Genomic DNA, 72,089 nt, shown 5'->3' on the forward strand with positions numbered 1-72,089 from the left:
AAGCTTGTCCCTTCATGGAAAGTTACGGCCAGTAACCTGCCGCCCACCAAATTCTTGTACCTCCCCGTACCAAGGACACGTTCTCAGCCGGCCGGCCTGATGTTATGTCTTCGAAATGGAGAAAAATACAGTCTTTCGATAAGGGCCAGCCTGAGCCGGTTCTCTCCAAGCGAACAACACCTCGTAAGTAAAACATTACTTTTGACCTAGAAGCATCTCAAACTGCCGGGGCAGAAAGAAAGATGGAGTTTCTCTCGTTTGAGGCCTACAAGGCCACAAATAAGCATAACTCCATGGAAAGTATACTAACACTCTTACAAAAGGACGGATTATCACTAGTACTAATGAATCTATCCCCTAACATAAGTTTATAAGCCCTGATCTAAGGAAAAGGGTACGGAATTATATCAACACGCCTTGTGAATAGGCTCTATTTCCGGTTCTAATCCCTCCATTAGAATGATAGTAGACTGAAGTCACCTCCAATCACCTTCCCTCAAGGAAGGGCCGAAAAATTCGGTCAGAACAACTGCTCACCCAGATCATCATCGAAGCAAAAGGTCACTGGAGGTGGAACAAACAGACACTTTCGCAGAACAATTTCTGGATGCTATGAAGGGCGTAATTCCTCTGTGGGGCCCAATGATCAACAGCCGGGCTATAAGACACCTGTCCCGGGCTGTAGAAGTTACAATTAACATCACCGCTGGCGTACTGACCAACAACACGGCTGAACTTCAAGCGGTACGGTTGGTGACGCTCGAAAACCGGATGGTGCTGGGTGTTGTCCTGGCAGACCGTGGAGGAGTGTGCCGCCTGATTGGGGACAGCTGCTGCATATACATTCCTGACTACGCCCCCACAGTCTTCAAGGCTATTGAGCGCCTACATCGAGTGTCCTCCGAGATCCACGAAGAAACAAGCAACTGGTCCCTTACCAACTGGTTTTGGGGCCTGATGGCCACCGGGGGCAGGAAGATACTGGCTAGCCTCTGCATCATCACTGGTCTACTATTCTCGTGCTGCCTTTGCATCCAATGTGGCCCGGCCCTCTGCTCCATGTGCCTGTCAGCCATTAGGCCAGTCAAAGTGACCCAACAGTTCGAGAACGAGAAAATAATGTTGCAAATAGATATAGACTATATGATGAACATCGACATTGATTAAAAGAAACTGAGAAAGTTGCCATGGCAAATGGAGGGACTGTTGTGCTGTAATTTTCACCCTTGAAGCCTTGCCACGTCAACTCTCTCCCTCCCTTGCCTGAGGTGGGCCCCTGCACACGAAGACAAGCTACACGCACCCACCTTATCTTCCCTCATTCCCCTCTGTTGACAAGATCACGAAGACGAGCTGCACGCACCCACCTTATCTTCCCTCATCCCTCTCTGTTGACTAGAACAACATGTGCGGACAATCGACCTGTGGCTCCATGTGCGTCATAAGAAACGACCTTCAGCTGATTGCATTATCTGGACATTGCAGAGGCTCCTGGGCATCTGCCTTACAGCCTTGAGAGACTACCCCCTGTTGATTGCATTATCTGGACAATGTCAGAAGCCCCTGAGTTATCTGTCCTGCAGCCTTGGCCAACCAGAGCCCAAGACACAGTGACACATCAGGCCTGATAAGGAGAAGTCCACATCCTATAAAGACTGCTGCATGCCCTGGAGAAGAGGGCAGCCTCCGTAGACTCACCTAGGTGACTCTGTCCGATAACTCGAGTTATACTCTGTATATTAAAATATCTTATTTTCCTCCTCACTTTAGAGTCTGCCTCCCTTCTTTGGTAAAAGAAACTCCTGTGGACCTGTAGATTTTAGGTGAAGCCCTCCACTGCTGGGGGTCCCTTTGGAACTCAGTTCTACATTGTCCAGGCCTCTGCTTTCAATCTGTTCTATCTTTTAGGATATTCTTTCTGTGCCCTTCAAATGTTATCTCTATCTTCAAGTTTACCATGCAGAGCATGTTTTAAATTTCTGTGGGTCCTGATACAGTTTGCATTAAACCAGTCTTTCCTCCCTTTACAGTTATGCTTTTGATTTCTACTGATGGTAAGGGCCGATTTTATATAATCTTTGATTACAGTGTAATTATCAATAACATCCTCAGGTGGGGCATTTTCCTCCAGACATATCATGATTGCATCCTTACAGTTAGTTACCACCCCAACCATAAAGTCTGAGGGCATCACCTTCTCCCAGCTCAGATTATAACCATTCTGTCTAGTTTGAGCGATGTCTTCAGGAATACTATTTGGGCTATTAGCTTTACCTACAGTTTGTTCAAATAGTGTTATTCCTACACTCTGCAGGAAGTGGTCGCTCAGTGCAATTTGATGTTGGGTAAAATCTTCCACAATAGACCCATAGCGATTAGAAACCAAAATGAAGTCTATTATGGAGCCAGATCCATGCCCATTAAAAGTAGGGCCCAGAGGCATCGTGGGACTACTGAGAGTATTAGCAAAACCCAGATCGATCTCAAATATTAATTCATTTAAACATTCACCATATGATGTATGTGGGAAATGTGGGAGAAAAATCTCCATATCGTACGTTAAACCACAGTTCCCATTATCTGAATGTTGCCAGAGGGCCGTGTTGAAATCTCCACCCCATAGCGTAATCACATCTTTCTTCCCCAAATTCTGCAATTGATACAAATGTCTATGTATAGCCTTCAGGATACCCTCTCGTAGATCATGTGGAATGTTATTGTAATAATTGACAATTAATACTAAGCAGTTAGTATCAACCTTCAAACTGATAATTTGATAAAAACTGTCTTCCCGTACCAGGTCTACTTTTCCAAATGTAGCTAAATTAGAAATGTACGTACAGAAGCCCCCCTTTGCTCTACCATAATTGGAGGATGTCGCATTGGTATGGCGAGTTCTATAACCATTGATGTGTATTGGTTAAGTCACCCATGTTTCTTGAAGGCTAAAAACATTGAATTGCTGAATAAATTGGTGCCATATAACATTATTCACTTTTGATTTTAGGCCAGCAGTGTTCCAGAACATAAAATTACATCTACCCTTCCCTAAGGGAGCTCTCACAGATATCACACTTTCTGCATTACTTAGCACAGGAGATATATCCCTAAATGGGAAGTGAGCGACATCAACTCTAACAGATTTTTCTGAAATTACCCTAAATGATTGGTCATCTTCCAGCATCTTTTCTTTTTAAATATATTTTTATTGCAGGAATCAGTAAATCGTTACATAATCGACCAGCATTATAAAACAAGCAAAATCAATGAGACACAATCCTCCGTCCCCCCGCCGTATTTCTCGTACACAGCCATTTAGCCCACAACCCTGGGGTCGGGCGGCGAAAGTCAATGGGGGCTCAGCAGGATGTCAAAGCTGGTCCGGATGATCCACTGTCCGTCATCTGCTTTTCCAAACAAGCCTATAAACCCAGAAAGAAAAAAAAAAAAACCCACCCTCAAAACGCTAAGAACCAGAGTAACCCCCATCCAACCCCGCCATCAGCGCACAGTAACTACCGCAACAGGATCTGCTAAAGGACCCATGGGGAAAGCAACAGAGCTGAAAAGGTCAATCATCTAACGGGACATGGGGCTAGCTGCCTCCTCGCTGTCAGAGTCACTGGGGGCGCAATAATCCCTAAGGGCCTGCACTAACGTTTCCCACTCCAGCGCTGCCTCCTGTGCCTTCTCATTACGCTGCCTCCAAGCTAGCTGGTATCCCAGTGTGCTCTCCCCCGCCGCCCACTTCAAAAGTTCGCTGTGCCACCGGCTTCCCGTCGGACCAGCTCGTGCCTTCCAGTTCCTGGTCACCTCCCGCTTAGCAAGGAGCAGCCCTAAGTCGATGAACTTGCTGGATATTTTGTTCTTGGGGGTATGAGGGAACCAGTGCAGGAGTCCCACCGCCGCGTCAATCGATAAGGATCTCCCCGTCACCTCCTCCAGGGTCTTCCCCACTTCTACCCAATAGGATGATAATCCCGGGCAGGCCCACAACATGTGGAGAAGGTCTGCCTCCTGGGCCGGGCACCTGGGGCAGTCCGCTGAATTCGTAGCAAAATATCGCCTGATTTTCACCGGGGTCAGATAAGCTCTATGGAGCACATAGTAGTGGACCAATTGAAAGCGGGCGTGGCGTGTGCCCTTCCAGGCTCGCCGCACCAGCTGGGACCAGGTCGTCTCCGGGATCTCCTTACCAATGTCCACCTCCCAACGGGTTCTCAGGGTAGTGAGGGGAGCCAGCCCCTCATTGATCAGTCTGCCATAAAGGCAAGTGACCGCCTTCACCGTGCCCGCAGACATCATCACGTATTGGCACACTGGAGATAAAGGGGGTTCCTCCTGCCCATGTTTCCAGTGCGCCTGAATCGCTCGGGTAAGGGCCGAGTGCAACAGAAAGTCGCCGCGAGGAATCTCGAAGCGATCGATAAGCTCCTGAAAGGGCAAAAGCGCCCCGTCCTCGTACAGGTCACCTATCAGCTGTAAGCCTGCGTCCTCCCAGTTCGCCAACCGTGACCAATCGCCGCCATGGGGCAAAGCCGTCAGCATCCCCAAAGGGATTTCGGGCGCATACGGTATTCTCAGGTGGCCCCGGGCGTGAGCTCGGTTCCAACACAGGCGAACGGTCCTCTCCTCAAGCGATAAGTCCTGTAAGGCCAAACGTTGTCGCAGCGCTATGAAGGAGAGAACATGCCTGGCTATACCCGTACCCCTTCGGTCTTCTGGGCCCCGGAATTCCCGGGCGATCTCCTGGGTGAAGGTCTGGAGCTGCGCCGCCAAGTAATACTTCTCAAAGTCCGGCACTGCAAGCCCACCCTCATCTTTCGGCCTCATCAGGGTCTTGAGGGCCACCCGCCGGCGGCCCGAGCCCCAGAGGAATCCGACTATCATAGATCGTAATAGCCGAAACGTGGCCGGTGGGACCCAGATTGGCAGTTGTCCGGAAATAATATAACAATCGGGGAAGCGCCACCATTTTGAGCAAAGCGATCCGCCCTGCCACCGAGAGCGGTAGCGTGGCCCAGAAGTCCATACTGCCTCGAAGTGCTCGAGTGCCGCGGGCAATGTTCCCATCCAGGAGGTCAGATGGTTCATGATAGACGCACACCCCCAGGTATTTAAAGCAGTCAGGTTCCCATCTAATCTCCCTGCTGAGAGCAGGGCTAGGGGTGCCCCTGCGAACCGGGAAAAGACAGGTCTTAGTCCTGTTCACCCGGAGGCCCGAGACCTCCCCAAACTCCGTGAGCGCCGTCGCAGCTCCATGTAAGGCAGCGGACGGGTCCTCGAGGAAGAGCAGCAGGTCGTCTGCGTACAGCGAAATGTAGTGCGGGCCCGAAGGAGTCCACAGGCCCGTATAATGGGCTCCCGACCGGAGGTGCAGTGCGAGTGGCTCCACCGCCAGCGCAAAGAGAAGCGGGGATAACGAACATCCCTGCCTCGTGCCCCTCTCCACCGGATATTGTGAGGAAATGAGCGGTCCCGCCCGAACCCTGGCCGATGCAGAGGCATACAGAACCTTGGTCCACCTGATGAAGCCCTCACCGAGACCGAACCTCCGTAGCACAGTACCAAGGTAGTCCCATTCCAGGCTGTCAAAAGCCTTCTCTAAGTCTACCGATAAGACAACCGGGCACGGGGCGTCCACAAGCGGTTCTCCCAGCAAGCGGAACAACCTGCGAATGTTCATGGTCGTGTTACGCCTGGGGATGAATCCAGCTTGGTCCTCATGTACTAAGGAGCTCATGTGTCCCAGCAGCCTCGAGGCCAAGATGCTGCTCAGTATTTTATAGTCAACCGTCAGCATTGATAAGGGGCGGTAAGACCCCGGATCGGATGAGTCCCTTCCGGGCTTGAGGAGGGGAACCACCAAGGCCTCGCACATCGAGCCCGGGAGTCGCCCAAGCCTCCTCGCCTCTCTGTAGACTATCAATAACCTAGGGGCTAGGAGATCAGCATAAGCTGCATAGAACTCCACCGTAAGGCCGTCCAGGCCCGGGGTCTTATTCCTCGCCATCTTTTTAATGGCGCTACGGATCTCGCCCAATTCTATGTCGGACCCCAGGGCTTTCGCCACGTCCTGCTCCACTGTACGGAGCTCCAGAGGCTGCAGATAATGATTAAGCAAATCAGGGTCTCGGGTAGAGCGACTGCGGTATAAACTTTCGTAGTATTGCCGGTAGCAACTCAGAATCTCAGGCTGAGTGCACACCACAGTCCCGTCTGCCTTGCGCATGGACGTCGTCAGTGAGGACTGGCGCGTAGGGTTGGCTAGCCATGCCAGCAGCGCGCTCGACCTATCCCCCTCTGCGATGGACCGAACCGTATAGGCCTTGTAGTCAAAACAGCGAAGCCGTTCGACCTCCGCCGCTACCGCCTCCTTCGCCTCCGCTGCCCGTATCTGTAATTCAGGGCGCCCGGGGCGGCGGAGTTCCAGCTCGCGGAGTTTCCGGTCCGCTGCATCTAGGTCGGCGAGGATAATTCGCCTCATGCCGACCTTTTTAGAAATGCAGTATCCCCTCACCACCACCTTAAAAGCGTCCCACTCTAGCGCTCTCGAGCTCGCGGTGCCACCGTTGGAAGCAAAGTACTCCGAGATCTTATCGCCTAGGTCCGCTCTGAAAACACTGTCCTCAAGGATCCCGGGCCGTAACTTCCAGGTGGGTACCGCAGGCACCCCGGGGAACCAACGAAGGTCCAGCAGGAGGGGGTTATGATCTGATATGGTCCTGGTCAAGTATTCAGACCGGACCGCCGCCGAAACTAGTTCTGGCGAGCCAAGGAATCCGTCCAGTCTAACGTGCAACTCATGGAGGCTCGAGAAGTAGGAATAATCCCTAGTTGTGGGGTGCTGCGCCCTCCAGATATCCGTTAAACCCCAGTGAGTCTGCCAGTCCCTACGACCCTTAGCCACACGGCGAACCAGAGAATCAGGTAGGGGTGGATGCGATCGGTCAGTGTCTACATCTACTACCGAGTTGAAATCTCCACCGAGCAGGAGGGGCCCGGAGAAGAAGTGGGCCAACGAGCCCGATAACCTGGAAAGGAAGGCAGTCTGGTCTACATTAGGAGCGTACACACAGCAAACGTTTAGGTCTCTCCCTCCCAAAGTGCCCGAAATGGCCACATATCGTCCCTCTGGATCTATCACTGTTTTCGTGACCTGGAAGGGAACCCCAGCTCTAACCCAAATCAGCGCCCCTCTGGCATACGCGGAGTACGAAGTGCAAAAGACCTGCCCCCTCCATCTACGCTGTAGCGCCGCCCCTTCCGCCTTGTTCAGATGTGTTTCCTGCAGCAGCACCATTTGTACCCCCCTACGCACTAAATAAGCGTGGACTTTGTGCCGCCTAGACATGGTATGAAGCCCCCGCACGTTCCAAGTAACACATTTCAGATTAGCAACATTAGCCATTATCCCAGATCGTTCTCGCAAAGTCTCCCCATCTGGGTCCCAACAAAGAAAGGACATCAATCATCCCAGCACTGATGGCGGCCATTTTCCCCAACCAAAACTTAACAACCCAAGTATGAACCAAACCCCCATCCGCCCTCCCCAGAACAGGACCCAAATAGCACCATCTAGTTCCCATCCAAACCATACCCTCCAAAAACCCACTAACCCCCACTAATCCTGCGGTCGCCACCGTAGGAAGGCCTTAAGGGCCAGGCGCGGGCCAGGCGGAGGCAGTGGGCCCTCGACGCTCAGGCCACCAGGACTAAGACAAGCCCAAAACAGTGCCAAACACGCTCGGGGCAAAAACAAGGCACCCCACCCCCCCTCCCCCGGGAGTCATCATCAAGTGTCGGCACCCGCCACCCCCGTGCCGGGCCCCCTCCCAAAAGGAAGTAGCTCACCCCGTTATCCCTGTCCATCTAGAAGGTCCTCCACCGATTTCGGTGTGATCACCGGCGTATGGACACTATCAGTCACCGATTCCTCAGAGTCCGTTGGCACCCCCTCGTCACCAGGGTCTGCTTCCTCCTCAATGGCATCGTCCCGTGAGCCAGACAACGCAGACAACACCTCCAGCACTCCCTTCCGCTCCGTCGATGTCTCCGCAGTCGAGGGTCCGCCTGAGCGGCCACGGCGACTCCGAATTCTTTTGGACCGCCGTCTCTGCTCCGGCTCCGCCGCCTGCTGTGATGAGGAGCCGAAGCCATCTTTCCCTGCTCTGTAGAGTTCGAGCCAGTTGCAGACGTCCTCCGGGGTGTCAAAGAATTGAGTCTTGTCATCGACAATTATGCGGAGCCTCGCAGGAAATAGGAGCGAGTACTGGATGCCCTCGCTCCTGAGCTCGCGCTTGACCGCCAGGAAGGAAAACCGTCTACGTTGAGTTTCATAGGTGTAGTCCGGGAAGATATTCACCTGGCTGTTCGCCACTTTGAATGGACCATTATGTCTGGCGGCATTGAGGATGAGGTCTCTGTCCCGATAGTGCAGCAACCGTGCCACCACCGGTCGCGGGGCCCGACCCTGTTGTGGTGGCCTCGCTGGGACTCTATGGGCGCGCTCCAGGGTGTAGAAGGAGGATAGACCCTCCGGGGCCACCGTGTCTCGGAGCCAGGCTTCCAAGTATGCCACCGTGTCGCCATCCTCAATCTTTTCCGGCAGGCCCACCACCCGAATGTTATTCCTCCTGTTACGGCCTTCCGCATCCTCCGCTCTCTGCTCCAGGGCCGTAATCCGGGATAGGGCATCCTTCATAGTCGCAGCCAAGGTTCGCTGCGCCGGCTCCAAGGTTTTCACCGAGCTCTCCACTTCCTTGACCCTGTCCGAGAGTTTGCCGTGATCCGCTCTAAGGAGGCCTAGGCTTGTCGCTACCTGGGCAATGTCCTGCTGGAGGGCCGAGCGCGTGGTCGCAATCGCCTCCAAGACGCGGTCAAATTGCTGCTGCATTGATGCACCACCAGAACTCTCCGGGTCCCCACGTTCCTCTTTGTCCTGGGACTCCGAGTCTAAGGCGGCTGGGGTAGCCCCCTTGGCTCCTCTAGGTTTCCCCATGTCGCCGGGAGCACACCGTGCGGGTCCAGGAATAGGCTTCTCCGAGTGCAAGCGCCGGCTGTGACTCTCCCGGTTGCTGGGCCTCAGGTCGAGTGCCGGAAATCCCCGTCTCCAGGGCCTGTTGGACCTCCTCAGCTTCGGCTCGTGCCACCACCACGTCGTCTGAGGGCACCGAGGAGGAGGCGGAGACAATCGTCGCCAGGTCGGGCAGGCCCGTGCGGCCGATAGAGTCCCGGAGGGTGGGTCACCAACTCCTCCGGATGATCTGCGGCGCCAAAGGGTTGCGCCTCCCATGGAAGTGGGTCGGCCAGGAAAAAGTAGCCAAGTGCGGTACAGGGAGTGGGGCCACCGTCGGGACCTCCAGGCGCCCGCGTGCGGGATCCACTATAGCGGGGGCATCTGCCCGTCCGAGTGCGATCCTCGTTAAAAGAGTCCGATCTGACCGATGTCCAGTTCCTCACATCTCTGGGAGACGGCAGAGCAGGGGGCGCGCCGCTGCCAGTGATGTTCCATCAGTCTAATGGATCCGGCCAAGGGGACAATGAAGTCCGGGCGCCATGTTGGGTCGCGCTCCGTAGTTCCACAAACTCCGATTTTTCGCCGGGTCACCGCTCGTTTGGACTCCGCCAAGGGCCCCGGCAGGTCTCCGTCGGGCCGATCAGTAGAATGCTGGGGTCGGGGTGCCCCGCAGCCTCCGATTTACAGGATAATCACGGGCTCAGTCCCGGAGCCGAGCTCTCAGGCGACCATCGCCATCGGCGCCCAAGCCACGCCCCCCGCTGGTCATCTTCCAGCATATACGCCAATACTTCATTATCATGTATTTCTATAACTCCACTAGGTCCTTTATCAACATCAAGCATAAAATTCATTGATATTTGATCTATAGAGAAAACACTAGAATATTTGGGAACTTCCCTCATACAGACATTCTCATGTGTTTTTTGAAACTTCCCTCAGGCAGACATACTCAGACCCAATTTGTCAATCTACTTCTTTTAAGTTCTGCAGCTTGTGAAAACGATTAGAAGTGGGAATACCATAACCTAAACAGGGTAATGTCCACGGAGCAACTTTTCTCTGTGTCCCAAAGCCAAAATGACTAGGTTTATAAAAATAACCTAATGGGACAATATTAATATAATCTCCACTAATTGGAATATTATACACCCTGTCTAAAATAGCCTTAATCAAATGACGGTTTTAAAAATTCAAGATTACGCAATCTCCCTCATGATCCTTATGTCCCCTTCCTATCCAACCCCCCCTTCTAGCCATTTTAAATTCATTAAACAAGTTATCTGTTAGGCCAGTTGTGGATCCCAACCAGGATAACAACTTATTTCTTAGGCTTTCCCATGACTCATCAGACCCTTTATGGAGCCTTGGGACATTGGTTAAGACTACAACATATGGAGTTACTGCCGGTGGAAGATCTATATATGGCAATACATTTTCAAACTCCGGACCTCTCGGAACATCTACCATTCTAGAACCGCTATGCCTCTCATGTTGGTTAATATCACTTCCATTAAGGGAAGTTATTCTAGTACTAGTCACCTTGTCTCCAGGCCTATTTCCAGTTTTACATAATGGATTTTGGGTATGAGTTTGTAAATTGCTGCCCGGATCTGAAATAATATTATCTGTTACAAGGTAGGTAACCTGGGCTTGTAGTAGAGGTTCACCTTGGCTATGAGATTTAATCAGTAATTCTTCTATGGCACCCAGTCATACACTAAGTTTCCCAAAAAGATCCCTAAGATAAGTATCTAGAGCTTCCAATTTATTTGTTACATTTAAAACTTCATTCTGCAACCTAGCGTCTGGCCTGACTAAGACTTTCTCCTTCCCACTTGGTTTATTTTGTGCTAATGTCCTGCCCTTTTAAGGTCTCCCCTGCCAATGCGTTTGCGGATTGCTGGCGAGAGATATAGAGGGGCACCAGAAAATCCTACCAAGAGGGCTTTGGAATGCGGATTATGACCAGTGCATGTGCGCCGGGCCCCCCCCCATCAGACTTGAAAGGAAGCCGCTCACACACCACCATTTGTCTGAGCCTCGGCATCAGACTTTAAAGACTGCCGCACCCTGGCCCACCCCCCGCCACAGCAATGTCGAGAGCTTGTCTCTCATAGCCACCCACTCCCTCTCTCATCTTCCCTCCATACCACCATTCATGGCACTGGCTTCCCCTTTTACCCACTTCGTCATTCTTTATAAACCGCGTTTCTCTCATGTTCCCTCTTTGTTATAAGCACTCCTTCGAACTCTGGGACCTCCTTGACACAACAGCACCAGACATCGCCTTCCTCACAGAAACCTCCTAAGCCCCCAATATCGCCATAGCCATCCCGGAGTGCTACAAGATCACCCGAAAGGACCGCGTCAACCATACCGGAGGAAGAATCGGCATCATCTACAGGACACCATCAACGTCACAACCAACTCCGAAGATGCCCTCACCACCGCTGAATACCTACACTTCCAGATCCACACGGACCACAAGACCACCCTCAGAGGAACCCTCATCTACAGACCCCCGGGCCCACGCACACAATACAGTGAAGCCATCGCCAACTTCATCAGCCCACACGCCCTCGCCTCATCAGACTACATACTCCTAGGGGACCTGAAGTTCCACCTGGAGAACAACAATGACACCAACACCACCACCCTGCTCGACAACCTCGCCAACCTCGGACTCAAGCAATTGGTGAACACCCCCACCCACTACACCGGCCACACGCTCGACCCCGTCTTCTCTACCAGCAGCCACGTTGCCTTCAGCCACTCCACCGGACTACACTGGACCGACCACAGCTGCATCCATTTCACCTTCAAGAAGACCACATCCCACCACCGCCCGCAACAGATCCCCCGTAGATGCTGGAACAAAATCACAGCAGACCAGCTAACCACATCACTGAGCCAGAACCCACCCATCACCATCACTGACACCGATGACACAGCCCGCAACCTCACACAGTGGATAGTTAACTGCGCCGGCGCCCTTGCACCACTGAAGAACCCTCCAGGCAAGCCCGGCAACAGGAAAACAACATGGTTCACCGACGACCTCAAAGAATCAAAGAAATCCTGCCGATCCCTCGAGAAAACCTGGCGGCGCGAACAGACAACAGAAAACATGACAGCCCTCAAGAACGCCACCCGCAAACACCATCAGTTAATCCGCACCACCAAAAAGACATCTTTCAAAGAACGGCTGGACAACAACACACACAACAGCAAGGAACTCTTCAGCATCATAAAAGAGCTCTCCAATCCCAATGCCAACAGCAATGACTTCACACCGTCACAAGACCTCTGCAACTCCCTTGCCACGTTCTTCCACCGCAAGATCGCCGACATCCACAGCAGCTTCGGTGCCCAGACTCCGCCCCCAGCCACTGAACCAATGCCCCCTACTACCACCCTCAGCGTTTGGACTCCCATCAGCACCGAAGACACCGCCCACGCTATGAACATCATCCACTCCAGCTCTCCTTCCGACCCATGCCCTCACCACATCTTCAATAAAGCCGACACCATCATCGCTACCCGCCTACGGAACGTCATAAACAACTCCCTCGCGTATGCTTCCTTCCCAGAGAGCTGGAAGCACGCAGAGATCAACGCCCTACTGAAGAAACCCACACCGGACCCCAAAGACCTCAAAAACATCCGCCCCATCTCCCTTCTTCCCTTCCCGGCGAAAGTGATCGAGAAGATGGTCAATAAGCAGCTGACCGCATTCCTCAAAGCCAATGCAACCCTCGACCCATCCCAGTCCGGATTTCGAGCCAACCACAGCACCGAGACCGCCCTCATCGCAGCCAACGATGACATCAGGACCCTACTCGACAACGGAGAAATCACCGCCCTCATTCTCCTAGACCTCTCAGCTGTCTTTGATACAGTCTGCCATCGCACCCTAATAACCCGCCTCCACAACGCCGGGATCCAAGGCAAGGCCCTGGACTGAATCACCTCTTTCCTGTCCGACAGAACCCAGCGAGTCTGCCTCCCTCCCTTATGCTCTGCGGCCACCGAGATCATCTGCGGCGTACCCCAGGGCTCATCACTCAGCCCAACCCTCTTCAATATCTTTATGAGCCCCCTCGCCACCATCGACGCAAACACAACCTCAACATCATCTCATACGCCGACGACACCCAGCTGATACTCTCCCTCACCAAAGACCCAGCCACCGCCAAACTCAACCTCTAGGAAGGAATGAAAAACGTTGCGGAATGGATGAAACTCAGCCGTCTGAAACTGAACTCAGATAAGACGGAGGTCCTCATCCTCGGACCATCCCCATCCGCCTGGTACGACTCCTGGTAGCCCACAGAACTAAGCACCGCACCGACACCCACTGACCACGCACGCAACCTAGGATTCATCCTGGACTCCTCTCTCATGATGACCAAGCAAGTCAACGCCATCTCATCTTCATGCTTCAACACCCTGCGCATGCTCCGTAAGATCTTCCGGTGGATCCCTACCGAAACTAGAAAGACGGTCACCCAGGCCCTCGTCACCAGCCGACTTGACTACGGGAAAGCCCTATACGCAGCATCCACAATCAAACTTCAGAAAAGACTCCAACGCATACAGAACGCATCCGCACAACTCATTCCCGACATCCCCCGCCACGGTCACATATCAGCCCACCTGAGAGACCTGCACTGGCTCCCCGTCAGCAAAAGGATCACGTTCAGGCTCCTCACCCACGCACACAAAGCGCTCGACGACACAGGCCCCGAATACCTCAACAACCGTCTCACGTTCTACACTGCAACACGCAAACTCCGCTCCGCCAGCCTCGCCCTTGCCACCGTCCCACGGATCCGCAGAACCACCGCCGGAGGAAGGTCATTCTCCCACCTGGTGGCCAAGACGTGGAACTCCCTCCCCGCCCACCTACGTCTGACCCAGGACCACCTCACATTCAGGAAACACCTCAAGACCCGGCTCTTCGAGCAGTAGCAGCACTTCCCCCCCAGCGCCTTGAGACCCTCACGGGTGAGTAGCGTGCTTTACAAGTGTACTGATTGATTGCTATCCTTGTTGCAATGATGCCCTGCCTCCCTCGTCATTCCGCCTCTCTGCTACCTTTCATGCCCAGTGCCTTATTGCCTTCCTTTCTCAAGACTCCTTTCGGCTGCACTGCATCGGACTGCACTATACTGCGATTTTCTACGTCGCTGCCTTCCGTGCTCGTTCAGTCTCCCTACCACCGCTCCACGCTCCTGCCTTCCTTCAAAGGTTGCCGCTCACCCGCCCACCCCCCCGCCACAGCAATGCCGAGAGCTTGTCTCTCATAGTCACCTCATCCCTGTCTCATCTTCCCTCCATATCACCATTCATGGCACTGGCTTCCCCTTTTACCCACTTCGTTATTCTTCATAAACTGCGTTTCTCTCGTGTTCCCTCTTTTCTATCCTTGTTGCGATAATGCCTTGCCTCCCTCGTCATGCCGCCTCTCTGCTACCTTTCGTGCCCAGTGCCTTATTGCCTTCCTTTCTCAAGACTCCTTCCGGCTGCACTGCATCAGACTATACTATACTGCGATTTTTACGTCTCTGCCTTCCGTGCTCGTCAGTCTCCCTACCACCCCTCCACACTCCTGCCTTCCAGAAACAGCTCCTCCTGTTGCTGAGGCCGGGCAGTGGGTGGTGGGAGCGGCACTAGAATCGGGGATTTCCGCAGGTCTCCCAGCCTGTCAGAGCAGAGAGGGGGCGGCTCGTGGCATTTGCAGGCGCACTCTCTCATTACCCCACAGCTGGTCATCCGCAATTCTGTGGCCTACAGTGCTTTTCACGACCACTAACTAATGTTTACATTTCACATTTCCTCCAAGTCCGTGCGCAAATTTGCTTACAAAAAACCCCGCCAAGTTCACATGACGTTCCCTATCCTCGCTGCCCCCCCATCAATTGGCTCACATGATCCATTCTCGTCATGCAGAGTTGCTGGAGAATCTCTCACACTCCTTTTATTTTTGTTTTGGTTCAGAATCAACATGCCGGTGCGATGTGTGTGAGGGGGTGGGTTGCTCGGGGATCCCACAGCTGGTCATCGGCACTTCTGTGGCCAACAGTGTTTTTCTCAAGCGCTACTGTTTACAATTATGTTTCCTCCCAGCGTAGATTAAAAAACGTAAAGCTCGTGTGAGGTTGCCCATCCTCCTCCCCCTCCGGAATCTCTCTGCTAATGTGATCCATTCCTGAGACAGAGCTGCTGGGTCGACTGTTAAGATTTGAACAGAGACTTTAAATGTTTGTTGGAACTAGTTTTTCGTAGCCGACGGGCAGGCTTCTTTCAACACAAGCAATGCTGAAAACTACCATGCTGTGAGTGCAATGTGTGTGAGGGGGCGGGGTGCTGTGCTGCCCTCGTAATGGCTGCGTCAGACAGAGCTGCTGGCGATGCTACTTTAAGTTTGTTATGTTGCTGAAGCAGCAATGCTCTGTATACCAAGGGAGCTGTGCTTTTCATGTTTGCATGCATTACAAAATTGGATGTACTTTCTTAAATAACTAATCATACACTCATAAGTGTTTTTTTAAGTTCACAGAATGTCTTCAATTTCTATAGCCCTTAGTTCCGTCACTTTGTCCAGCTGTCCTTCTTCATCGGTACTGCTCTTTATGTTGGTTGACCCAATCAGAAGCCACTATTTGCTGTGTGCTAATGCTGTAAACAATGGAAATATTGTAAGGCAGCAGTCCAGCCAAATCATGAGCAGGAGCTATCTATGGCCCTCACTCTATCTATCTATCACCCTCAATCTATCTATCGCCCTCACTCTATCGCCCTCACTGTATCGCCCTCACTCTATCTATACCCTCACTATATCAATCTATCTATCTATCGCCCCTCACTCTATCAATCTATCTATCTATCGCCCTCACTCTATCTATCTATCGCCCTCACTCTATCTATACCCTCACAATATCAATCTATAAATCTATCTATCTATCGCCCTCACTCTATCTATTTACCGCCCTCACTCTATCTATATAACACCCTCACTCTATCTATCTATCTAACACCCTCTATCTATCGCCCTCACTCTATCTATCTATCGCCCTCACTCTACACTCTATCTATCTATCTATCTATCTATCTATCTATCTATCTATCTATCTATCTATCTATCTATCTATCTATCTATCTATCTATCTATCTATCTTTCTATCTATCTAACTATCTATCTATCTATCGATCGCCCTCACTCTATCTATCTGCCTATCTATCACCCTCACTCTATCTATCTATCTATCGCCCTCACTCTATCTATCTATCGCCCTCACTCTATCTATCTATCGCACTCACTCTATCTATCTCATCACCACAGCATCACTCAGAACCACCACTGCATCACTCAGGGGCACCACAACATCACTATGCGCCACCACAGCATCATTGAACCCCACAGCATCACTCGCCGCCACCACAACATCACTCAGCTCCACCACAGCATCAATCTGTGCAACCATTCAACAACAACTGGTTCAAATATGTTTTATCAATGTTTCAAGCTTTATTACAAATGTCACAAAAAGATGTTAATATTTCTTTTCTGTTCTTGGATTTTCGTCACAATAAAATACACTAAACATAATCTTCACAAAAGTTATTTACAAAAGTTTAAGCTATTGCCATTATAAATTACAATAACTTGTATTTAAGTATTAATTATTAAAAAAAATTAAAAGCCATTGTTATTTGTAATATAAATACATCTAAGTCAGGTAAATACAACACATATTGCATTACAAATGCTATAGGTGTCACATTTGCGAAAGTTATAACTATTGGCATTGTAAATGACAAAGCTATTAATTTAGCTATTTTCAAAACCAACACATAAATAAAAAAATTGTCATTTACAATACCAATAGCTCAAACTTTCCTAATGCGAGACCTATTGCATTGCAAATGCTTGTTTGTTACTTTTGTTTGTGGTAGGGTAACTGCAGCCACATCCTTTAGTGTGTTCCTTGCCCTGCTTTTGAAAATTATCGCTATTTCGGGATCGCTTCGGGAGGGGGTTGAGGGTCACTCTCTGAGTCAGTACAGTCAATATGGTCAGAGATATTGACCACACAACCATTTCTAGCATCAGATCCAACTGTGCTATCCAATTTTTCAAATTGGGGAGCCAGTAATACTTTTGAATTATTACCAGTACTAGTTGGTACAATAGGGCCCTCTATGCTATTGGATTTATCTGAGGTCATGGCCTCTTCCACATTTGAGATTTGTTTTTCAATGGCACCCATTGCACCAGTTAGATAATTCATTAGCGATAAACAGGGCCCTTCCCCTGTTTTTCCCTGCTTCTTTTTAGACAAAGCACTTACTGTTTTACGTTTCCCCATATTGGGTATGATGTACGCAATCAAGATCTTTTACAATAAATACCGCCCACAAGTAAGTACCACTCAATCCCAATCAAGTCCGGTGTCCCTTGCAGATGGCGGTGACTTTCAGTAGAGTCCCCCTTCGATCGTAATAATAAGTACCTTCAGTTGATGTCAAATGGAAGCAGCCAAGAGCCGTGGCCCAGCCCAGCCCCTTTCAGCCGCTGACGGGCACATCCCGCACTGCAGGAGCTCTGCGGCATCTTTAAAGCGCCTCCTGGCGCTGAATGGTGACGCGCCTGTGAAGCGCCCGGGGACTCTGGGAAATGCAGTCACCCACGGACTGTTTTCGGGTAAAGCAGCAGTTTGGCGTGTGGCAGGAAGGCAGACAACGTGGCAACGTCAGGGCGCCTAACCCTGTCTCACAGCAGTGGGGACGAGCCTCTAGAGCATTTTGCAGGGTGACCCCTGAGATGCTGGCTCAGGCTGCTGCGACTCACCCTTGCCCTCTGTTGGGCGAGCTAGAGAGAGACCTGGAGTCCCTGCAAGAATGGCTGACGGAGAGGCTGAATGACCTGGCCCCAGTCCTGCCCCCCCGCCCGACATCTAAGCGGGTTTCGGCCCCTTGGTTTACCCCTGCTCTGTGGGCTACGCGGCAGCAGTGCAAGGTAGCCGAAAGGGCCTGGCGGGCACATTATGACAGCAAGGACAGGTCTGCCTACAAGGCTGTGGTTAAAGCTTACCACCGAGACATCCGCCTCGAAAAGAAAGCCTATCTTGCGGGGAGAATCGAAGCAGCTTCGAACTCCAGTAAGGAGATCTTTTCCATCGTTCGAGAATTCATCTCCCCTCGGACTACTGCTTCGGAAGAGGGGCCCGTAGAATCTTGGGCGGCGGATCTTGCGGGTTTTTTTACAGGCAAGATCAAACTCATCCAGGACTCCTTTCTATCGAGTGGGCCGGTTACATTGCCGATGCCCGAGGCGGGCACGCCTCCCCCAGTTGCGCAGGGCGCCATATTGGCTGAGTTTCCATCTCTGCCAGCCTCAGCTTCTCTAGCGCTTATGGGCAATTTAAAATCTGGGTCTCCGCTTGACCCCTGCCCTGCTAAGCTCCTGGGTAAACTGGCGGAGGTGGTTAATCCGCTGGCGCACCCTCTTCTCAACCTCTCGTTGAGTCTGGGAGAGGTGCCGCCAGTGTGGAAGCAGGCAATGGTCATCCCGTTGCATAAAAAGCCGGGACTTGACCCGAAAGCCCCAGCCAATTAAAGGCCAATTTCGTTGCTGCCGGCTCTTGTAAAAATTCTGGAGAAGCACGTTCAGTCGGTGCTCTCCAATTTTCTGGAGTCCCATGAGATCTTACATGACTCCCAGTCGGGCTTCCGTTCAAATCGCAGCACCGAGACCGCGCTCCTTGAGGTTTCTGAAACCATTAAAGGGGTGTTGGATACCGGGGGCAAAGTCATGCTGGTGTTGTTGGACTTGTCGGCGGCTTTCGACACCGTCCCCCATGAGGGCCTGCTCGCAAGACTCTTTGAGATTGGTCTGCGGGGGACGGTGCTCAAATGGTTTTCTTCCTTTTTGGCCGGCCGCCGGCAAACGATCTGGACATCATCTGACACCGCCGTAATGCCGCCTCTGGGAGTCGGGGTCCCTCAGGGCTCTATATTGAGCCCGACCCTTTTCAACATCTTTATGACCCCATTGGCGGCGGTGGCGGAGTCATTTGGTGCCCGGATCGTGTCGTATGCCGACGACACCTAGCTCCTTTTCTCTTGCGAGAGAGGGGCTGACTTTGACGGGGAGAGTATCCAGAATTGCCTTGGGGCTGTGTTCGCATGGTTCCAACTGAACAGCCTCAAGTGCAATTCCGACAAATCGGAGGTACTCTTCTTCGGGTGCGAGACGGAGCCTAGCTGGCAGGCCTGGTGGCCCATCGACATGTTCCCTCCGTCCGGCTCTTCTCCCATGGCTAAAAACTTGGGGGTTAAGATGGACAAGGGGCTGACGATGAAAGCCCAGATCTTGGGGGTTACCGGCACTTGCTTCGGCCTGTTAAAAATGCTGCGGAGGTTTTTGCCTCTCTTGTCCGAGGAGCACAGGAGGCTGACGGTGCAGGCTTTGATAGGCTCCAGGTTGGATTATGCCAACATTCTTTACCTGGGCCTGCCAGAGTATCTGCTACAAAGGCTTCAAGTTGCACAGAACGCGGCGGCCAGGGCCATCTTTGGCCTAAGTAGACGCGCCAGCGCCGCTGGGTTGTTGGTGACGTTACACTGGCTACCCATTCGCAAACGGATCGCCTTTAAGGCTCTGACCTTGGCCTACAAAGCGCTCCATGCTGTGGGAGCTAAACATCTCCAAAAGAGACTGACCTTTTACCATCCGACTCGCTCGTTGAGGTCAAAATCTCTACTTCTGGCGGCTGTTCCGCGCGTGAAGAGGGCTCGTCTCGGGGGCCGCTCTTTCAGTCTGTTGGCCCCACAGATGTGGAATGCATTACCGCTCCCTTTGCGGGGGGCGTCTACTCTCCTTGATTTTAGAAGAGGTCTCAAAACCTGGCTGTTTTCCCAATAGGTCTGCCAGTAGTTTCGCTTTCTTTCTGTTTTTCTTTGTAATCTCTTTTAGCTGTGTTGTGTTATTCCGAAATCTGTTCTCCTTACCTAAAAGCGCCGGGACACTCTTTTTGAGTAACCGTTGCGCTATACAAAAGAATAAATAACATAACATAACATAACAAGGGACCCCTATACCTGTTGAATCCCTAACCCTCTTGTATTTTAACCATGTCACCGTGACCACCTAATAAACTTTCAGTCGACTCAGATAGACATTTTTAAATCACACTTTATGTAGCCTTTCTGCACTCTGCCCCTCATTCATCTATATTTCTACACTCATCTTCTGAGAAAACACCTCTGCTCCTCCCCTCGGGAAGTCGTAGCCCACACTACGGTGTGAGGAGGGAACCCATATGATGAAGCATGGCACCTAACAGTGAGTGAGGGTTCTTATCCTGAGGGAACTCTCCCCTCTCTGTTCCTACATAGCACTCATTCTTCATGTTCTCTCTCCCCACTTTTCTTCCCCTCACACATAGCCAGACACACTTCTATGTGAATAGTATTCTCTCGAGGGATCAGTACCCTCTGCCTTTCACAGATCCCCTGAGATCCTAAGTGTGTATATGATATATGTAATTTGAGATGTCATCAGTGATGTCACTGACCATGTCATTAGTGATGTAATATGTGAGGTCATAAGCAGTGCATTGTGGGGGTGCGAGTTATAGTTAGCTCACTAACTATAACTGCTGAATTTCTATGGTTTTTAAAAATGAAAAATGAGCTTTACTATAACATCCCTGTAACCTTTGTTTTTTTCAGTGAATTTCTAAGTTTTTAAGATTCCATTTCCTAGCTATAACATCCCTGTAACCCTTGTTTTTTTCAGTGAATTATATATATATATATATATATATATATATATATATATATATATCGACAAACACTTGCTTTTCTTTTTAAAATAAAGTAGACGGCACTCCAAGCTTAAGATACTGGAAACGATTTATTGGCAGACCCCCCTGCCCCCAAGATGACAAACGCGTTTCGCCGTAAAGGCTTCCTCAGTGTGTGTCAAAAGTGCATAACAAAGAACGCCATTTTATCTCCACCCCTCTATCAACATCGAGAGAGGACTAAAGTGCCATGTTGGTTTTTGGCAGACATCTTGCAATGTACATTCGTTTACATATGCATCCTCAAATTCTTTACAAACAAATCAAGGAGTATGGCATTCATAAAGTGCTCGTGCGATTAAAAACAATGGGCATACCCCATAGAATTCATTGTATATTGCATTGCTTATTAAAACACTTGTTAATTATCAAGGACAATTCAAACAGGAATTCAACATCACGGTAATTGATAAAAAAGTGCATATTTGGAAATACCACAAAGTTAGTTTTGTATAAAAAATTACATATTTATATACATTATGTCTCTCAACTTGATGTTAGAGAATCTAACTTAGTGCTACTTTTCTTGTTGTATGTGAACAACGTTATATCACACCGTGTGTATCTATAGCCCTTCACATTTGTTATTGTGCAATGTGCAAATAAGCATATATTATACCGCCCTGTATGGGCAAGTATTTTATGTTTTACTATCTCGCCCTGAATGGGCCAGAATCTCCCTGTTGCCCAAGTTGACATGTTATAAAGCCCGATGTATTGGGGGTGAAGAGGGGAGATGTGCAGATGATGTTACTTGACCTGTATTTTAGTTCTGTTCGGATTCTTATTCTTATGGCCCTTATATTTCGCTGTCCGCTATTCTATTGTATACTGTCCCTTTCTGATTGACTATTCTAGGTGCACCCAAAGTTCTTCATCATTTTTCAGCCCAACAGGTTTCATTGTCTGGAGGTCGATGATGTATTTTGATTCCATGGCCCTTAATGCTCTTACCTTGTCTCCACCCCTTACTTGTCTCTCTAGTTGGTCAATGAGAAAGAAGGCTAGTAAGTCCCTGTTGCTGTTATGGTGGGTTTCGAAATGGCGTGCCACCGGGTAATTCTTGTCTTTATTAGTGATGGCACGCATATGCTCTAAGATACGCTTTTTTTGCCGGGTTGATAGTGCTCCCGATGTAGCTTTTTGAGCATGGGCAAACCAGACAGTATATTACAAATTCTGAATTGCAGTTCTGAAATTTGTTGATGGTTCTGATAGGCCGTGGGTCATTGGGTCTACCATCATATCTGATTTTCTTATGACTATACTTGCACGCTTTACAATGCATGCAAGGGTAGAAACCCTGAACGGATTTGGATATAGATGACTTTGGGGGATCCTTGTAGTGACTCCTCGTCAGATGGTCACCAAGGGACTGGCAGCGTCTATAAGTTATTGCAGGTTTTGGGGGTATTATATTTTTCAAGACAATATCTATTTTAAGGATATGCCAGTTGTTATTGAAAATTTGGACCAGTTCGTTTGATCTCATATTGTAGGTTGTGATCATTCTTGTCACTGTCTTGGACTCTGTTATCTTCTTTGTATTTTTGTTCTGTAGGAGGTCCTGTCTATCTGTGAGCTCCACTCTCTTAGAGGCCTCAACTACTGATGTTTTGGAGTAGCCTCTCTCCAGAAATCTGGAAACCGCTGCATTTTGAGCCTGTAAGAAGTTATTGTGCTCTGAACAATTCCTTTTCAGGCGGAGCAATTCCCCGAACGGAATGTTCCTTATCATGCTTCTAGGATGGTTACTTGCTGCATGAAGCACGGCATTCCCTGCCATTGGCTTGCGGTAGAGTTTTGTTTGTATAGAGCCCCCTGCTACAAAGACCTCCAGATCAAGATAGTGAACTGATCTGTCACTGATTGTGTTGGTAAATCTTAAATTGAGACTGTTGTCATTTAGCGTTGCCACATGTTCCTCCGCCGAGGATCTGTCGCCACGCCAGACCACAAACAAGTCATCAATATATCTTGTCCAGATCATTATGTGATCCAAACATTTTTCATTGGTCCCCCACCAGGCCACGTGCTTCTCCCACCAGCCCACGAAAAGGTTCGCGTAGCTGGGGGCGAAGCACGTGCCCATGGCGGTCCCCCTGATTTGGCGATACAGCACCCCTGCGAACAGAAAGATATTGTTATAGATACAGAACTCAGTCATTTTGAGAAGCATACGATTATGTTGGTGATATTGTATGTTTTTCTTCCCAAGAAACCAATCAATCACTGAGAGTCCCTCTTGGTGTCCAATACAGGTATACAAATTGGCGACATCTAAGGTGATAAGGAACATATCCGTTTCCCATTTGATGCCGTCAATAAGCCTCAGAAAGTCTTGGGTGTCCCTCACAAAAGAAGGTAGATCTCTAACAAAGGGGATAAGTAATTGTCAATAAATCTAGAAGTAGCTTCCATAAGACTGCCTATTGACGAGACAATAGGTCTCCCCGGTGGATTCTTGATGTCTTTATGCACCTTGGGCAGATGATAAAAGGTAGGGATAATTGGATGTTTGAAATATAAGTACTCAAATTCACTTTTGCTGAGCATTCCTTCGCACAACCACCCCTTCAACAATACATGGTAATCCGAGGTGCATTTCTCAAAATCCTTTTTATTAATTATCTCATAGCAGTCTTTATCTTGCAGTTGTTTCAAAGCTTCTAGTTTGTATTGCTCTTTATTGAAAATCACAATGTTCCCCCCTTTGTCAGAGGGTTTGATTTCGATGGTGTTGTCCTCCTTGAGTGATTTGATGGCTTGCCATTCCATTCTCGAGATATTTGAGTTGTATCTTGTCATTTCAGTTTTTTTGGTGGTCATTTTATCCAGATCTTGTAGGATCGCATCGTTAAAGACATCGATGGGATCATGTGTGACATGCGGTAGGAATCTTGATTTTCTTTTCAAGTTGCTGGGATCTCTCTTTTGAACAATTTCTTCTCTCCTGAATATTTCATTTGAACTTGGCACTTCCTCCATTCCTGCCAAGGAGTGTGTTACTCGAAGGAGAGGTAAGTCGTTGTCAGTGAGATCATTGCCAGATTCCATCGTTGTTTCCATATTTGTCGTCAATCCTGGTTGTGGGCGGGAAGCAAATATTTTGTCCAGTTTCAGTTTGCGTACAAACTTAAAGATATCAATTCTGGTTTGAACTGTATCGAATTTAGCAGTTGGGCAGAAGGTCATTCCTTTCTTCAGCACCTTCTCTTCATGTTCTGTAAGTTTTCTTTGTGAGAGGTTTATGATGGTATTTTCCTGTTTTACCATCTCCCCCTCCTGCCCCTGCTGCGAGTTACCATAGGCGTTGCACCTTGTGCGGCCCCTTCTGCCGCGCCTGGTTTTCCTCCTCTTTTTGCGGCTGCTTTTTTCGCCATCTGGGGCTGTGGTCGTTGTCGCGTTTCTTTCATGACCTGAAAAAAAAAAAAAATATATATATATATATATATATTATATATATATATATATATATATATATATATATATATATATATATATCCCAAAACACTCCGTTCTTTCATTCGAATAAGAATACAGAGCCACGGCACCAAAATGCTATTGAGGTGAATTTAATGGCAGCACTCAACGCGTTTCAGAAACAAAGATTCCTTGGTCATGAGTAATGAGGTTATTCAAAGTGAGGGTTTAAATAAACATCACGTGTTTGTGCACAAAACATAAGAAGTGAAAACAGACTTCTCGCTGTAATGGTCATTATAAACATCGTATTTCCACATACAAACGTTATTAAGTTCAATTTAACATTGTAAATATTCTTTAAATAATTACAAAAAGGTGTTTGATAAGGTGTCTGATAAATGGGTATTTCTAATTTATACGATCCTAGAGTACATTTGATCGTACGTTTTCACAAAACTTTATTGTTCTTGGACTCTTATGTCCACACTGCCCACTCTATCATCCAGAGTGCCATAATTTTATCGCATTAGTGCGCCATCATATTTTGTCATATTGCGCTCAGCTAAGACGTTTTAATAGTTTAGGCAGCGTGTTTATACAGAAATGGATTACTGTAAAGTAGGTTATACTGTTAAGTTGCCGCTATCGGTTTTCTAGACGCAATTCTGCCTCAGTGGACATAGTAAAAAAAAAAACTATCATGCGCTTAACTAAAGAAAGGATTGATCATCTTAGCAGAGTACTAGCCCCCAATTAATTGCCTTTGGGTTGCCATTTGTCTATTAGAATTCATGATAAACAAATGCTCGAGTTGCAGCGATTGCTGTGTTTGGATATATATATATGTTTATATATATATATATATATATATATATATATATATAGATATATATATATATATAGATATATATATATGTATATATATATATGAACAAACAACCATTCCCGGCTGTTCCTCTTCTTGTAGCACGGCGAGCCTGTGTGGGTGCCGGACACCCTTAATTATGCAAACAAATTTCTCCCCACACGAAGAAATACACAGGCTGCTTTCTGGATGCTTCAAAGTAAATTTATTCGAGGCACGAAATCAGCAGCTCTCTACCGACGCGTTTCGCCACTAAGCCTATATATTTATGTATATTATAATGGTATGTTCGGAAATGATGTTGAGGTCATGTTAATATGGTTTATGGCACTAAGGAGTAGCAAAATCACATCGATTGTATATGAATCATGCAGTCTGTTTGCTATGTTTATCATTAACTTTTTGAACACGTGACCATGGTGGGAAGGGCATATTATTTAAAATGGCTTCAACCATTTACAGCCTTTATGTGAACAAGGGCGCCTGAGCCCGAAACGCGTCATCTGTTGACTGCTGCTAGGTTGAAATAAAACATCTTGCCTGAAAAAAGAAGTGGTTCGCTTCTCTTTCTTCGCCGCCAAGGCTTTGGTGGAAGTGGAAGGAGTTATTTGCTTGCGATATATATATATATATATATATATATATATATATATATATATATATATATATATATATATATATATATATATATATATGTATATATATACAAAAAAGAAGCAGAGAACGTTGGGTAGTTCTCAAGTTTAGGTGGAAAGCAGCTCCAGTATGGAGCACTCCCAACGCCAGCGACACTCTAGATCTGCTCACCTCAAATGTCTGCTTTTCTATCAAAGTCTTTAAGTGTAGGATTAGCACAGTGCTATACACCCCGAGATAGAAATGGACAAAGTCTTTTGCCATTTCTACAGCAAAGTTTTTAAGCATAGTACTAGGACAGTGCTGTCCTTGCCGAGCTGTAAAATAACAAAAGCCATTTATCACTCCAGCCACAATATTAGCAGAGCATTATGGGCCTAACGCGTCAGGCATCCATGCACATTGAACTGCTTAAAGTCATCGTTGTGCTGACGAACTGCATACCAGAAAGGCTCTTCATGAGCATGAGTATGTTGCCGTTCAAGTGCTCCTTGTACGTTGGGTACCTGGAGTTTTGCTATATATATATATATATATATATATATATATATATACATATATATATATATATATATCCAAAAACGTTCACACTCCCGTCCTACAATCCAAGGACAGTATGAAGTACGGACCCCAACCGGCGTATTTTAAAGATTCATTTATTTAGCATTAGCAGTAGCAAAACATTAGTCACTTGACGCGTTTCGGGGCTCCTCCCCTAAGTCACGAGTCTATATATATATATATATATATATATATATATATATATATCAACACGTTTCACCCGCGTCCTCTCACTCCTGGTTTAGGAAAGAACGACACAGGAGCCGTGGCCTCTATTAATGGTGCAGTTTAATGTTGATACACCGTCCGACGCGTTTCGGAGTAAGCCTACTCCTTCATCACGGGCAAACTTTGTGAATCACAATTAGAATAATAAAGTAAAAAAACATGTCATGTGATAATAAACATAAACAAAATACTTTGCAATTGTACAATTTTCAAATTGTGTTTGTACCCTTAATTTCAAATGACTGTAAATTTCATTACTTAAACTTGGCAACTCCCCAAAATTTAGAGTTGGATGCACCATTCTCAAAATTTATACAATATAAATGCATGATGTTGAGGTTTGTCCACGGACTCACGTGCAAGTTAAATCACGGGTCCTTGTCTCTTCTAAACATGAAAAGCTAGTAAAGCAAATCAGTTCTCCGCCATCTGGCGCTTATTGGTTAAGTGCAAATCTTAATATAACCAACATGTCAAAATTATTATCAACATAAACATAATTCAGTGCGACATGTGGCGCGGGGTAGAATTGAACCCATACCCTCAAAACGGGAACATATATAATAAGCAGTCACTCGAACCTCCAGGCTACGCTACTGAACGTAGGACCGGGGCTGATTTATGAGTGATATCTAAACACTGTCAATGAAGCTGGTGTCTAAGTGATATCTAAACACTGTCAAACCTCAACATCATGCATTTATATTGTATACATTTTGAGAATGGTGCATCCAACTCTAAATTTTGGGGAGTTGCCAGGTTAAGTAATGAAATTTACAGTCATTTGAAATTAAGGGTACAAACACAATTTGAAAATTGTACAATTGCAAAGTATTTTGTTTATGTTTATTATCACATGACATGTTTTTTTACTTTATTATTCTAATTGTGATTCACAAAGTTTGCCCGTGATGAAGGAGTAGGCTTACTCCGAAACGCGTCGGACGGTGTATCAACATTAAACTGCACCATTAATAGAGGCCACGGCTCCTGTGTCGTTCTTTCCTAAACCGGGAGTGAGAGGACGCGGGTGAAACGTGTTGATTTGCAAGTGGGTGGCTACCCCTGCCGTGAGCCCGCCGAGATCGAGGCAAGGGTTCAGCCACAACTGTCAGGATCTAACAAGGCGCCTACCGAAAGTCTAAGAACTACAAATCCCACAATGCCTATACAGGGGGGGCGGGGTTCTATAAAAGTCAGGTGGACCCATTGCTTCCTGTTAGTAATTTTGTGACCTACAGTGCTTGTGTGGCTATCCAGACTTTTGTTTCCTGGCTTCTCTTGGGACTGTGTTTTGAGAAGCTTTGTTCGTGTATTTTGCTGGCTCCAGCGCGAGTGCTTTTGGAACGCGCTAATTGCAGAGGGTTTCGTTGTTCTGCCAGTGTCGGCGGGGAAGGAGTTTCCCGTATCTTTGTTTGAGCACCTGCTGGTTGTTCCGGCTACTCGTCAGCGGACGGGAGACTGGGAGCTTATTCTCAGAGGAAGCGCGGCAAGGAAAGAAGAAGCGCTTTTGAGTACTGTAAGTGATATCGCAGCGAGTGATGTTTAACGCGCTGCAGTGATGTAAACTGTGATGCGGAAAAAAGAAAACTGAGTGTTAAAGAACTGACCTTGGAAAGTTCTATCTTGTGAGTGTTCTCGCCGGAGAGCGGAGTGCAGTGGGGAATTTCTCTGCGCACTGCCGCTACGAAGTACGGCACTAGTGTCTTTTGAGTTCATTAACCAAGCGGAAGATAGTGGGAAGGCCTACATCTTGCCGTGTTGGGAGAACGAGGATATTTGAAGACAATTGTTTATATTGGGAAGGAAGCGGAGGACAGTAGTAGGAGGCTACGTCTTGCCGTATTCCTAAAAGAGAACATTGCAGTTATGGGCAACACTTATGTACTATTTGGAAGAGCATAACATTGTTTGGTTTTTTGACTACACGTATTTGGTGGAGGATACACGTTTATTTAAAGACACTTTCTAAACAAGGAGGGGTAGGTGCTGTTTCAATACCATCAGTATACACAGGCAAATTGAGGAGGGGTGAATCAGAACTAATTGTTGTTTACCATCCTTAGGAAATCGGTGCAGACAAACACATCTTTATACAGGGAGGAGGTTATTCACAACCAGGATATACAGGGAGGAGGAAAAGCGCATTGTTTCTAGAAAGGTGAACCTTTTTCAATAAGTACTAAAAGAAGCAGAGAGACAGGGGTTTTAAGTAACAGTTCTAACCTGTGCATTGTTTTGTCTTCTTGTCTTTCAGCTATCCCTTCCCAGCAGCCCCCTTCCTTTCCCTTCCTTGGTCTCCTGTTTTTTTCCTCGCCCTATCGCTCGAACCCACTGTGTTTTTTTTTGCCAGTGTGTTGGTGAGATCGGGAGGTGGAGTTTTATGTGCATCAGCCGGATCCTGCAGTGTGGAGTCTGACAACAACTTTGTGTACATATATACACTTGTGATCAAGACTGGGGTAACCTAGTCGAAACGCGTCATGTTGGTGGAAATAAAAACTGCACTTTAAAAAGAACTACCTTTCGTTGTGGTCCGTTCCTGGTAAGAAGCGTTGGGTGGAGATTTTGCCCTGGCAAGCTGCTTCTCAAGGACTTGTTTGTCATATATATATATATATATATATATATATATATATATATATATATATATATATATATATATATATATATATATATATATATATATATATATTATATAGTCTACTGGGGTTTGTCAGTAGATAGTTATAGTTAGGATCTAGTTTTCATAGGAAAAGCGCTTTCATGGTTTGCTTATAACTTTGGCACAGTTTGACGAACCTTCATCAAAGTTCCCCCAAAAAGTGGCACAGTATGTCTAGTTCTGCCTGGAAAGTTTTGGGGTAACCCATCAAGCAAAATGAAACGTAGAAATGCAATAAAAAAACTAAAGTTAGAAGGACGTTATAGTTAGGAAATAGCATTAAAAAATTCTTAGAAATTCACTGAAAAAACAAAGGTTTAAAGGATGTTATAGTTAGGTTCAGATTTTACTAGAAAAAGTGGGGGTCAAAAATGTGTGTATCCCATCTAATTTACCATAGAGATTTTATACATGACTGTAGCCCAAATTGCTCAACGGAATTACACCGCATTTGGCAGAAAGCTAGAGTTTGATCCAGAAAGAGTGCCTTTTGTGACCTGGTGTAAATCCGTTCAGTAGATTTTGGGATATTAAAGGAAAAACACATTTTTATATTCAGCATCACTGACCCTTTGCAGATCCTTCGTGACGCTCTGCAAACCCTTACACCAACAGCAATGCTATGTTTGGGTGCCTGGAATGTGAGTTGAAAGTTGCAGCCGTTTTAGATATCGGAGGACATTCCCTGATTGTGAAAATTTTGATAAAATGTAGTAGATGGTGTCAGGGTAAGGTACCCTGTCCCCATGGGTGCAATACAGGGGTCTGTGAGGAAGCTCTGATGGGCCACAAAATACCCTAGAGCCATTTTTTATCTGTGCAAGGTGTCACAATTCCACTGAAATGCTCAGCACGGCCTCCTCTGTACCACCACTGCAGATTCATGAATTCGGCCAAACAATACACTCACACACTCACTCGGAAACTGATGCTCCCACTCTCAAACCCATTCAGCCATTCTCATATAGACACTTACACACTCACTCACACTCACTCACACACCCACTCAGACACACACACACACACACACCCATTCACAGACCCACACAGACACTGACACACCCACTCACAGACCCAGACACTCGCACACCCACTCACAGACCTACTCACTTACACATTCACTCACAGACCCATACAGCCACTCACACACCCTGTCACCGACTCATATAGCTACTCAAAAACACACTCACAGACCCATACAGCCACTCATACACCCACTCACAGATTTAAACAGCCCCTCACACATCCACTCACAGACCCATACAGACACTAACAAACCTACTAACACCCACAAAACCACTCACACACCCATACAGCCACTCACACACCCAACTACAGACTCATACAACCACTCATACACCTACTCACCCACCTATACAGCCACTCACACACATCCTCTCAAATGTTACATGTCACAGTTAGAAAATAAAATTTAAAAAATGTTAGAAATTCACAAAAAGTACAAGGATGTTATAGTTAGGAAATAACGCAAACAAAACGCATAAATGCAATAAAAAACAAAAGTTAGAAGGTCGTTATAGTTAGGAAATAGCATTAAAAATTCACTGAAAAAAACAAAGGTTTAAGGGATGTTATCGTTAGGTTCAGATTTTACAGACAAAAAACCACAGCAATTCATCCATTATAGTTACCTGAGCTAACTATAACTTACGCCACCGCAGTGCACTGCTTATGACCTCACATATTACATCACTCATGACAAGGTCAGTGACATCACTGATGACATCACTGATGACATCTCAAATAACATCACTGATGGCATCATCTACAAAACCACTCACATACCCATTCACACCCCCATACAACCTTTAACACACCCACTCACATGTCCGTACAACTGCTCACATACCCATTCACAGACCTATACAAACACTCACTCACACACCCACTCACTCACCCAAACAGCCACTCTCCCACCAGCTCAGTCACCCATATAACCACTCACTTATCCATACAGGTACTCACACACTCATCCATATAGTCACTGACACTGCTACTTACTCACTGACACAGCTACTCACACACCCACTTATTTATCCCTACAGCAATTCACACATATACATACCCATACAGCCACTGACACAGCCACTCACTCATCCATCCAACCAGTCACACAACCACGTACATGCCCTTTCAAAAAACTTGCAACCCTAAAGATCACCCTAATGCTACCCAGCAGTTGTAAGTACAGTAATGCGGGACGCACTTGTGTGAAACCCGCCTCTCTCAATAGTGGAAACAAAAACTGTTTTCTGATGTTAAAAAAATGATCACAAAACATAATAAAATGTATTAATGATTGATCAGAAAAATTGTCGCAACTGCAGGGAATAGACTGGTCGAGTTTTCCCCATACTGGATAGTGACCCAAAGAAAACTGGATAATGTTCAATCTGAATCTAACCAGAAGATGTTGATGGAACGGGATGGTAACAATCTGTAGGTAGGGTTCAATTGCTGGGGTGGTCAGAAGCATGTAGTTTGCTCTGACATTAGGTTTTAGAACCTCCACCGCTTCCCGTTCTTGCATGGCTGATCCCAGAAAGCTGTCCTTTTTTTTTTTTGTGTAAGACCTTTATTATTCATTGTACAAGTTACACAGCGTCTCGCCAACAACCCGGAGGCAGGCCGCTATCAGATTGAGTTATCGCAAAAACAAATCGTCACACCACTCGATGTGCCAAGCAGCGACATTATATATGACATTGTTCAGTGTGTAGCATGTATATGTGACAGTAGCTAATCAACTTGTCTCACATTTTTGGGGGTCAATAGACGTATTGAGCACTATCTAATGATAAGTGCCGGCGAGGCAACAGTGCATGTATAATAGCAGTTAACATAAATAACCGCCAGTGCGGATCAGTCTACATCTACGGGCCCCTTTTTCTCCCCCCCCCCAACAACAACAATAAAAACCAACTCAGGTGCAGAGGAGTTTCAAACAGGCATACCGGTACGCGCGTGAAGGGTTCTATGCATTCGGGCAAGGCGTCACTCCACAGGTGTGCAGACAGCAGCAGGAAGCACAACGGGCAGGCAGCACTCAACTACACGGGGGAGGAGGGGGGGAACAGACCCACACAAGGGATCGTCCAGCCAGGGAGTGGGTAAACCAAGTTGTGGAGGCATATCACCATGCATTCCCCATCCGGGCACCGATAAGTCCAACTTACATCCATGGAGTACTATCATACTCAGGTCTTACTTCAACATGAGGCCTTATGTGCAGTCTCAGATAAGTCAGCCCATATCATCAGAAATTTCCACTGCGGGTGAGGGTCCAGATGCGGTGGAATCTGCACGCTCCCGTGACCACTGCATGAATGGCTCCCATATATCTTTAGGCCTGGAAGCGGTGGGCATCGTTTCCCAGTAGTGCTCAAGTTGCGTGTTCCCATATGTGACATCCCTCACCCACGCAGCAAATGTAGGCAACATCGCTTTCCCCAGTGCACCGCTACCTGTCTCTTAGCATAAAGGAGCAATAGCGCATGTAGCTTCCTGTCCCCGGGTAAAGTGTCCTGAACATATCCCAGTAGACCCAGAAGTGGGGATGGCTCGTCGGTTCTGTGCATGATCTGATTAATGGCAGTGAAAATGCCGGACCAGTACCTCTCGAGCTTGGGGCAGCTCCACGCCACATGTAGGAAGGATGCATCTGCGCCACCACATTTCCAGCATGTGGCGTCCTCCCTGATGCCCATGCGGTGCAACAACATCGGTGTGCGGTAGTACCTGTGTAGGAATTTGAAATGCACTAATCTCAATCTGTAATTGGGTGATAGCGCTGTGAGTTGCCTACAACAGTACTCCCATTGCTCCTCCGTTAGGGGCGTTTCCAGGTCATCGCTCCAGGCTTGCATAGAAGATGGCACAGTGATTGGGGATTGCTCTTGCATGCAGTTGTACAGCCGAGACACCAGCTTCCTAGGGGAGGGTCTCGAGAGCAAGTTTTGAAGGGCAAGGAGCTGCGGTGGTTCCTCAGGGAATTGGGGCCACAACGCCTTACAGGATTCCTTGAGGGAGTGATACAGGAGTAAATCAGAGAATGATTCAGATTGATCTTCCGCGCATACACCCAGGTCTCTGAAGATCCCGTTCGGATATAAGTCCGCAAAGGTGTGTAAGCTTTGCCCTCGAAGTGTGAGGGCTCCGCCCCTATCGCGCAAACAGGGCATCATAGGGTTACCATGCAGCGGAATGACTGGTGCGTAGAGTAGGGGGAGCTTCGCCCTATTGCGTAATTCTCGCCAAGACCAGCGGAGCATGTCCACTGTGTCAACATCTTTTGATGGGCATGAAACCTTGCCATACAGTGCTAGGCTCAGTGGCGACGGGGCCGCCACGGCCAGCTCCACCGCGACATGCGGCTGGTAGGGGGTGGGAAAGGCCCAGAAGTGTAAAAATTGCGCTTGTGCACACAGCGAGTACAATTTCAGGTCGGGTGCCCCCAGGCCGCCCTGGCGCAGCGGGAGCGTGAGCAGCGCCCAAGACGTGCTTGCCTGTCCACCAGCCCACACAAGTGTCAGCAACAGTGACCTTACACGCGCATGAAAGTGCGCCGTCAAGGGCAATGGAATATTTACAAACAAATATAAAAATATGGGGAGAACCACCATCTTTGCCAGTGCTATTCTCGCAACCAGTGACAGAGGGAGTTTATTCCAGATCTCCACCTTCCCCTCCAGCCAGTCGACCGCCTTGCCAAAATTTAGGGTCCACAGCTCCTGTATGTCACGGCTGATCCATATCCCCAGGTACTTAACTGCGTCCGTTTCCCAGCGCAGGGGGTAGTCCGATGGCGATTCTCTGGTTGTGTCGGTTAATGGAAACGCAACGGATTTGGACCAGTTAATAGACACACCAGCCAAGCCTTCAAAGTGCACAAACTTGCGCAGTATGGGGTTTAAGTTCTCAGCAGGGTTTATGACGTACAGTGTGACGTCGTCTGCATATAGGGAGATTAGCAGACTGCGAGAGCTGAAGCCTATCCCCCTTGCTGTTTGATGTTGGCGAACTCTGGCCGCAAGGGGCTCCATCGCGATGGCAAAAAGTAATGGGGACAAGGGGCAGCCCTGTCTGGTCCCCCTGGATATGGCAAAGGGTTGAGATGTGAGCCCGTTCACGCTTACTCGTGCCCTGGGTGCGTCGTACAGTAACCTAATAAGAGTTATGAAGTTGCGGCTACACCCCATCCTGCCCAGAATCCTGAACAGGTATGGCCATTCTAGTGAATCAAATGCTTTAGTGGCGTCTAGAAAAATTACTGCTGCCTGAATAGAGGGATGAAGGTAATGTAAAATGGAAAAGATCGTTCTGAGGTTGTGGGAGGTGGCACGTCCAGGAATAAACCCCGATTGATCAGGCAGTGCCACCAACGGCAACAGGGGCTGAAGTCTATCTGCGATGATCTTAGCATAAATTTTTACGTCAACATTTATGAGGGAAAGGGGGCGATATTAGTTGAGGAGCTGGCTGTCTTTGTCTGGTTTCAATAAGGTTATAATTAAGGCATTGCGCATCGAGTCCGGGAGGGATTCCAACTCTAGGGCTTCGGCAAATACAGAATGCAGTTTCGGGGCCAACTCCTCAGCGTACGCCTTATAGAAGGCCGTCGTCAGGCCATCTGGGCCCAGGGCTTTATTCGCGGGCATGCTCTTAATTACCTGAGTTATATCCTGGACAGTGACCGGGATATCCATGTACTGGAGGTGGAGGTCATTGAACCACAGGAGAGCAATGGAGTCTAGGAAGCTGTCCAGGGAGGCTGGGGTCGTGGGCTGTCTAGTGGTGTATAGAGATGCGTAAAACTCGGTGAATGCGTCCAGCACTGCCTCCTGACCAACAACCAGGGATCCCGCACTATTTTGAATGGCGTGTATGTAATGTGCTTGTGAGCGAGGTGATATCAGTCGTGCCAGAGTTCTACTCGGCCTGTCCCCTTCTCCATATCTGCGGGCCTCCGCCTGCTTACCCAAGAATTTCACTTCCCTTTGAGCTTCCTCATTGAATGCAATCAGTTTGGACTTCATCTGCCCTGCCAACTCCAGTGTGGGGTTGTGGTAGAAGACCAGGTCTAGTTCTTTTAATTCTCGCTCAAGCTGGGTTAGTGTGTGACGAATAGCCTGCAGCACCCCGGCTTGTCTCGCAATACATTGGCCTCGAATCACCGCCTTAAATGCGTCCCACACTATGGCTTCTGATGATGCTGAGCCCTCATTCTCCTCAAAATATTTTACAATATCTGCCCTAATGTCTTCAGTGAAAGCTGAGTCTGTGAGTGCGTGTGGGGGCAGGCGCCACGAAAACGCCTTCCTAGGAGCATTGGGTACACGCAGTTCCAGCATGCAGGGGGCGTGGTCTGAGAGAGATCTGGCTTGTATATCTACTTCCACTGCCCAAGTCGCCACAGCAGGAGACACCAGCCAATAGTCCAGGCGGGACCAGTCCGCATGGTGGCATGCTATACATGTTCCTATCTTGTCTTCGGGGTGCCTGGATCTCCACACATCAGGCAGCAAGCCCTCGTCCATCACATCAAGAATCGCCTGGCACGCTTTAGCATGAGTGGGTCTCCCTATGCCTCTGCGGTCTAGTTCATCATTCAGCACTACATTGAAGTCGCCCCCCAAAACAATTTGTGGGCAATCCAACAACATGACCTGAGCCCAAACATTTCGAAAGAAGTCTGGATCATCTACATTCGGGCCGTAAATGGCTGCCAACACCAACGGCCTCCCCTGCAATGAGCCGTGCACAATAACATACCTCCCCTCCTTATCTAGCATGCAGGCGTGTTCCCGCCAATCCAAACCCCTCCGTATAAGTACCGCTACACCTCTAGCGTAGTTAGAGTAGATAGCAGAGTACACATGTGACCAACGAGAGTGCTTCAATCTGGGCGAGCGGGTGGTGTTGATGTGAGTCTCCTGTATAAAGCATATGTCCACATTGTGTCTGGCAAGCATCCCATGCATCAGTCTAGCTTTTTTGTAGTCCCCTAGGCCCCGAATGTTCCAGGTCCACAATTTAACTCCCCCCATTTCGGAAATCTTGCAGAGCTAACTTGTCCTGCCCCGGGCCCTCTTTCGCAATCATCACCATTACAACTGTGAGTGCGCACAGCAATGCCCTGTGCATTGGATATGACCTATTATGTCTTCTATCGCACCATTTCATAACAACTAACAAACAGCCCAACCCCCCTCTCCTCCCCCCGCCCTCACCAACCCCCCAATCAGGTTGTGATTGACCCATACCAGAGCCCTGTGTAACGCTCTGGTAAACAAGAAACAGAAACAGTGGGAGATACCCCATGGGGGCGTGGTGCTCCCCGCTTACACCCCTGTTTGCACAGGGTGGCTTCACATAAAGGAAACTTCCATAGCTCGAAGGGTGCTCCGCCCCACGGGGCGACCACAGGCATCCCAGCCAGTGATAGGGAAATTACCACGAATCAGTAGCATAGCATACAATATGGTGCCTACCCTTAGTGCTCACAATTAGACTAAATCAGGATAGACAAATCACTTGGACGGACAGGGGCAGGCAGTTCACATGGGCCAAATGATATAGGCCAGATCAGATGACATCGTATTTCCGGCAGCTACAGTCTGCTCAGTCATTATCGCTGAGTGGACCAGAGTCATCTCCAAGTCTCGGCGATTTCCGTCTCGCCCCAGGACCGCAAATGTGCTTAGCAAATTTCATTGCTGATTGCGCATCCGTGAAAAAGTGCGCTGTTTGCTCATGTATCATCTTAAGTTTCGCCGGATACAGGAGCGAGTACTGGACCCCGGCTTGCATTAGCAGTTTCTTGGCCGGCATGAATTCTTTTCTGGCCGCTTGAACAAGGGGGGTAAAGTAAGGGTAAAAGGAGATGTGATTACCTTTGTGGGAGATCTTACCCTTCTCTCTGGCGAGTCGCAGTATGAGGTCCCTGTCCTGGAAATTCAGCAATTTGGCAAGTATAGGGCGAGGCGTTGCTCCGGGCGGTGGTTTCTTACCAAGCGCTCTGTGTGCCCTTTCGACCGTGAAAACTTGGGAGAGGTCCGGGTCAAAGAGTTCATTCAGGAGGTCCGCCACAAATACCTCCATTTTGCCAGTGTTCGCCGTTTCCGGAATTCCCGTGATTCGAATGTTAGATCTCCGGGACCGCGCCTCCAAGTCATCTGCCTTGGCGCGTAGGGATTCCAGTTCCCTCTCGATGTTGGTGATATGCTGTTTGGTGTGTTGTTGGAACTCACAGCACTCAGTGTTCCTGTTCTCTAGGCAGTCCAGCCTAGTTTCGTGCGCATCCACCTTGGTTTTGACAGACTCTAGTTGCGAGGACATGGCATCTAGTTTGGAGTCTATACTTTTCAGGCTTGACCTGACTTCCATTATCAGTGCCCCAAAGTCTATGTCTGCAGCAGGCCCCTGTGAGGGGGGCGCCTCCATCTCCAGCTCCGACGTGCTTTGCTTGGCTTTCTGCTTTTGTTCAAAGTTCAGCCTGGGCTGTTTTGCGTCGTTCTTCCCTCCCATCCTGGATGTGGGGGAGCGCCTCACAGTGGGGTGTCCCGTGCAAGCCGCTTTGCGGAGCCCTCTGCAACGTTCAACCGGGCGAACCCTGCACGTCAGTCAGGGATCGTATATGTATGCGAGTTTAGCGCCCCTTCGCAGTTGTGTGGAACGTCCGAGGTTGTCCAGGGATAACGAGTTGCAGTAAAAAATTGGCTCAGCTCCTGGGGCAGATGAGATAGAAAAAGGCGGGCTCCACCAGCTATCAGGCGCACCAGCGCTGCTCGGCCTCAGCATGTGCAGGAGAGTCTCAGCCTCAACGTGTGCAGGAGAGTGCTATACATATGGCTGGGCTGCGGTCGATGTCAGGTTCCTGTCAGCGCCGGGGAACACTACCGATGGCGGCAGATGCCGCTATATGCTGCGATAGTGTGCAGTGCCAGGTTCAGTCTCAACACCCCAGCATACAAGAAAATGGCAGGAGTCGGTTCGCCTTGACAGGGCTAGTTTGCCATGGAGACCTCACAAGTATATATTGCGGCAGTAGAATTCAGCAATGAGCCCGTGGAACAGTCCATCTCCCGCCCAGCTCCTCGGCTTTGAGATAAAATGGCGGCCGCGCCGGGGCGCCTCCGCAATGAATGCTCTCGGGAGCCCAGCGGTCCGCCACTCACTTGGCTGGTGTCCCCTGATGGTAGGATCTCCCAGTCGGTGCCGCAGCTATCGTCGGCCCGGTCCTCTTAGGCGGCGGGATTGTTGGAGGGTCGGCGCCGCTTCACCTGTTTGTCCGCCGCAGGCCTGAGTAGGCCACGGACTGTAGTTGAGCAATTCCCCCGGTCAGGGCTCCACAGCAGCGGGCGTCCGCAAGCGCCCAGTGCGGCTAAGGCGTTGGGGCCGCATCTCAGTCCTCCGGCCTCCGGTTCGTGCCAGGATTCAGTCGAGTGCTTGGCTGAGTGTCCGCTGCTGAATCACGCGCGGAGCAGGTCCCTCCGAAGCCTCGGTGCAGGATTGTTTAGGATTATTATGTGCAGCCGGCGGAGCTCGCTCACAGAGCGGCCATCTCGCTGCTCGGCCGGCCACTCCCCCCCCAGAAAGCTGTCCTTAATCCAGTTTACATCGCCCTTTTGCATCAGATTTGGGGATGTGTATAGGTCTGGCCGGCCCAGTCTACACAGAGTGTTCTTGATGTATACGAACCAGGGGATTTTGTTTACTCTGTCTAGTGCCATGCAATCATTAAGGATGGTGTGATTGAGTGTGATTTCGGTATTCAACCAGGTTTTGGCCCAGCAGATTAATGGAGCTATATGTATCTGGTCGGAGATATAACCAAGTCCTAACTCTGAGTGTATTGAGAATACTGGAGTTGATTGGGGGACTGCTAATAGAGATCTTAAAAATTTATTCTCTATGATCTGCAGTTTGCTTTGCGTTAAAAGCCCCATAATGATGCACCATACAATGCTATTGAAAGGCATTTAGACTTGTAAACTGTTAGAAGAGCCTCAGTTGGACGGGACCCCAAGCGTTTGGCAAAGCCCAGTAACGCTGAGGAGGATCTGGTGACAGCTATGCCTTTTGCTTCAAATTGGGGGGCCCAGGTACCCTTTTCATCAAAAATTACACCCAGGTATGAAAACACCTGGACCCTGGATACCTCCTCACCATTACAGGCAAAGCGTTTTATTTTAGTAGCCTTTGGACGTTTGCCCACAACCATGACATGAGATTTTTTGTTGTTTACCTGGAGGTCAAGAGATTGCATAAACTCCCCAAAAGCATCAAGGAGTCTCTGCAACCCCAAGCCTGTGAGGGCTCAAAGCACCGCGTCATCCGTGTAAAGAAGGGCTGGTACCGCATAGTTCCCAGCTCGCGGTATGTCTAGTGTGACCTCTTCCAGGGATTTTTCAAGAGAATTTATGTATAATGTGAACAGAAGGGGTGCCAGAATGCACCCCTGTCTGACACCACGTTTAGACCTAAAAGACTTAGTGCATCCCCCTTCCTTAGTTACTCTAATGGCAGTTAAGAGTCCTTGGTGAAGTACAGCTAGGAAATTCACAAGTGACGGATCTATCCCTAGGGTAAGCAGGATGGACCACAGCCCATTCACATATATTCATACATCCATATAACCACTCAGAAACCCATTCACTCCCCCATACAGGCACTTACACAGACACTCACATACCCACTCACTCACTCATAGAGCCACTCATATACCCACTCACATACCTATACACACAGTCAAACAGCTTCTCACGTACCCATAGAGCCACTTACACACCTACTCCCTCACCCCTACAGCAACTCACAGAGCCACTCAGTGACCCATACAGCCACTTACACACCCACCCACACACCTAACAATCAATTAAAGTCAATTGTACAGCACACAGCTGCCTCAGCAGAGGTGTCCACCTATGCAGCCACTTACACAGCCACTGACATACTCATAAAGCAACTTACAGAGCCACTCACTCACCCAACAGCTACTCACACACCCCCAACACATCCATACAGCCACTCACACACCCATAGAACAACTCAGATGCTCACTCACACACTGATTCCTGTTGATGACCTGTTCTCAGGACACCCCCACGCCGCACGGCCACCAGCTGTGTGTGTGCCCCTCGCCTCGCTGCTGCCCGCAGCCTCGTTGTGCCTGCCTCGCTGATCCCTGCCCCTCCTCCATATTTGCGTGTGTTTGATTAGTCTTTATTTTCTCATCTGTTTTCATTTGCCTTTTTTATTGTCACTGCTGCTGTCCCCTGTGCACGTTGTTGTATTAGCCTTTGTTTTTTGTTCATCAGTCCCCCTGTGCCCTGCCCGCCCCGCTCCCCGCTTCCCGCCGCTGTCCACGCGGCTACGCCCCCTTTTCGTTTTGTGCCCTCCCCGCTCCCGCCTCCCTGCTGCTCCTCCCTCCCTCCCACTTGGCCATAAATGGCGACTGCGCAGCGTAGATGAGTGTGACGTGTTCTCAGGACACCCCCGCGCTGCACGGCCACCAGCTGTGTGTGTGCCCCTTGCCTCGGTGCTGCCCGCAGCCTCGTTGTGCCTGCCTCGCTGATCCCTGCCCCTCCTCCGTATTTGCATGTGTTTGATTAATCTTTATTTTCTCATCTGTTTTCATTTGCCTTTTTTATTGCCACTGCTGCTGTCCCCTGTGCACGTTGTTGTATTAGCCTTTGTTTTTTGTTCATCAGTCCCCTTGTGCCCTGCCCGCCCTGCTTCCCGCTTCCTGCCGCTGTCCACGCGGCCACGCCCCCTTTTCGTTTTGTGCCCTCCCCGCTCCCGCCTCCCAGCTGCTCCTCCCTCCCTCCCACTTGGCCATAAATGGCGACTGCGCAGCGTAGATGAGTGTGATGTGTTCTCAGGACACCCCGCGCTGCACGGCCACCAGCTGTGTGTGTGCCCCTTGCCTCGCTGCTGCCCGCAGCCTCGTTGTGCCTGCCTCGCTGATCCCTGCCCCTCCTCGGTATTTGCGTGTGTTTGATTAATCTTTATTTTCTCATCTGTTTTCATTTGCCTTTTTTATTGTCACTGCTGCTGTCCCCTGTGCACGTTGTTGTATTAGCCTTTGTTTTTTGTTCATCAGTCCCCCTGTGCCCTGCCCGCCCTGCTCCCCGCTGCCGTCCACGCGGCCACGCCCCCTTTTCGTTTTGTGCCCTCCCCGCTCCCGCCTCCCAGCTGCTCCTCCCTCCCACTTAGCCATAAATAGCGACCGCGCGTACGCGCAGCGGTCACGCGCAGCGGTCACGCGCAGCGGGCGTGCCGATTGTGCGCCGAAGGCGCACCAAAGGCAAGCCCGTCTGCGCCTGGACCGCGCCCAGCGCCAGGACCCCTGGCCCCCACCGACGCAAGACGACCCGACAAACCTACGATGCCGCCACCCTGTCAAGATCGGCAGTAGCACAAGAAACATTCACGCCACTAACCTTCTGTCTTTTCCCAGCAGAGACGAGATCAGATGCTAGATCCTTCACTCCCTTCAATACACGCCCCCCAACAGAGGAACTATATACCTCTATCTGACTGCGTGCACCGAAGGGAAGAAAGGAGAGAAGAAGCCTTGGAGGAGAGCGGGAATGTGGTCTTTCTATCTTCGTTTCTCTTTCTCTCTGGAATGGTCTGAGCCTAAGGGACGTCTCTGTAACACCTGTCCAGGTATCTACAAAGGAAATAAACACACGATTACCTCTCACGACCATATACTGCTTCACTATGCTAATAAGGGGAATGATCACTTCACTCACCACACTTTCTGCATACAGGGCCTTAAGAAAAGGGAACGCTGTCTCTCTTTTCCCTTGCACGTCTCCCTTTACCAAAGAGTATATCTTCCCAAAGTCATAGTAGTGTGACTCCTCCACACTTAAACAAAAGTAAACAAAACATAAGGCTGAACACCGATTTCTGCTAAAGCTTCTCTCCTTGTAGTTGTTATGAGCACAACTAGGACTACACGTCCCACAAAGCAGTTCGAAATTGTCACAGGAATCCAATCCGGAATAGACACTACTCCTTAAACACTCGGACTCTAGTCAGGACTTTACGAGCGCGGCCGCGCGGAATCCTTAATCCTGCTAAATTCTACCAGAAGGTACACTGCACGCGTTTGAATTCACGCGCGCTAATATACACCCTGTATTTCTCACGGGTTCCTTAGCGCTAGATGCGCTAAGCGAAACTCCGTGGCTACGCTAACAGGCGACTCGCCTGCAGGAGTCCAAGTACACAAATCTCCAATAAGGAAGGAGGCGAGCCCGCACTCCTTCTTACTTGCCACACGGTCCGTTTGGAGTTCTCCGTTTTCTCCCTCTGGCGCTGTACAACGGTACCCTCCTAGATGCTGCAATTCTTCTCGCTGAAATCCGGCGGGGAACACCTTCCGCCTCTCCTCTGACTCGCACTGAACAAACAATTGACAAGCACCCTTCTCTGGGGAAGGAGGGGCTTAGTACAAACGAGTCTCCCCCACGGCAGTCTGGGAGTTGTAGTTGATTGTCTCTTCCCCGTTATCCTCGCATAGCTGGAAGGCAGCCCTTTCGTCCTGATAATCGCCACACACCCTCAATGCACTCAATACCGGCCGGAAGCCCACCTGCTGCCGGGCCGCCCGAAACGTTTCCACGGACCCTTCACCTGCACTACCTGCAAGTTCACCTGCCTCCGAACAGGCACCGCACCCGCCAAGCCAAACTCCAGCAGCGACCTCAAGTGCATCCTGCTCAACACCCGCTCCGTCCACAGACACGCCGTCGAACTCTGGAACCTGCTTGACACAACCTCACCAGACATTGCCTGCCTCACTGAAACATGGATGAACGCCTCCTCAGCCCCCGACATCGCCATCACCATCCCGGATGGATACAAGATCATCAGGAGGGACCGCTTCAACCAGACAGGAGGAGGCATCGCCATCGTCCACATGAACACCATCCGCATCACGACCGACGACACCTTCACCGCTGCCGAACACCTCCACTTCCAGATTCACACCAACCCAAAGACGACCCTCAGAGGCACCCTCATCTACAGACCCCCGGAACCACGTGCACAATTCAGCGAAGACATCACGGACTTCATCAGCCCACACGCCCTCCCCTCCGCCGACTACATCCTCCTAGGGGACCTCAACTTCCACCTGGAGAACAGCAAGGACCACAACACCATCACCCTGCTGGTCAACCTCGCCAACCTCGGACTCAAACAACTGGTCAACAAACACCCCCGCTCACTACGCTGGCCACACACTTGATCCCGTCTTCTCATCCAGCAAGCACATCGCCTTCAGCCACTCCACCGGACTTCACTGGACCGACCACAGCTGCGTCCACTTCAGCTTCAGAAAAACCACCACCCACCACCACCTGCAACAGACCCCTCACAGAAGCTGGAGCAAGATCACCGCCGACCAGCTCACCACCTGCCTCAGCCAACCCACCGGCCAGCACACCGGACCCCAACGAAGCAGCCCGCAACTTCACGCAGTGGCTGACCGCCTGCGCCGACGACCTCACACCACTGAAGAACCCTCCCAGCAAACCCAGAAGCAAGAAGACCCCCTGGTTCACCGACGAACTCAAGGACTCCAAGAAGACCTGCCGCACCCTCGAGAAAGCCTGGCTCCTTGACCGGACCTCTGACAACATGACCGCCCTCAAACACGCGACCCACAAGCACCACCAGCTCATCCGCACCACCAAGAAGAAATCACTAAAGGATCGACTGGACAACAACGCCCACGACAGCAAGGAACTCTTCAGCATCGTCAAGGAGTTCTCCAACCCCAGCACCGGCAACAACAACATCACCCCTTCACAAGATCTCTGTGACTCCCTCGCCTCATTCTTCCACCGCAAGATTGCCGACATACACAACAGCTTCGGCGCACCATCCACGCACCCAGCCGTCGAACCAACGCACCCCACCGCCACCCTCCGCACCTGGACCACGGTGACCACCGAAGACACAGCCCGCGCGATGAACACCACCCACTCCGGATCCCCGAATGACCCCTACCCCCACAACGTCTTCAACAAGGCCGACTCCACCATCGCACCCCAACTCCGAGACGTCATCAACACCTCCTTCGACACCGCCACCTTCCCGGAGAGCTGGAAGCACGCCAAGCTCAGTGCCCTACTGAAGAAACCAACAGCGGACCCCACCGACCTCAAAAACCTCTGCCCCATCTCGCTCCTCCCATTTCCTGCCAAAGTCATCGAGAAGATCGCCAACAGACAACTTGCCGCCTTCCTCGAGACGAATGGATCCCTCAACCCCTCGCAGTCCAGTTTCAGAGCCAACCACAGCACCGAGACCGCCCTCATCGCAGCCACCGACGACATCCGAGCCCTGCTCGACAACGGGGAAACAGCGGCACTCATCCTCCTGGACCTCTCCGCAGCGTTCGACACTGTCTGCCACCGCACCCTAGTCCAACGCCTCAGCAACACCGGCATCCAAGAAAAGGCACTGAAGTGGATCATCTCGCTCCTGGCCGGAAGAACACAGAGAGTCCGCCTCCCCCCGTTTCGATCCAAGGACAGTGAAGTCATCTGCGGCGTCCCGCAAGGATCATCACTCAGCCCCACCCTCTTCAATGTCTACATGAGACCTCTCGCCACCATCGCACGCCAACACAACCTCAATATCATCTCCTACGCCGATGACACCCAGCTGATTCTCTCCCTCACCAGAGACCCCGACACCGCCAGAACCAGCCTCCACAAGGGATGAAAAACGTCGCTGAGTGGATGAAGAACAGCCGCCTGAAAATGAACTCAGACAAGACGGAAGTCCTCATCCTGGGACCATCACCCTCCGCCTGGCCTGGGCACCGCCCCCAAGCCCACAGACCACGCACGCAATCTGGGATTCATCCTGGACTCCTCCCTCTCGATGACCAGACAAGTCAACGCCGTCTCCTCTTCATGCTTTCACACCCTCCGCATGCTCCGCAAGATCTTCCGATGGATCCCGACCGAAACCAGGAAGACAGTCACCCAGGCACTCGTCACCAGCCGACTAGACTACGGAAACACCCTCTACGCCGGAACCACAGCCAAGCTACAGAAAAGACTCCAACGCATCCAGAGCGCCTCCACCCGACTCATCCTGGACATCCCCCGACGCAACCACATCTCCGGCCACCTGAGGTACCTGCACTGGCTCCCCGTCAACAAGAGGATCACGTTCAGGCTCCTCACCCAACAACACAAGTCTCTCCACGACCTGGGCCCCAAGTACCTCAACGACTGCCTGACCTTCCACACACCCACCCGCCAGCTACGGTCTGCTAGCCTCGCCCTCGCCGCCGTACCACGCATCCGAAGAACCACCGCCGGAGGCAGATCCTTCTCCTACCTGGCGGCCAAGACATGGAACTCCCTCCCCATCCACCTCCGGCTGACCCAGGACCACCTCTCCTTCAGGAAGCAACTGAAGACCTGGCTGTTCGAGCAGTAGCGGACCCCTTCCCCAAGCGCCTTGAGACCCTTCCGGGTGAGTAGCGCGCTATACAAGTGTCATGATTGATTGATTGATTGATACACATAGCCACACGGCCACTCAGATGAGATATACTAGAAATAGCATGAATAATTATTAGGACAGAAACAATAGTAATTTAACTTATGCAGTAGTTTAGCATATATCTTTGAGTCTGACAAACTTTTATACAACACTAACACTGACTGGATCATTGGCAGCTGGTGACCTTTAAAAGTGGTGTGGAGTAATCCTTGGCTCGAACTCCAATGAGTTCTATGTTTGCTACAGAATGCAGTACACATGGAAAGAGGAAAAAAGAGGAGAAATTAAAACATTTCTCCTCCTTATGCCTGCTCTGGGTAGGCGTAAGGTTTTGGCCTTGCCCCAGGTTTACGTGACTTTTTAAATCTGGGGTAGTGTCAAAATCCACTGTAATGGAGAAGCGTGTGACGCGGCGGACAAGATGGCCGCTCCCCCTGAGCTCCGCGATCTCGGCGGCGCTTTAATTACGGAGGACCCGCTTCCCGACGGCGTTTATTGGCGGAAACAGCTGATTCAAGCATCGGAAATGCCCCTCGGCATATGGGTATGTTCCTGAACTCGAACATGTATTTTTTAAGGTCGAATTCTGCATAAATGTACTCACCTCGGAAACGGCCGTCATTTTGTTTTTTTTTTCTTCGTTTTTTTCTTCAAACATCCTCCTCCTGCTCCTACATGTTGGATATGACCTCATGACTGTGTTTTACCATGATCTTTTGGACATAAGAGGCATTTGACATCTTTTGAGGTATTCTGAGACATTTCCTGCATTCTTTTTTGTCGTCTGGTTCTTGCCTCTCATTTTTACCTCAGCACTTCGCCTCTTTTGTGAACTGTTGCTTTTTGCTTCTCTGGGGATTGTTATAATTTCATTTTTGCGCTCTTCTCTATCACAGCTGCGTATTATTCTTTCTTGAGGTTTTTCCTGTTTCCACTTTCTGCAGCTCCTCTTGGGAATTATCAGCCCTTTGACTCACGCTGTTTTTTCTAGCTTCGTCATCATGGAGCATGTGCACAGCTCAAAAGCCTCTAATGCAGCCTCCACCTCACGCAAGGACCCAACAGCTATGGGCAAACGCCTCAAGAAAGACCCTCCATCTTCTTCTAAATCTCTGCTTCCAGTCACTCTTGAGGACCTCATGGAGGAACTTCGTCTAATTCGCCCTTTTATTGCAGTTACTACTGCTACCCTGCAGAGGTTGGACGATAAGTGGTCCAATCTTGATATAAGGGTCACCGAAGTAGAACAAAAAATCAGTGATGCTCAAGATGTTGCTGCCAAACTGGATAGCCTCACCAAGGAGGTTTAAGTACTCAAGAAAACGTCTGAAGATTTGGAAAATCGAAATAGGCGTAATAATCTGCGCATTTATGGCGTTCCGGAGAATTCTGAGGGGTCTGACATCATCCTATTTTTGAAAACACAAGTCCTGCCAATTGTTGGGCTGCCTAAGCATGTGGACGTCAATATTCAAAGAGCACACCGTCTTGGCCCTAAAAACTCCTCTTTTTCCTCAAAGCCTAGAGGCATCCTTGCCTATTTTCTGCTCTATTCTGACCTTATGACTATTTTACATTCTGCCAAACAACACAAGCAGTTATTATGGTCAGGTCATAAACTTTTTTTCTCTCAGGATGTCTTCAAACAGACTGGGACGCGCCGAAAAGAATTTCTGGATCTGCGGCCCACGCTTCGTTCCATGAACGCTAGATACAGACTTATTCATCCTTGTTTCTTCAAGGTTTCTTCGAGGATCCGGCTGATCTCCACAGAATCATCCATTCCCACAGAGAAGATTCCATGGAACAAAGCAGCTCTTAACCTTATAATGTCTCCTTCTCTGTGCTTCGTTTATTGTTTGCTATGTGATGACTTGTTGTTTCTCTTCGTATGACTTCATTTTTTTGATTTTGTTGTTTTCTAGGTTCGTCTCCCAATGTTTTGAGTGTCTGATCCTCCACTGTACTGTGCTGTTATTCGTTTCCGTCATCCCAGTACGCTGCTTTTCTTGCATACTTGTTCGGTAAGTTTCCTTCATTTGTTCTTATTGTCATGCTCGGTTTCAGGTTCTATTTGTACTTTTCCCTTACTTTCTTTTGTCTCTTTTTTTTAATGCTCCTCGGACCTGTGTTTTCGACATTTTCCTTCTGGTGCGGTCATCTTTTCCTGGTTCTCCCGCTCTCACTTCATTGTTCTTCTCGCTATTTGTTCTGTATGGCTGGAACCGTTCTGGTTTCTTTTGCCATCCTTCTTTTTGCTGTCTCCTTTAGGGTAGCAGTTGGCTCCCAATTTCCCTTCTTCTCACTACCCCTTCTTTTCCTTCTTTTTATTTTCTGGCTTATTTCGTGTTTTTTCTACTTCATTGATCTTTTCTCTGCTATTCCTCCCTTCTCTCCTTTGGTTCTGTGGTATTGTTTTTTTTTCCTCTTTTCCCCTTTCTCTCTCCCTCTGCAACTTGTTATGACGGTAATGCATTGTCTCTCTTCGTTCTCTCTCTCTCATAATCCTTGCTGATTACTTCACTTCTTTTTCTACTTCACCAAGCTTGTCACTAGATACCTTCTTTTATCTTCTCTCCTTTTTTCTCTTCACAACTGCTATATTCTTATTCTCTACTCCCTCTCTATTCTCTCCCTATGAAAGGTTTCCGACTCATCTCTTGGAATGTTAAGGGTCTCCGCAACCCTATTAAGAAACAACGTATTTTGTCTCACCTTGCCCGTTTACAATGACAAATTGCCTTTTTGCAAGAAACGCATCTTTCTACACAGGAGCCGTCTATGTTACGCAGACAATGGGTTGGGGAGGTTTATTGCTCTTCAGCTGTTAATCATAAAAATGGTGTTGTTATTTTATTTCACAAATCCCTGTCTGTTCAAATACAAAAAGAAACTGCTGATTCTAATGGTAGGTGGTTGCTTCTGGATTGTACTGTTAATGACGTTCATCTCTCCCTTTGCAATGTTTATGGTCCTAATGGTTTTGGCCCGTCCTTTTGGATCGATTTTTCCTCCCTTCTCTCCTCTAATGGTAATGAAGATATGATTGTTGGGGGAGATTGTAATCAATTGATGGACCCTTTCCTGGACCGCAAATCCCAAGCATGTTATGTCCCTAACAAAATGCAAAAATCTTTCCACAGATCCATTTCCTCCAGAGGCCTAATAGATTCATGGAGAATGTCTCACCCTGATTCTCAGGGATTTTCCTTTTTTCTCCTGTGCATGCTTCCCATTCCCGAATTGATTATATCTTTCTCTCCCATCATGATTTCCAATTCATGACCAACTCTGAAATAGGCTCTATCCTTATCTCCGATCACGCCCCTATTACTTTGGATATGGACTACCCTTCCGCCACCCCCAAGACCCGCCGATGGCGCTTTAACAGTTCACTTTTACTTGACCCCACCTTCACTGAACATTTCACACACTTCATGGCCGATTTCTTTACTAACAACTTAAGCACCTCTTCTGATTTCCACTTTATTTGGGATGCCTTCAAGGCTGCTGCTCGTGGTTGCATTATCGATTTTGTGTCACGTAAAAAGAAGAAGGCGCTTGCTCAGGCCTCCTCTTTTCTTAAACGCATTAAGGAACTTGAACACCTTTATTTTACCACCAACTCTCCTGACTCACTGTCTTCTCTTATTAAAGCTAAAATGCAATTTAATAAACACTCTTAGGACTCCGCTTCTAATCAGCTTCTCCAATTTAATGCCAAAATCTATGGTGGCCGTAACAAGGCTGGCAGAGCTCTGGCGATTTACCTCAAAATCAAAAAAAAAAAAAAATCTAAAATTGTTACGATTATGGACCCACAGGGCTCTCCCCAATCCTCAGATGCTAAAATTCTTGATTGTTTTGTACAATATTACTCTACCCTCTACACGCCTGAGTCCAATCCCTCTGTTGAACAAATAGACTCCTTCTTTCACTCTATCCCTAAACCTTCCGCCCCTCTGGTGGACTTTTCTTCCCTTGATGTCCCAATCTCAGAAAAAAAGATTTTTGCGGCTCTTTCTCTTCTCCCCAAAGATAAAACGCCTGGCCCAGACTTCTTTACAGTACGATTCTTTCTCCACTTCAAGACTGTTTTGGTTCCCTATTTGCTCCAATTAATTAATCATTTTCTCACTACCGGTGAATCCAAAGGCTCCTTTACACAGGCAATGCTTGTTCTTCTCCCCAAGAAAGATAAAGATCCCTCCCTGTGCAAAAACTACAGACCCATTTCCCTTATCAACACTAATTGCAAAATATACGCAAAACTCTTAGCTCTACGTATCAACTCGATTATTCCCGATTTGGTCAATATTTATCAATCTGGATTTGTAAAAGGCAGGTCTATTACTGATAATTCGAGGACCCTTCTTAATATTATTCACCTTTCTGCCAAAATGGATACCCCAATCGCGGCTATTACCCTAGATGCTGAGAAAGCATTTGACCGTGTTAATTGGGATTTTATGTTTGGTGCGCTGCGTTGGCATGGTTTTAGCCCCACTATCCTCAAATATATACAATTACTTTACTCTGGTCCCACTACTTCTATCTGGGTTAATGGTATACAATCCGCTTACTTTCCCCTTCACAGAGGAACCAGACAGGGTTGTCCACTATCCCCTCTCCTTTTTATTTTGGCGTTAGAACCCTTTCTTGAGAAAATTTGACAATCTCCTTCCTATTCTGGTTTTCTTTACAAGGAAGTGGAAATTAAATTCACTGCTTATGCAGATGACATTTTGCTGTATATTTCAAACCCTGCTGTCGCCCTTCCTGCTTTCTTTTCCTTACTGAGCGATTATTCTTCTGTCTCCGGTTACAAGCTAAATATCGATAAGTCGGAGGTTCTTGCTCTCAACAAGTATTGTCTCCCTCATATGTTCCATGGCTCCGGTTTTGAGTGGAATCCTGGTTCCATTAAATGTCTCGGAGTCCTATACGCTAACACCATTAGAGAAACTATTAAAATCAACCACTCTGACATCCTTAAAAAACTCTCCTCTCTTATAGAACGTTGGTCTCCCCTTTTCCTCTCCTGGTGGGGTCGTCTTTCAACTATCAAAATGATGCTCCTTCCTATAGTCAATTTTTGTCTTTCCATGCTTCCTATATCTCTCCCCCGTTTCTTTTTCAAGTCCATCAATAGTCTCATTACTAAATTCCTATGGAATAAGCGTAAAGCTAGAGTCTCTCTGCTTCGCCTCCAACAACCTAAACATCTGGGTGGTGTTAACTTCCCCAATATTTGGCGCTTTCACACTGCCTTTTCCCTCAAACAAATTTGGCCTTTTCTTCTGAATTCCTCCTCCTCACCTGTAACGGCTTGGAGCTCTTTGGAATTAGCTCAACTTCTTTCCTTACTGCTACTAACCTCACCCAGCCACCTCAAAAGCTCGTATCTCCTATTTTTAAACACTCCAAAGCCTTAACACTTACTCTTTTTCGCTTCTTTTCTTCGCCCTCTGATCTTCATTTTGACACTCCACTTTGGTACAATAAATCTCTCAAACTACGCATTCGGCAACTTTTCTGGAAGGAATGGATCGATAAAGGAATTTTTACTTATAGGCAACTCCTTTCCAATGTTTCTCTACTGACCTTTCAGGAACTCCGTGACTCTTTTGGTATTTCCTCTAAATATTTCTCATACTTTCACACACTTCTCCCTACATTATCCTCTATTATTTTGCTGGATCTCCCTCCGTCCTCTTCTCCCCCTCTTATTACTCCTCCACCTAATTCCCATATCCCTTTCAAAGCCTCTTCTATTTATAAATTACTCTCTCACTTTCCTAGCGACAGGCCCAAAACCAAACTAGAACTTACGTGGGAGTCAGACTGAGGTCACACCTTTCCCACGCTCACTTGGGACTCCATTCGGTCTAAAATTCACTCAGTTTCTCGTTCTGCTAGCACCACACAGACCTTCTATTTTTTTTACAACAGACTTTATTACACCCCCTCTGACTTGTATAAATTCAAATTAATAGATTCCAAAAAGTGCTGGTCTTGTTCTTGTGCCACTAGTGACCTGTTTCACATGTTTTTTCTCTGCCCTAGAGTTAAATTACTGTGGTCTAATGTTTGGTCTACACTTAACAATATTTTGTCCACTGTTGTTCTTTTTGATATTGCTACTGTTTTTTTGGGTGGATTGGCTCTAATCTGGGATGTCCCGCATCATACTGAAGAACCGGTTTTAGAACCCAGCGGCGCCAGGGATAACGCCCGATGTCTTCGGATTCCCCTGCCTCGGCAAACAGACACACGGGACACTTCTTGATGACGTCAAAGACCAAAATTTATTGGCTGCAACCAGGAACAGAGGTCTACGAAGCACAACACGGGTGGTTCGCTAGAGACTGCACAAATTCAATGAGCGGAGCATGGTCTTTTATGCCAAAAATCACATTCCAGGCTAGCATCAATTACGTACAAACTGACCAATCACAGAATGACATTTCAAAAGTATCGCATGACGACAATCCCACTTTCCGTTGTCCAGCCCACCAGAAATGACCAAGCACATTCCAATACCCTGTTTGATCAGGCCAGACAAACCCATTATAAAACCTCAACCCAAATCAGTGATTATGTCGTAAAGGAAGGAGCAGAAACAGATGAGGAGCAAGATAGAAGGGTGGGTGCAGTGTACTGTAAACTCAGCAATGTCCTGCTCTTTGATCTTTATCTAACCAGCTGCTTAACAAGGAACTGGCTCAGTGAGGTCAGCCTAGGGGGAAGGGAGTCAGTTCGGCCAGGTCACTCAGAAGTCAGCTAAGGTGTACGTGTCCCAAGGACTCGTTTGGCCGTAGTCATCGGCCTATGTGAGGGCAACCACACAAAATGGCTGCCGTACACAAAATGGAACCCGAGGGTTCAAACGAAACCCCTGAATACATAGTGTTCTCATTGATCAATTATGACGAAAACACTCGTACACACCGCACTCATAATTTGCGGTCCGCTGATACCAAAATCGTCTATTTCTGACGACCTTTATTGAATGGGTTCGGAACCTATGAACCACGGACCCTCGAACTACGGAACCACAGACCGTCCTTTTGTCCTTACATAGGCAGTAAACCCAAACCCATGTTAGTCTAAACCTAGGTCTATGTTCATCAGATCATCGATTTGTTGTTGTAGCATCATCCTAGTACTTAGTACCTCTCTCTGGACAGGTCTCCTCGCACACGAAGTAGCACAAAGGCAACAAATAGCAGGAGCACACTGTACTCAGAGACAGAACAGGAAAAGGATAGCTAAGACCATCCCAATGACCATCAGAATCTTCCATCCCCACATGGATATCAATCCCCAAAACCATCCCACCAGCGACCAATCTCCCTTATCTATATGTACAGAATCGGAGATCTTATGTAGTCTAGAAATGGCCTGGAAGCATGACGGAGCGTTGTCTGGAATGAAAACGCAGCAGCTCGATTGAATCAGTTTACACACTCCACCTCGGTCTGCAAGTATGACATCAAGAGCAATTCTATTCTGAAGTGTCATAAGTCGATCCGACTGAAGCTCAGCAGTCAAGTTACTAAGGGCACCGGCAGTTTCGACAATAGTGGACTCAACCACTCTCGTCAACTGGCGAATGTTCCTGTTGTTAGCCATCGGTCCCCAGAACAGCAGAAAACCCTTAAAGAAATCTTCCAACTCTTGCCCTGCGGTATCTTCCTTACTGAAGACACCTCAAGCAACTCTGGTCTTATGGTAATCTGCCGCAGCTGTAAAAGTGAGGGGGCAACAGGAAAGAAACAAAACATGTGCCCGAAAAGTCAGGGGGCAACCATGTATACGCTTTGTCATAGCAGATGAAATAGGTACCCTTAGCTGCTAAAAATGCTGGGGAAGTCTGAGACGTAAATACATAAGTCTCAGTGCAGACACTCTTCCCTAACTGAGCTTTCGGATTCTTGCCATTACCTTGCAGACAATAGCGACCCTGATGGGGCACTATCCAAATCGGTGGAGAACTTTTCGCTCGCTGGTTAACACTCAGACTAACTCCATATCCAGTAACGTACCAACCACTATATGTTTGTCTCTCATCTTTCGGAATAGTCTCATACGAGTTAGTCCCTTTAACCATATCGACTATGCCTCTAGCTAAAGCACTATTCTTCGGATAGTCTTTCGGTGAACGTTGGGGATAGACACTATGGGCATAAATGAGCATCATTCTATATGCCCAAATAGAACCATTTAGGCTGAAAGGCAAAACCAAGTACGGAATACCTTTATCGGTCGTATGGGGCATTAGGCCACAAATCCAACAATTTGTCGTGTTTATAACTAGCTGGTGTTGGTGCAAAAGTTGAATAAAGGAATTATTGGCAAATTCCAATCTTCTAACTACTTCATGTTCGGGCAGAGGGTGAAAAGAATGAGAAGAAATAGTAGGAGGAGGTGTAGGTTGCACAGTGGGCATAAACGTCACTTTGAAAGAAAATGTCACATAACCAATTAAAACTGTCATTAAGCTCAGCAACATAAATAAACACAGTATTAAAAATCTTTTCCGTGTCATTAATTTGTGAATTTTGCTCTTAAAGCTTATTGTCTCAACAGGTCTCTCCAACTCGAAGAACTCCATCCTCACTAAATATGCTGCTTGCGGTGGTAGGGTGTTCTATGCTAAGGAATGCCTCTGTCAGCCCAGGGCAACTCCCTTAGGCCAACCAGAACCGTCGACCTATTTTCTCAGGCTTGCACTCCAAAGACTTCGGCAACCGCGACCCTACAGCTGTACCCGGATGGCGGTTCGAAAAACAAAAATCAAAGTAATTCCTCAGAGGAGAGTTAACCTGCAAACAGAAAAATCTTCTAACTACTTCATGTTCGGGCAGAGGGTGAAAAGAATGAGAAGAAATAGTAGGAGGAGGTGTAGGTTGCACAGTGGGCATAAACGTCACTTTGAAAGAAAATGTCACATAACCAATTAAAACTGTCATTAAGCTCAGCAACATAAATAAACACAATATTAAAAATCTTTTCCGTGTCATTAATTTGTGAATTTTGCTCTTAAAGCTTATTGTCTCAACAGGTCTCTCCAACTCGAAGAACTCCATCCTCACTAAATATGCTGCTTGCGGTGGTAGGGTGTTCTATGCTAAGGATTGCCTCTGTCAGCCCAGGGCAACTCCCTTAGGCCAACCAGAACCGTCGACCTATTGTCTCAGGCTTGCACTCCAAAGACTTCGGCAACCGCGACCCTACAGCTGTACCCGGATGGCGGTTCGAAAAACAAAAATCAAAGTAATTCCTCGAAGGAGAGTTAACCTGCAAACAGAAAAATCATAAAAACTTCATTTTTTTATTTGTCCAGCAACTCTCGGTCGCAAATTATAACGGTCTTTGTTAGGCAACGTTTGTTCGTGAAACAGGAGTTCAGGCTCGGTAGTGTTCAAACGGTTCAATGGAGGCACAGCTTCTTGAAGAAGATCATCACTTTCTTTCTCAGTGTTCGGTCCAATCAAACGGGCATCGCTGAATGGCAGAAAACGAGGCACGGTCTCAGTCTCAGAGTCTGGAAGTCCCTTCTGGACCCACCGGTCGTACGGCAAGGGCAATGGAGCCCTTTTGCAATGTACGCCATGGATCCAATTCTTCTTGTCGTGCACTCGAACTGCAGAACGTGTGGATAGTAAAACCCGGTGTGGTCCGGTCCAGCGGGGCTGCTCGTTCTTGCTCCGCTGAAAATTCTTCACAAATACCAGGTTCAATGGTGTGACCTGGATCTTCAGAAGCCTGTGGTAGACTATCGTGAACCTGTTGGTGTAAAACACGCAATTTGGCTGTCAGTTCATACAGGTAATCGAGTAACACAGGATGCTCAAGCTCACTAAACTTCGTCGGTCTTGGCACGCCCCAAATATTTGCCGGGCGGCCAAACACGACCTCATACGGACTCAAACCCATTCGCGAATGCACAGTCATTCTTGTGGAGAGAAGGGCTAGGGGCAAAGCATCTGGCCATTGCAAACCAGAGCTCGCTTAAATTTTGGCTAATTTTAATTTCAAGGTGCCATTGTAGCACTCGACTAAACCAGCTGATTGGGGGTGATTTGCAGCATGGAATTTCTGCCTTATTCCTAATTCCTCACATACTCTCTTCATGACTTGACCCACAAATTCACTTCCATTGTCACTCCAGATCATTCTTGGCAATCCAAACCTAGGGAAGAACTCTTTGATAAGGGCTTTCGCTGTGGACAAGGCAGTATTGTCCTTTAAAGGGTAGGCTTCCACCCATCTAGAAAAAGAGCAAACAACCACTAACACATACTTTAGGTTGTTGCACCTCTCCATGTGGATGAAACCTAGCTGAAAAGCCTCGAACGGATACGTTGGAGGAGCAAAATGACCAGCCGGGGTTGGAGTTCACTTACCAGGATTGTACATCAAACACACTATACAGGTCTTAACCAAATTCTCTGCACATTTAGGAATTCCTGCATTGTGCCAAACCGGAGCCAACAACTTGCAAATCCCTTTCACGCTGATATGTGCCATTCCATGAGCCATCGTAACCACTGGAAGCACATACGCATCAGGTAACAACCATCTTTGATGCTCAGACAAATCAGTCCAACAACCATTTGAGTCCAATCTACCCTTACTCTCTCTCCATTCATTCAACTCTTTCTCTGTAGCTTCAGCTTGGATGGATTTCACACTCTCGATCGTATCTTCACACATACTTCTATCTGGAACCCATCTCGCCGGACCTGCAACATACATTCGGGTCATCACATTTCTCGTAGTTTCTTTCGCAACCTCATCTGCAAACGCATTTCGACGGCCAACATCATCTGTAACTTTCTTATGCGCACTGCATTTCACAATCGCTACTTGCAATGGCAAAGTAAGTGATTCAAGGAGTTCATTCACCAACTGGCCATGCTGGATTTTCGTCCCATGCGAAGTCAGGAACCCACGCTCTCGCCACAAACATCCAAAACTATGAGCCACACCAAACGCATACTGGCTGTCAGTATACACAGTCACTCGTTTTCCTTTCGCCAACACACCCGCTCTCGTTAATGCAATCAACTCTGCTGCTTGCGCTGAATTGTGTGGGATACGTGCAGCTTCAACAATTGTATGCAAAGTCGTAACAGCATATGCCGCAGACGTATCACCATTCGGAAGCTTGAAGCACGAACCATCAACCCACAAAGTACCATCACACTCTGTAAGAGGAGTATCCCTAAGGTCTATCCTCCCTTTCGTTTCTTCCTCAGTTCTAAGGAAACAATCATGCTGTTCTTCAACATTATCTGTCTCAGCTGAAATCGGCAACAACGTGGCTGGATTCAACGTGTTGCATCTTTTAATGTGCACATGACTCGCTAACAAGGTCAATTCGTAACCCGACAACCGAGCACTAGTTAAATGCTGTGTCTTGGTACGATTCAACAAGGTATCCACTGCATGTGGAACCATCACAATCAGTGTATTGTCCATAACCAAACCAGCAGACTGTCAAATCGAAACAGCCGATGATGCTGTAGCTCTCAAACAACTCAGCAACGCTCTTGCTACCGGAACTAAGGTAGACGAAAAATAAGCACATGGACGCTGCTTATCGCCAAACTGTTGAGTCAACACTGACAATGCACATCCCTCTCTCTCGTGGAAATACAATGTGAAAGGCTTACTGTAGTCGAGGGTTCCCAAACACAGGAGCCGAACACAACGCATTGCGTAATTCTGAAAAGCTCTCTTGACATTCGTCAGTCCAAGGAATAGGATTTGGAGTATCCTTAACAGTAAGAGCTATTAAAGGCTTCGCTAACAACGAGAAATTAGGGATCCACTGTCTACAGTGTGACATAATACCCAAAAACGCACGTACTTCTCTCTGTGTCGTAGGGACACCCATTTTCGCAATCACTTGAATTCTTTCTGGAGTCAGTTTCCTTTCCTCCTTCGATAAGAGGTGACCTAAGTAGGTAACTTCTTGTCGACAATATTGCAACTTCGAAAGGGAAACTTTGTGATGGAAATCAGACAAGTGGCATAACAACGACAAAGTAGCCTCTCTACAAATCTCTTCATTATCGGTGGCAACTAACAAATCGTCAACGTACTGTATAAGAGCAGCACCATCAGGTAAAACCAACAGATCAAGTTGACTTTTCAAAGCTTGGCTATAGATCGATGGACTCTCACAGTAGCCTTGAGGAGCGCGCTTAAAGCGGAAGCTTCGTCCTCCTAAAGAGAATCCAAAAATATCTCTACTCTCCACGGCAATCGGGATGCTGAAGAAAGCATTCTTCAAGTCAATCACCGAAAACCATGTGGCTGTAGCCGGGATCAAAGTTAACAAAGCGGTGATATCAGGTACAATAGGAAATTGCGGAACAACATCTATGTGGCACCCCTAGCTAACATCATGAGATCTCATGGGTTCATCCCTGTATCGTATGCAGACGATACTCAACTCCTCTTCCCGTTTAAAATCATGACTCCTGAGGTGCGTAACTCCTTTGCACGAGGAATGAAAGAGGTGGCACATTGGATGGCAGCAAATTTCCTTCAGTGTAACGTCTCTAAGACCGAGGTTATGCTCTTTGGGGAAGCCAAACGATTGTGGACTCCAGACTGGTGGCCTCAAGATCTAGGCCCAGTCCCTGTACCCAAAGTGGTAGTGAAAGACCTATTAGTCAAGCTGGATCAGGAGCTTGCTCTTAAACATCATGCTAATCAAGTTGTGAGCTCTTGTTTCCATGTTATTGGTCTTCTCCGACGGGTATTTCCCCTGTTACCTGATACCACCCGGAAAACACTAATTCAGTCACTCGTATTGAGCAGACTGGATTATTGTAACAGTTTGCTGCTAGCCTCCAATGAGGGGGTCATGGCCAGACTACAAGTCGTGCAAAATACAGCTGCACGGCTTGTTTTTAATGCCCCGGCCCGCACTCCTTCAATGCCACTGTTAAATAAACTACACTGGCTCACTGTGAAATAGAGGGTGTTGTTTAAAACATGCTGCACCATCCATAAATGCCTCATTGGTAAAGGTCCTGACTACCTGACTAAAAAGTTAATTCCCTACACCCCCTTAAGGTCCTGAGATCTGGAGATCAAGAATTGCTATGTGTCCCTAGGTTTCGCAAGTCCAGACAAGGGGGAAGGGCTCTGTCAGTAGCTGGTCCAAAGCTCTGGAATGATCTCCCCTATGGCATCAGAGTTTGTAAGGAACATTTTCCTTTTAGGAAAAAACTAAAAACTTTCTTGTTCAATTATTAATTCTGATAGGGCAATTGATACACATCAGACAGGGCTTTTGTTCACAGATGTTGCCAAAGGCGCGGAGATACTCCTCAGGGAGTCGAGTTCCTAGCGCGGTATAAGTCTGTAAATAAATAAATAAAATAAACAACGATCTTATTCACCTCGCGAAGATCGATCACAAACCTATATACAGGAGGCTGTGAAGAATCAGTTCTCTTCAGAACAGGCAAAACCGGTCTATTGCACATATTACCTCTCGTTTCCTCAATCACATCCTTTCCGATCAGATCATAGATGATCGCCAAAAGTGCTCGCTCACCATCACTCGAGATACGATACTGTGGAATACGCGGTAACCTAGCATTTGCTTTCAATGTCACAACATATGACAGAATCTCTAAAAGGCCTACATCATTCGGACCAGTAGCCCAAAGAGAATCAGGGAGAGAAGACAATTCAGGTGGAAGTCGATCTTTAGATATATACATCGGAGAGATCACTATCTCACCCAATGTTAGGTGTACTCCTGACGGAGAACAATATAGCGTTGCATACAACCTTTTCAACAAGTCCAATCCCAACAAGTTCTCACCACAACCGGTCATCAAAATGAGGGGTGCTTCGAATTTACGAGGTCTAACAGAAAGAGACAACGGAGTAGAAATCGGATTCGTAACCGGGGCGCCAGAAAAACCTACTGAAACATTCTTTAAGCCAGACAAAGGTGCGCCAGGGAGTTTCGAGTGCATAATAGAACTCTTCGCAGCACCAGTATCCAACAGAAAAGGCTCTGACACACCTGATGCAATCACTTCAACATAAGGTCCACTCTGTTCTACTGGAACTGAAACAACTCCCTCTCTTTGTCTATGGCTGTCCTAGCTATCATTACCATTCACTTCCTCACCTTCGACGTAGTAATCGTCCATATAGTACTGAGCTGTCCTACCAGACGCACCCTGTTGCTGATCAAAACTATTCATAGAATTCTGTGGAGGCAAAGAACGTGCGTCCTTACCACGACCTCTACCTCTAGGCTCTTGTTGAGCACCTCGACCTCTCACACCAAAAGCACCATTCGTGCGCTGTAACAAAACCGGGCAACTACTCTTAAAATGGCCCTCTTCTTTGCAATACGCACACTGATTAGGCCCATACGGAAAACGTGGTTGAGAAGACACGTACCGTTGTGAGTTTCTCGAATATTGCTGATTCTGCTGATAATCACGTTGATTATTAGTACGGGGCGGATAAGCTTGTTGTAGAAGAAATTTAGTCTTCAATTCCTTAGTCTTCTTTTCCACTTTCTCTAACTCATCCTTGTTCCTATTTTCATAGTACTGGGCAGTAGCTAAAATCTGCGCTGACTTGGAAACGGCCCAAGCACTCTCAGAATCCTTCAGTCTATTGCACAATTCGTGAAGCAAATTATGAACAAATTAGTCGACGAACAATCTCTGACCACCTTCGGTAGCCATGTCCTGACCACTGTGGTCTACAAAAGTCTCTTCAAATTACGTGAAAAAGTCGGACACAGTTTCATCTTTCTTCTGCTTGCACGCAGACAACTTGTCCCAATTGACACGCACTTCAGGCATCAAAGTCTTCATATAAGTAATAATCCTACCAGGAAGTTCAGTAATCAAATCCTCCGGCTTAGCGCCACCTACTTGTCTATTATCGGCATCTCTAAGGTGAGCCCATGTGTCACCTAATTCATGTGCATGATCTGTATGACGAATCTTACCCCAAATAGGCTGTGGAACAACATTCTCAAACAACATGTCTATGTCTGCCAAATTCATGATACACAAACTCACAGTCTGAGTTAGTTCCTTATAGTACCCTACTGGATTTTTGCGCGGATCAGGCAAAGACTGCTTAGTAGCTAAAACTTCAACACGCTTCCAAGGAACATGTACCCAGACACGCTGAAAGTGTGCGGCAACATTTCAATCAGTAGGTCTCCAAACTGGAGGAACCTCACGCATCGGATATTGACGCGCTTTTCTCCCTACTGACGAATCAGGTTCAAACAGTCGCTCAGAAGGAGATGCACTCCGTAATGACAACAAGGTCGCAACTGCTTTTTCAATCTCGAGACCCACAACGGTCCCTTTCGCAAACTCGGAACGTATTCGGTACAACTCAGAAGGAGCTTGTCCTACTTCTTCTACCCATTGTTCATGAAGGAACACACACATCATATCAAAGATGTACCGTTGCTTTGGTGCTTCCCATCGATGGAAAACATCCATAATACCCTCAAGATCATACTGCATAGAATACGTAACCCATTTACGCGCCATGTGATCCAACACTGTCCGTTCATTAGCATCAGGCAACTGACTACGCGATTGTCTACGCTCAACAACAGGAGACATACCCAATGATCACAATAAAGGAGAAAAGATGCTAGTAACTGCAGCAGTCATTCTTTGTCTTGCAGAAGGAGAAGGTGACAAAATAAGAGAAGACGGAACAACATAAGAGGAAGCCAAAGTCGGAACAGGAGGAGTATACAAGACAGGCATAGGAGTAGCAGACGAAGGAGGTAGCAAAGTCGGCGGCCTTGAGAAGGCTGCACCAAAGGAATAGTAGCCAACGGAAGAGGAGCTGGCTGTGGAGGAATCGCAGGTGGCAAAGCAACCGGGGGTTGCGCAACTACAACTGGTGGCGGTGCCGTAGCATTCTGTGCATAAGGGGGTGGCAAACTCAATAGATGCAACATTAAAGGATCTTTCACAAGATCTTTCTTCTCTTCTTGCTCTTTAGGTGGCAAAGCTAACTTCCGGATCCTAAGCATCTGTTCGCTCTCTTGCTCTTCCTCATTATCCCTAAACTGTATAGCAGCTTGCACCATTGACAGACCTCGTTCTCGTTTAATTCTTCTTCGCTATCTTAATTTCTTTCTGTTTGGCTTCTTTTCGCCATATGCGGAAAGAGTCAAACATTGCCGGCCGGGCTTTCTTCTTGAACAGTTTAACTTCGAGATTGTCTAAAATCTCCGTTTCAAAGCTACCATAACGGGGCCACTGTATGACACCGTCTTTCCTTGTGTATTTAACCCAGATGTCATTATATCCGATGGGGCTCACACCATGTTTTAAATAGAGCTCATAGGTCGGAGTTCCAATCGCAGGAACCGGACACGAATCCTCCAATCAGGAATCCCTAGAACAACCAGAACCAAATATCTTTCCAATGCTGCTAAGACCAGGCATCTTCGCTCACTAGTCTAGCTTCAAACTTCAAGGGAAATCTCAAAACAATAGCCTCGTGAATACACAAGTTCCTCTGCTTTGGGGCCTGCAGGTACCAAATCAAAGCGATCCTCGAAGGGATACCAAAACAAACTAAGGACTGGGAGACGCTCCACTCATACTTAACTGAAATGTCGATGGCGTCACCAGAAGACCCGTCTATCGTCTCGCTCTACAAATCGTCTATGGCTCCAAGACAGGGCGACAGTCAGGGCAGCAGTCCTTCGTAGCCGTCGGAAAGCGGGGAACCTCGCAGCAAAGACTTTCGGACCACGACGACATACAGGGGTCGATGAAGTGGCCAGAATTTCCACACGAAGCTCCTCACGATCTTCAGGCTTGGACCGGTACCGCTGAAGTCTCCCTACGTTGGGCGCCAACTGAAGAACCGGGTTTTAGAACCCAGCGGCGCCAGGGATAACGCCCGATGTCTTCGGATTCCCCTGCCTTGGCAAACAGAGACATGGGACACTTCTTGATGACGTCAAAGACCAACATTTATTGGCTGCAATCAGGAACAGAGGTCTACGAACACAACACGGGTGGTTCGCTAGAGACTGCACAAATTCAATGAGCAGAGCATGGTCTTTTATGCCAAAAATCACATTCCAGGCTAGCATCAACTATTGTTATGCTTGACACGAAGGTTGCCCCAGAAGTACCAGGTAGGTGATGCTCTTTCCCAATATCCCCTAACCGGTTCACCATCCGACAGAATCTAATACTGCACCGGAGTAGTGATGCCCGTCAGGGGAACACAGGGAGACAAAACAAGGAAAGAGGGGAACAAAAGAATATGTAGATGTCTTCTTTACACCTGAAGGATAAATTCCTGGAATCACAGAACGTCTGAATATCAGCTTCCTAGGGGAATGTAAGGAACACAGGTTAGTGCAGTAATTCTAAGTGTAATTGGGAAGTACAATAATAGAGAGAACAGATACCTACAGAATTGGGGTGCAAGTGCTAATCCATGTACTTGTATAATGTGGAGGGAATGGTATCCAGGAATCGTAACTCTGTCTCCTGTATAATACACAACAACGTGAGGAAGCCTGTCTCAAACGTATGCAGAAATAATGAGTAAATACTTGCTCCTGCGTACCTGTGCATATAAATAATAAGCCTCCAAAAAACCTGGAACTGGAATCAATACTCCTCCAGTTCCTGGTCACTTAGAATCAAAACCGGGACTAGCATCAATACTCAACTAGTCCCGACTATACCAATAACAAAGCAAAGAAACGCAGTCTAAATGTCCCCACTATCTGTATGGAGATCCAAAGAAAACCAAACACAACTAATCCCTTGAAGTCAGGGATAGCTTCGGGACTCCTAAAGAAACCGGAACGCGTGTAACAACTTGACACGCTTCCGAAATAACAAGAAAGTAAATGCGCACGCAAAAGGACAACAGCAAGGGCCGATAGTACCTTAAGTGCAGTACCGACGCCCGGCGAAGACCCGACGGATCCCGCAGCTCGCCACCACCGTGACCCGGATCCGCAACACAGGAACCCGCAAAGGACACCGGAACGGAACGCGAAGCGTTTACTGCCGGGAAGGAGGGTGGTTAAATGACGCGTCGGTACTCTCTGCGCATGCGTGTCTCTTTGCGCATGCGCTGTAGACTTGCCAACCACCAGGGGCTGACATTTGCCAACCAGGCGTTCGTTTACAGGCACGACAATTATGTACAAACTGACGAATCACAGAATGACATTTCAAAAGTAGCGCATGACGACAATCCCACTTTCCGTTGCCCAGGCCACCAGAAATGACCAAGCACATTCCAATATCCTGTTTGATCAGGCCGGACAAACCCATCATAAAACCTCAACCCAAATCAGTGATTATGTCGTAAAGGAAGGAGCAGAAACAGATGAGGAGCAAGATAGAAGGGTGGGTGCAGTGTAATGTAAACTCAGCAATGTTCTGCTCTTTGATCTTTATCTAACCAGCTGCTTAACAAGGAACTGGCTCAGCGAGGTCAGCCTCAGGCAAGGGAGTCAGTTCGGCCAGGTCACTCAGAAGTCAGCTAAGGTGTACGTGTCCCAAGGACTCGTTCGGCTGTAGTCATCGGCCTATGTGAGGGCAACCACACAAAATGGCTGCCGTACACAAAATGGAACCCGAGGGTTCAAACGAAACCCCTGAATACATAGTGTTCTCATTGATCGATTATGACGAAAACTCTCGTCAACACTGCACTCATAATTTGCGGTCCGCTGATACCAAAATCGTCTATTTCCGACGACCTTAATTGAACGGGTTCGGAACCTATGAACCATGGACCCTCGAACTACGGAACCACAACACACGTAAATTCATCGACCTTTCCATTTCTATTTCATTTCAAATTGTTACCACTAATTGGAAAGATACCACGAATGTTGTGTATAATGCTTGGTGGAACCTACTCTGTCATCATCACAGATTAGATCGCGCATGTCCTTCGTCAATCCCTCTGTTGATTAAACGTGATTTATTATGGTCCCCTTTAACAGAGTTTTTATCTAGACATACCCCATGATCACCTGATATTACTTTCTTTACCCTTGTTCTTGCCTAATTTTGTTATGAGATAATGTATTCCCTGTTGCATTTCATTCCCTTCTCTTTCCTTTTCTTTTTTTCCCTTCCCTCTCTTTTTCTCCCCCAAAATTGAAAAGTTCTAAAAGCATTTCTCATTGGTATATTGTTTACCCCTTTCTGGGGTCAGGTTTTACATTTGCATTGTTTTCAATCATTTTTCTAATATTTTCTTGGTGTTTTATGCCATTGTACTGATGTTCCACGTTGTATTAATCTACTCAATAAAGATTTTTAAACTAAAAAAAAATCCACTGCAATGCCCATGGAGTGCCTCCTTGAGGCAGAGGAAGGCAATACAGTGCTTTACGCTGCCCTGCCCTCCATATCTATAAGGCCATGCAAAGCCACACAGGGTGGCTTTGCATCAACTCATAGATATGAGTGAGAGGCCTGCTCCAATAGAGTGTCTAAAAAAGTGACGCTCCAGTGGCGCAGGCATCTTGTGAATAACCCCCTAAGTTTACTGTCTCACTTGGACTCACTAATTCACACTGTCTCACTCATTCTATTGTGAACCACTCTGTCTCCCTCAGCCCCACTCATTCTGAATTATTCAATCTTACTGCATCTCATACACAGTTACACTCTGTCCTTCTCCCTCACTCACATTAATTCTCTTACATACTTCACCTTAGCGTCACTCATTCTCAACTCCGACTCACTCCTTCACTGACTCTCTCTCCTTTTAACTCACACACATAATCACCCAGACATGCTCACAGTACTGGAATGGCACCTTCATGTACCTGTGTCAGCAATCAGGCGATCTCACTAGTTGCCTCTGTTTTTTGCTGGACCTGAAGTGGCCTGCAACTTATTTTAATTATACTAAAAGTGAATACTTAATTACTCTTGATACAATAAAAATGGCCCACAAAATAAGGAGGGTGTGGTGTAGCTATTTCGCTCATAAAGGAGAGCCACCACTGGTCCAGAGACACCTATCCACCAAACTAATACACTCGCAACCTACCTGGGTTTTCCGTAATGGAGAGTGAGGGCGAAGACTCATTCCCCCCTTATGTCTCTCCTCTCATGTATCTCTCCCCCACACAGAACCCCATTGGAAGCAACCACGCCATCTTGTTTGCCTACACGGACTTCCAGGGTTACGAGGACCAAAACGTAACCCTGTTACGTGGGCCAATCAGTAGCGAGAAGTACAGCCCAGATTCCTTGATAGGCCGGCCTGATGCTGACGAGGAGGAGATTAACTGGATACAGAAGACGGACTGCGCGCCCGACTCATGGAGGCAACAAGTAGACGCTAAAGAAGAGAGAAGTCAGACGCATCTCAGAGCGAATCCCGGCCTTCGAGAGCCAATTCCTGAGGGTGACAGTAGAGAGGGAGCGGGACCTGATCCAGTATCGCGACTTAGGCCGCCACGTTCCAGGAGGAACGTGGCTGTCAGAGGTACGTGCAAGGCTGCGTTGCATTCTTTTAAGGGATCCCGGAGGGACGGAAAGGTCCTATGAGAGAAAGGGAGAGGGTGTTTATTAGCTCCTGACAAGTGGAGGGAAGCCCAGAGGTTGGGACTACCCTAGAGCGGGGCACCCGCGTAACGCATGGAAGCAACACTGGTGGTGAAGCTGGTGGCTTATTGATCCCCTTACTCCCTTCTCCCTGAATAAAATGAGGCACAGAGACCATCCTCACCCTTTCTTGTTTTGTTTTCTTTCCTTTTACCACCCCTTTGAGGACCAAGAGACGTTCCAGGAAGAAGAAGCCTAAAAAGTAGGTCTCTTGTCTGAAGCAAGCCAAGTGAACCAAATTATACCCCGGGAACAAAACGTGAACTATCTAAAAATCCAGAAATAAAATGGTAAAAAGCAAATTCAAGTATCCTGTTGTTTCTCAGACTATCACATACACCCACTCAATCCTCCCTCGTTTTACTTATCTACCCTCTTTCAGTCATTCATTCATCCATCCTTTCACCCATCCATCCATCCACTCATACTTTTCTCCATTTACCCTTTAACTCAGCCATCCATCCTTTCACTCACTCATCCAACTATTCATCCATCCACCATTTTACTTTTTCACTCATTCACCATCCTTTCATCCAGACATCTATCCACCCTGCCTTTCACTCCTCAACCTATTGGTTTACTCGTCAATGTTTAAAGACCTATTTTCACTCATCCATCCTTTCGCTCATTCATCCATATTTTCACTCCATTTATTCATCTACTCATCCATCCATAACTCATTCTTTCATCCATTCATCCTTTCTATCATCATTGATCGATCCATCCTTTCACTCCTCCATCCATCCATCCATCCATCCATCAATCCATCCATTCATCCATCCATCCTTTCACTCACTCACCAATCTCCCAAGTTAATTATGAGCCTTTGTCTGCCAATCTGCAGACAGAAGAGGCTCAGCAAATACCCCTCCCCCGTAGCTGCTAAAGAAGGGAGGGGGAGAAGTGGGTGGTGGGTGACGATGCTCCTAATGCAGAAGCTTAACTACACATTTACCCCTTAGTCCGCTAGTGCAATTATTGACCATAGCTGGTTACTTCCCTCTCTTGGGCCTCTATGGAGTCAAGATAAGGAGTACTCTGCGTGCTTAGCTCCATATTGTTTTTTTGAAAATGAAACCAAATGCAGTGCTAAACATATGTTACTGCCAGGAGAGCAGCCCCCTGCACCCCCTTACAACCTGCCCCTTGGTGATGATCAATACATTGTTGCCACCCACTCCCTCCTTGTCCTTATCGGCCTACCCCATCCCAGCCATTGAAGTGAATGGAGTTTTGGTCACTCCTCCCAGGGTCACCGTTTATGCTCCCCAAAAGCAACCCGATCCATTGCTTTCTAATTCAGCACTCCCTCTCAAACGATGTCACTGCTGAAACTTGTGCCTGCAGATCGAAGACAATCTCGCCCAGTTTGAATTTGCGAGTAGGACATCAGCAAAGTTCACTAGAGTTCACCCAAGAGTTTCACCACTGTCTGGGAGAAGTAATTTCTTTTCATCTGCTCTGTCTTTATGTTCCCTGTAGTTGCCTCTCCCCAGAGGGTGGTAGGGTAACACCCCTTCTGCCCATAAACACCAGTGGCCCCTGCACTGGATGATGTCATCAGCGATGTTATTTGAGATGTGACCATGTCATGAGTGATGTAATATGTAAAGCCATAAGCAGTACATTACAGGGGCGTAAGCTATAGTTAGCTCAGGTAGCTATAACTGCTGAATATTTATGGTTTAGTGTGTGCAAAATCTGAACCTAACTATAACATCCCTTTGACTTTTGTTTTTTGAGCGAAAAAAACAACAAAAGTATATATATATATATATATATATATATATATATATATATATATATATATATATATATATATATATATATCCGTTTTAGACACCACAACAAACATTACTTTGAATGAATGAATGAATGAAACAGTTCTTGTATTGCGCAAACTTAGCCCAGTGGGCGTCAAGGCGCCTAAGTCAAATGCAGAAGCTAGCACCCTACCAAGTCCTATTCTCTCATAAGGAGGCCCTCTTAAAGAAGTAGGTTTTGAGAGCCTTTTTAAACAACTCGATGGTAGGGAGAGTTTTTATTTCAGTGGGGATGGAATTCCAAAGCTGCGGAGCAGCCACAGAGAAAGCTCTGGCTCCCCATCTAGCAAGTTTGACACGGGGAACAACCAGTAGAGAGAGTCCCGCAGAGCGAAGGCTTCTTGTGGGGACATGACGCATTAGAAGAGAACCGATAGCACTAGAGGGACCATCCTTCAATGCTCTGTGGGTCAAACAGAGAATTTTAAAGGCGATTCTGTGCTGCACCGGAAGCCAATGGAGCTCCTTCCTGGCTAAGGTGGCAGAAGAGGCTTTTGGAAGATCCAGGACAAAGCGTGCTGCAGCATTCTGCAAAATCTGCAGACGGTGTATCAGGCTTTTATTGGCTTCCATGTACAGGGAGTTGCAGTAATCTACCCTCAAGCCAACCAGGGCGACTGCAACCTGTTTGCGCGCATGGGGGGAGAGGTACCCGCAGATTTTATTGAGTATCCTGATCACACCCCAGCAGGTGGCCACGGTCCTGTTAACTTGCAGGGACATAGAAAGCAAGGTGTCAAATAGTACACCAAGATTTTTGGCAGATTGGGAGGGAGTGGGGCAGATGCCAAGAGAGGAGGGCCACCACTCACTCGACCACAGATCTTGGTCCTTCCCAAAGATCAACACCTCCGTTTTTTCGCCGTTCAGTTTGAGGGAATTTATAGTCATCCAGTCTGCCACATACTGCATGCATACCCTGAAACTGGCGGCAGATGTACTAACAGAGGTGTGAGCTAGTGATACCATGATCTGGGTGTCATCTGCGTAGGATACCACCTCCATCCCCTGAGATTTAACTAGTCTTGCCAGGGGGGCCACATAGATGTTAAACAGGGTCAGACTTAAGGCCGACCCTTGTGGGACCCCACACTGCAGTGACTTGGCAGGGGAGAGGTGGTTCCCAAGCATCACTATCTGCTCCCTTTCAGTCAGGAAGGAATTTAGGAGGCTCAGGGCCGGTCCCGTGACACCAGCTTCCCTCAGCCGAGATGTAAGAATGGCGGGGGACAGGGTGTCGAACGCGGCCGTGAGGTCTAACAGAACCAGAACCGTAGTTTGGCCAGAGTCCACTTTGCGTCGGATGTTATCGACCACACAAGTGAGAGCGGACTCTGTGCTGTGGTGTTTTCTGAAACCATGTTGGGTGTTATCCAGGTATTCAGAGGAGTCGAGGAAGGAGGACAAATGGAAGTTGAGATGCGCCTCGAGCATCTTCGCGGGAGCTGGAAGGAGCGAGATAGGCCTAAAGTTTTTCAGCATGGCCGGATCCAGGGACGGTTTCTTAAGAAGAGGTTTAACAATTGCCTTCTTCCATATCGGAGGGAAAGATCCTTGAGTAATAGCCTTGTTCAAAACCTCAAGCATGGGGGGAAGAAGGCTATTTCTGCACTCCTTCAGTTTTTTAAGAGGTATCGGATCAAGGGGGAGGCCGATTTGGTCCTGTCCAGTAGTAGGTTCAATGCTTCAAGGGATAGAGATGGAAATTCCATGAGTAGGCGAGATGGATCTTTGCCTAGCGAATCGAGACTGGATATGACAGGTGGAATATTTTTATCAAGAGCAAGGCAATGGGCTTCCAGAGAGACATGTATGTCATGAATTTTGTTATGAAAGAAGTCAGAGATATCATTGCAAATTTCTTGCGAGCTAACTACGGGGTCAGGGAGTTGCAAGGAGCATAAGGAGTCGGCGATTTTAAAGAGCTCCCTAGAAGAGGAGAGAGAGCTAGTGAGATTGGAGAAGTATTCCTGTTTCTCTATTATCACTTTCTGTTTGTAAGCCTGCAGTGCAGATTTATGATCCTCTCTGTCATTTAGGTCCCAAGATTTCCTCCAGATTCTCTCACTGCTCCTACAGCCTTGTCTCAAAAGTCTCAGCTGATCGGAAAACCAAGGTGCCGTAGGCTTACGGCGCGCTAAAATGCGCAAGGATGAAGGAGCAAGTTGTTCCACTGCGTTAGAAATGGAGTCGGTCAGAGTTTGGGCTGCCACTGCTGCGTCGTTTGCCCTGGTCAAACGACTGGTCAAACGACTACGTTTAAACAATCAGATTGTGATCAACAAATCCGACAAAGGGGGAAGTATCGTACTATGACCTAGAGCACAATACCTCGAAGAAGCACAAATATATTTGAATGATACTTCATGCTACAAGGTAAGTAACACCCAGGAAGTCAACAGAAAAAGAAATGATTAAAAAAAGAGACTTATTGACTTTAAAATGGAAGGCCTGCTCACCAAAGATGAATTCCTCTATCTCCACAACGAGACACGTGTGCTTCCTGTCCTGTAATTTCTCCCCAAAGTTCATAAGAGTAGTTCACTGGTTTCCGGTTGTCCGGTCAGCTCAGCATGTAATAGCTTGTGTGAACATATGTCTAAGTATGTCGATTACTTTTTGCAGGAGTTTGTCACACAATTACCATCATACCTCTGTGACACTAGTGATTTCCTTACTAAAACCAATCTCATTCAGTGGTCTGAGAATTATATCTTACTGTTTATGGATATCACCTCCGTATATACAAGCATCAAACACCACAATGGGTTAAGAGCCTGCAGACATTACTTGAAAGAACGACACATATACTGCTACCATTATAATGAGCTGATCATGTTCATGATAGAATGGTGTCTATTTCTTTCTGTTTGACAGGGTATTTACTAGCAATTGAGGGGGGGTGGCAATGGTTGCCTGCTTCTCTCCCAGCTGTGCATGCATGCATGTGGGCTGGTGGGTGGAGCAGGTCCTGAAGGTAACACAAAATGCATTGTGGAGCTCCCACATTGTTTCATGGCTCTGTTATATAATTTGGAATGGTGCCAAGGAGAGTGAACATGAGTTTATTGCTGCTTTTAATAAGAATGAATTGAATCTTGAGTTCCATGCCAATATCAGCATCGCCTTCATAGTATTCCTTGATGTTACCATCTATGTTGAGAATGGTTCTATGCACTCCAAACTACACCACAAACATACACCTGGGACCTGCACACTACATGCCACGACTTTTCATCCCAAACATCTCATAGCCAGTATACCTTACGGTGAAATGCTCCGGCTATGTACAATCTGTAGCTCTGAGAGAGACTTGAATGAATGTCAGGAAGAAGCACATTGTCGATTTATTGCATGAGGGTACTTTGCCACATCCATCACGAGAGCCAAAATTCGTGCAAATACTATACCAAGAGAGACACTGTTAAAAGGCAAACACTGCAATGAACCCTGTGACATGACCACCAATTCTGACACTTGTGCCATTGGAACGGTAGACACTGGCCTTATCATTACTTACAGCACGGAAGAAAGTGCAATCAGATCTAGAATCAACAGGCAATGGCGCATAGTTCAGACTGACCCCGCCCTGGGTCCTCTAGTCAGTCAGTCAGTCAGTCAGTCAGTAGTAACTTTATTCGATTCAAGAAAGAAGAATCATAAAAGTATACGGTTTTAAACTTACAAATTCACAAATGGTATTTCATTTCCCAGAGTTGAAGTACAAAACTCCAGCAGAATATATCAAGAACAGAATACATATACAC

The sequence above is a fragment of the Lissotriton vulgaris genome, chromosome 2_1 (assembly GCF_964263255.1).
Source record: "Lissotriton vulgaris chromosome 2_1, aLisVul1.2, whole genome shotgun sequence".
Classification (NCBI taxonomy): Eukaryota; Metazoa; Chordata; class Amphibia; order Caudata; family Salamandridae; genus Lissotriton; species Lissotriton vulgaris.